The sequence below is a fragment of the Hibiscus syriacus genome, unplaced genomic scaffold (genome assembly GCF_006381635.1).
Source record: "Hibiscus syriacus cultivar Baekdansim isolate YM2019G1 unplaced genomic scaffold, ASM638163v2 tig00112230_pilon, whole genome shotgun sequence".
Classification (NCBI taxonomy): domain Eukaryota; kingdom Viridiplantae; phylum Streptophyta; class Magnoliopsida; order Malvales; family Malvaceae; genus Hibiscus; species Hibiscus syriacus.
In genome coordinates, this window is record NW_024063275.1 from 2,516,165 (window position 1) to 2,588,253 (window position 72,089).

The 72,089-nt window shown below is 33.0% G+C and overlaps 1 protein-coding gene across 1 annotated transcript; it reads right to left on the reverse strand.

Moving 5' to 3' along the window:
* Positions 1 to 22,383: 22,383 nt before the first annotated feature.
* LOC120176184 (protein GRAVITROPIC IN THE LIGHT 1-like) lies at positions 22,384 to 32,769 on the reverse strand. The gene is made up of 4 exons (XM_039182661.1): positions 32,636 to 32,769; positions 31,353 to 31,486; positions 22,736 to 23,576; positions 22,384 to 22,426 (listed from the first exon to the last, which is right to left on the reverse strand). The coding sequence occupies exons 1-4, from the start codon at positions 32,767 to 32,769 to the stop codon at positions 22,384 to 22,386; spliced, it is 1,152 nt and encodes a 383-aa protein (XP_039038592.1).
* Between the last annotated feature and the right edge of the window lie 39,320 nt (positions 32,770 to 72,089).

The following is a 72,089-nucleotide window of genomic DNA, read 5'->3' on the forward strand; positions in this document are numbered from 1 at the left end:
TTGAATAAATGATAAAAAATAAGGAACGATTGGGAATAGTGTTTAAGTTCAATTAGTAACAATGGATATATAAAGAAGGCATTTTGGTCTTTAAAGGGGAAATGAATTTAAAATTCATTTTTATTAGGGTATTAAACTATAGGAAAAAGGGGGAAAGTGAAAGAGCTCTCCTCCATAGCCAAAGGTAAGGTTTCATTTGGCTAGCTTTTCCTTTTGTTTTTGGTTGGTTTTTGAAACATTGAGTATTATAAAGGCTTAAGGAAGGGTTAAATAAGATTAAAACTAAGAGATGAATGAAATATTTGAGATTAAATAAAATGGGCTTTTGAATGATATGTTGGAATATGAGTTTTTACTGATGTTTATTAGTATATTTGACTTGTCAAAGAAGTAAATAAGTGATTAGAAGCTGTAGGTATGATTAAAAACATGTTAGAAAAAGTGGTATGATTATTGGTTTTGAGATGTTCTTGGGAGATTTTAGATGTTATAAGGACCTAAATGAAGAGAAGTTAGTTGGGATAAGTAAAAAAGAGTTTAATACTATTGTTAGTGGTAAAAATAGGAAATTTGACCAAATTTGGGTAAAAATCGAGCTGAAAATGGAAAATATGGGTAAGGGTATTATTACTGTAAGAACAACACCGATATTATAGGTTTAAATTTGGGGAAACCAGATGAATGATATCGATACTGAAAGGGAGTATCGATACCATAGTATAGAAGTATCGATACTAGGAGAAAGGTATTTATACCATGAATCTAGAATGTAGAAATGGTATCGATACTGAAAGGGAGTATCGATACCACAATATAGAAGTATCTATACCACAGTATAAAAGTATCGATACCATGGTAAGGGTACCGATACTATTGAAATAGGAATTATAGGATAAGATGAAATTGTTATAGAAATTTAAATAATAGTACTTGTGAGTATTATTAAAGTATAAATGTTAGGGTATATATTAACATTGGGTATGATATGTGTCTTTAATGGATGCATGTGTAGATTGTAATCAAGCTCCCTAGTCAAGCAAACCAAAGGCATAAAATAAAGTTGTTGAGTAATTGGATTTGCATTTTTGGATATAATATCGAGGCAGGCCAGGTGAGTGCATTTTATTATGTGCTTATATGTTATGATAGTCATAGATTAATGTTGTTTAATGTATGTATTGTAATCACTGTATGGGCACTGTGTGTGCAACCTAAGAAATTCATAATAAGTTTATGAATTTCCGTATTGGCACCGTGTGTGCAAACCCACGTAATTCATAATAAGTTGTGAATTACCGTATTGGCACTACGTGTGCAAACTATAGAGTTTATAATGAATTGAAAGAGTTAATTGATATTATGAATAATTATTAGAGTAGAAACTGTTTTAAAATAAAAGACTAAAAGCCTAGCTGTGCATTTGGTAGAAAGGTGCCAATAATGTCAGTTAGATGAAAGGTTAAATGCCTTTGGGATAAAAGACTAAAAGCCTAGCCGTGCATTTGGCAGAAAGATGCCAATAATGCCAGTTAGATGAAAGGTTAAATGCCTTTGGGAAAAAAGACTAAATGCCTAGCTGTGCATTTGGCAGAAATGTGCCAATAATGCTTTTAGATGAAAGGTTAAATGCCTTTGGGATAAAAGACTAAATGCCTAGTTGTGCATTTGGCAGAAAGGTGCCAATAATGCCAGTTAGATGAAAGGTTAAATGCCTTTGGGATAAAATATTAAAATCCTAGCTATGCATTTGGCAGAAAAGTGCTAATAATGCCAGTTAGATGAAAGGTTAAATGCCTTTGGGATAAAAGATTAAATTCCTAGCTGTGCATTTGGTAGAAAGGTGCCAATAATGATAGTTAGATGAAAGGTTAAATGCCTTTGGGATAAAAGTAAAAATGCCTAGCTGTGTATTTTTGGTAGAAATATGCCATTAAGTCAAGTTAGATGCTAACTGTGCTTTTTGGCAGAAAGGTGCCATTAATGCAAGTAAGATGTCTAACGGTGTAGTTTTGGCAAAAAGGTTCCACTAACGCAGTTTAGATGAGGAACATTGCATAGTTGACATGAAAGGATGCCATAAATGAATATGTATAACATTGCATAATTGGCATGAAAGGATGCCACAAATGAAAAATACATAAAGATGTATTAACGGGATATAAGGTGTCATTCATGATACTTATAAAAGATAAAAGACCATTTTGACACTTTGGTGAAATACATGTACATTACTTTCTCATTTAACGTAAATAGAGAAAATAAAGAATAACTGGGAAAATATACAGAATGATAGGTATGCTGGGCCTACTAAGAATAATTTTGATGATTGTATGAAAGAAATATGGTTTAACTGAGAAGGATTTATCTGATCCTTATGGAGTATGCGATTAAATTCATCTTTAAATAGTCATGTGATACTTATGTATAAATTGCAAATTCTTTACAATATTATGTCTCACTAAGTAAATACTTAACGTGTGTTGATTTTACGCGTAGGTAAAAGCAAAGGCTAGCCGGGTAAGGGGTGCAATAGCAGTTATCATCAATCTAGGGTCGACTCTCATCAATAACAGAAGGACAATCATGTTTCTTTTGAGAATTTACTGGCATGTAATCAAAATTGAGAAAAATGCTTTGGAATGTATTTTAAGTGATAATTTTGGTAATATGTTTCAACGACTGTTTTATTGTTGGACTAAAAGGTTTTGTTTTAAATTTTGAAACAAAAATTTATAGTTTTTACAAATGTGTGAAAGCTTTTAAAAGTAATGTGACACCTATGACTTGTGTTCGAAAACGCATACGGGAAATAGGTGTTACTATCCTTACAATGATAATTCAGGTTTGTGTAGAACAAATGCACAAAATAGAAGAGATGATGATGATAGAACTCATAGGAGGATGGGAGAACACTTTTATGATTCATTTGTGGGTTCATCATCATATAGTTCAGCTACAAATGACAATGAAATTAGTGAATCATCTCATGGTTCTCATTCTTACCAACCAAATTCATGTTATCCACCTTACCTTGAACAAAATCCAAGTTATGGGTTTTTTGGTCATCATTTATCATACAACATGTTTCCTACCAATGATGCATCTTACGATACACATAATGTGATGTCTTCCTCACAAGGAATAGGATGGAATCAAAACCAAGACAATGACGAAGATGAAAATGCTTTAGATCTGCCACACCATTCATTTTGGTGGTGAACGGTAAGATATGGAATTTTTATATTTGTATTTATGTATTTTTCCCTAAGTTATGTAAAATGATCATTTTTATGTTACAATATAAAAAATTTGATATGATTTTATTGATATTGTTTATATGTTATTCATTAACATTATAATTGTTATTACTCTTTATTCAGTATAATATCACTTCTATGGTTTATATTTGTTTTTAATAAATTTTTATCTATGAAATTAAAGTTTTATTTTCAAAATAAAAAATTAAAAGAATATATTAATATTAGTATATTAAAAGATAACAGTAAAATGCATAAATATAATATTTTAGACGTATTGTGATTTTTGATGAAGAGATCACGCCCGCGACAGCCGCAACACGTTATGTAAAGTCAGCAGTTCCGCAACCGAAATTTAATACTATGCATCAACCACTCATTTTGCAAGGTGGAGAGGAGGGAAACCTAGTTGATGTTGGGTTCTCATCCAGGTAATCTATTTTATCCATACTTGATGAGGCATGTAATCTATTTTCTCCATCTCATCTTCTTTCTCTTTCAGAGAATCAAAAGACCCAATCTTTTCATTGTTATTTCAAGCACAAATAAAAAAAATTCAGGCCACCATTTTCAAATAGGAGAAAACCCAGATACACAACAAAACCGGCTGGTGTAGTGAATCAATCGGAACATTAGTGTTTAATCGGATTTATTAAATTCAAATCTTTTGGATTCAGATGGCGCTTCATTGTATTCCATTAAGATGGATTTTTAATGCACAGGTTAAAAGCAGTAATAATTCAAACTGAACATTCAAAAAAGCAATCAAAATAAGTGCAATTAAGTTGGGGTAATTTTGATGTTGAGAAACCTGGAATAGGGAAGTGAGCAATGTCTTCCTGAGTGTTCTTGAGGGGTAAACCATAGGAGCAGAAACGGTGATTTTGTTTGTTAATTTGCGAAATGATCTTCCACTAAGTGTTTTTGCAGACAAATATTCCATCGAAAACTCCCTCGAAAGAGGATTGCAAATGTATTTCTCAGCTTCATTCCACTTGGACTTCAAAGCAAACCCTTCGGGATGACGATGGAGATGAAGGAAGGAAGGAAGGATTTTTAAGGGATTTATTTTTTATTTTATTTTTTTAATAAATATCACGTTATCATCAAGTCACTTCAGTAATATTGACTTTACATGGAAACAACAGGCGTCCATGTAACCATAATTTAACGGTTATGTTAGTCATAATGGTCAAATGTATAAATTGATGCAATTAAATAATTTCAAGGACAAAATTTGATGCGAAATACAATGAAGGCAAAATTAATAAATTTGTTCTATTACATGGGTAACTTTGACCTATAAACTTTTTTTTTATAAGTATTCGATCTTATTTAACTCAAAATAATCAATGATGATTTTGATTTTTCAGATATATTTTTATTCGGTAAAATATTTTTGAACCTAAAAATAGTTTTGATAATGATTAAGTATTTTGATCCCTTTGCTATTTATCCATTTGTAATTTTCTTTACGCCCACCCTCTTACATTTTTAGCATTTAAATAAGTTTTTGCAACCGGAATTCAAGATTTTAAATCCGGGATGGAATAAGCTATGACAGAGTGTTTCCTTCTATTTGTGAGCTTGAATAGAATCGGTAATGGATTCAAAAATGATTTAAAAAGTAAGTACACATATTTATTAATAATTTAATTTTTTTATGCGAAATGAACGTAATTAATAAAATAGATAATTACATAAAAAAATTCAATTTTCAGTATCTAACTTAGACCTTAATGAATCTGCCATCGAATGAAATGTAGTCTGAGATGCCTTGTATGTTATGATAATTATAGTTGATATATTAATGTGTAATCTCGACACTCTCTTATCTCCTTTGACTGATCACATTTGATCATAAGAAACCAATACTTATAACAGTGCATAATACAGAAACTAAAGATTCAGCATCAGCTTTGTTAAGCAACGCCGGATACCGGTTAAATGTGTCTCCATGCATATGAATTAATTACAAAACATATATATGAAAAATAATTGGGTAAAAGTAATGAACATGATAAAACTTATATAAATAGAAAAAAGGTTTAGAAATTCGAATATTGCTGAGTAATGAATATAATATCGTGTTATGAGTGAGTTGACACAGACAAGAGTTGGTGAGAAAGAATAAAGGGCATTGGGTGGAGACAGAAGAAACAATGCCTGCAATTTCTAATTTCTGAGACGTTGACAATACCCCCCCATCTTTAAATTTCCCAAGCGGACCAATGATCCCCACCCCTTTTTTCTTTTTAATATTCCTTATAATTATCCCACTTTTTACTTTGTATTTTTTCTCTTATTTTTAAGTAATAAGGTCGGTAAAATACACAAGTACCCTTTATTTCAAGGGGTATTTGACTCACTAAATAATGGTTGAATTGGCAAGACAATAGTTACGATCCATGCAACGCCTGTTGGTGTTCTCTAAGGGTATATTACATAAATGATGACTGAAGTATGAGTAGTTATGGAACAATAGTCAGTCGGAAAATAATTTGTTGTCAAAATTCAGATGGACAATTTGGCCTTAAAGACATTGAGGTAAGGAACAATGTATGTTTGATCCAACTTATCAAAGCTATGCTAAAAAGAAAGGTTCCTTGTGGGTTGCTTGGTTGCATAAGTTCTAAAATTGTTCTGTCCTTTGGCAAACTATTGGTAAGTTTACTGCAATTGAGAGTTATTGTCAATGCCATTTGTAGACATCATTTTTTCATTTAAAATTATTATTATTATTATTAGTATTATTATTATTATTAGTATTATTATTATTATTATTATTATTATTATATTAGTATTTATTATTATTAATATTATATATTATTATTATTTAATAAATAATTACAAAATTAGAAGCCCATTTACAAGCCCAAATACCATGGCCAACCAGAACCGACCCATACCCCAAACTGAAACCCTAAACTGATTTAGGGTTTCAGCTAGGGTTTACAAACCCTAGCCCCCAGCCGCCGTCAACATCATCAGCCGTTGGATCTGGCAAGATCCAACGGCCCAAAAAGGTTCCAGATGGGAAACCCTAGGGTTTTCTAACCCTAGCAGCCAGCCGTTTCTAGATGCCTCCAGCCGCTTCCGATGAGTCCAGGTGGTCCAACAGATGCTACCGACACTCCAGAACGTCGAGAAGCTACCCACGTTGAGCCCTATGGTGAGTCACCACCATAGCTATGGTGACTCACCGGGCCTTTCATCTCTGGAACCGGTCCAACGAGAGCCTCGGTGGTGGCTATAAAAGCCACCCCACCTGCAAGAAAAAAAAACCCAGAAGGACAGAGAGCAACAGACAGCCACAGAGAGCAACGGAGAACAACAGAAAAACAGACGAAGAGAGAACAAAAAAAAGAGAGAAATATGAACAGCAACCAACAACTAGACTAAAACAGAAACGAAGAGAAGAAGAGAAACTTACCCTTGAAGCCTCACTCATTGCCGGAAATACCGAGCATCACCGGAGTTTCATTTTTCGAAGGTAAAAAAATTAGATCTACAGGAATCTAAGGGTTTTTAGGGAAAATAAAGACCGGAATCGGTCTTAGAGCTTTTAGATCTATATTTTAGGTAAATTTGGGAATTTCCGGCCACCGGAGGCGGTGGCCGGCGGTGGAACTTGCGGCGGATCATGGTTGCCGGCCGGTGCTCAGCTCTCTCTCCGGGGAAGAGTTTGGAGAGAGCCGAGAGAGTTTTCTCTCTCACAGAAAGAAAAAAAAAGAAAGAAATGAGGAAGATGGCATATAATGGCCGGCCGATAGGGTATTTAAAGCCCTCCCCAAACGACACCGTTTTGGGGAGGATCTGTCCGTAATTAAAAAAAGATTAATCCCGTCCGCCATCCCTTTAATTTGTAATCTTTACCTTTTAGTCACTGAATCAAATTTTTGATCCTTTTAATTCAGTCTCTACATTTTATTTATTTATATTTTAGCCATTTACCGTATTAATAATATATTTAAGATAAATATCATATTTAGTCCTTTAATTTTAATAAATAATATTTTAATCCCGAGTGTATATATTTTTAATTTATTTTAATATGATATTCGAATTTTATATAGTTTTAAATTAGTCACCAAATTAATAAATAAGGAAAATAGCATGTTTAATCCCTATAATTTTAAATAATTAATTATGAATTAGGTATTTAATTTTATTAGATTATAATTTAGTCCCTAAATTTAATATTTTCATTTACAAGCTTTATTATTTTTTATTTTTTTATACCATGTTTTAATTGTATTTTAAACATTATTTAATCATATGTTACATTTATATTTATGTTCATATATATCATTACTATTATTATTATTATTTTTTATTAATTATGTCAATATATATAGTCTTATAAATATATATAATATTTATTTATTTATTCTATTTTTCTATTTGTAAATTTAATTTTATAAATTACTTTTAAGAAAAATAATCATATTTTGATATTATTTATTTTTAATATCAAAGAAAAAGTTGTCTTAAGGTACCTAGAAGCTCTTTTCTGATATTTTTGAATAAATAAATATCTTACTATATTAAAATAAAAGGTTTTTGATATTTATTTTTAAATATTAAAGAAAAGAGTTGTCTTAAAACACCTAGAAGCCCTTTTCTGATATTTCTAAACAAGTAAATATATTATTTATGTATATTAATATATTTTCTTAAAATTATTTGAAATAATAGAATTATGAATTAAATATATATTTGATTTTTTTTTCTAATAATAGAGACAATTTATAGTTAATAAAGTACCAATTTTGGGCGTTGTAGGGGTGCTAATCCTTCCCTAAACGTAACCGACCACGAATCCCTTTTTATTATTAAAAAGAACGAATTTTTGGTTATAAAACGCAGATCAGTTCATCTTTTAAATAATGTTTTCTTAAAAACTTTTTTTTAAAAGATAATTTTTAGGTATTCGACCTACCTGACCCAAAAGGCCGATGGCGACTCCCAAATTATTTTCAAAACCATTTATTCACATCAATTTCCCCGCCAAAATTATAATATTTCATGCCCGGACGAAAACCGGTTACGACAGCTTGGCGACTCCGCTGGGGAACGGTCAAACTTTTAAAAATCAATTATAAATTGTCTCTATTAATTAAAAATTAAAAGTTCATATATTTAATTTTTAATTCTTTCTTTTCAAATTTTTTATTTTTATATAATATTTATATGTTTTATTTTATTTGCAAGTATTTTATTTCAGTATTTATTTTTCTGTCAAAGGTTTGAACATTTCTCCTCACACACAACACTTGCATTGCATTACATAAAGCTCTATAATTGAGTTGTCCCTTTTAAGTGGGAGTGAAAGCGACGTCTTCGTGAGAATTTATTCTCCGTGTCAAGACCTAGCAAGTAACTTTCGGGGTTCATATGCTCTATGTCTTCGTAAGAATTTATTCTTCGTGTCAGGCATAGAGAAATGTATCCCCTCGAATTGAACTCGATCCACTTTAGTCTGTGATGGACTAGGATTGAGGGTTAGCAACCCAAGGGGGCACTAACAAGGACAATTCGAGTACCTTTACTCCTAGAACTGAAAATCTGCATATAATAAACCCTAGAAACTCTCCCAATCTGAAACCATGCCGAAATTTTGTCATTAGGTATACACTAAGGAGAAATAAGCTTTAGCTTTTAATTTTTTAATTTATTATTTTCTGAATAAATGCCTGCAAACTAGAAATCATGCGATTAGGTTAATTTTTCCAAACAAAGCATGGAACTAGAAAGCATGAGGTTAGGATTTATTATATACCATGATAAATAAATTTTTATTTCAATTTAGTTGGTATTAACCATTTTATTTTTTTCTTCTTATTTCCCATGTATGATATTTTGCTCTAATTGTTTAAATTATTTTCTTTTGTTTGCATTGCATGATCATGACCAAAGGTGTTAACTGAAAAGACTGTTCATCAAATTAGAAAGAAATCATAAATGGACAAAAGTTTTATGATCGAACAAAATATGACACGGCCAAGAAAAGACATCCTGAGGGAACTCTGAAGATAGAGAAGAGTTATACACCCAAAGATTGTATGCCCATTAAAGATCAAAAGGAGATACGAGAAATAAGAGAGCAGATGTCCAAGATGATGGAAGAATATCTGTTTTGACCAAAAGAGAAGAGATTCCTGCACAGAAAGAGAGAAAGCTTAATAAAGATAATCCTGCAATTTCAGATATGCAAGGGAATTCTGATCCTAACCAACTTGAGAAATTACAGACAGTCATCATTCGTATTCACAAATCGTCTGGAAATACTAAAGAAATGGTGACCACTGTAAAAGCTCTCAGAGATGAGAAGAAATCATGTGATCAGAAATCATCGAAGTTTAGTATGCTCCCGATATCTAAAACTCAGGTTCAATCCAAGACAAAAGGCGGTTCTCATATTGATGCTATACCTATATCATATAAAGAGTTATATGAAAAGCTACTTGAAGCACGAGAAGTGGATCCATATTATATAAAACCGTTCCCACCTCCGTATCCAAATTGGTATGACATCAACGTTCATTGTGAATATCATGCCGGAGCTCAAGGACATACCATCGAGAATTGTCTTGCCTTCAAACGTCAAGTCCAAAGTCTTTTGGATCATGGAACCTTACAATTTATGGTAAATGATCGACCTAGTTTGGTAACCAAGGGTCTTGCTAGATTAATACCAAAAGTCTCCAAAGGTAAGAATATCAGTAGGGGCGCCCAGAGAAGAAGATTTGCTGAGGTTTGAAGCTCAAATACGTCATTTGAAGATTGAAAACGATAAATTGAGCACCAAAATGGAAACCATACGTGAAGACTTCCAGAAGGTCAGTCAAGTCTTTCAAAATGCTGGCCTAGGAAGTACCCCAGAAGAATGGATAACAGGGGTCACCAAGCTGAAAAAGAGCTACAACATATATGAAGATCTTGTTCAAAAACTTTTTGAACACAAATGTTCTCTTACAAAGGAAAATGATCAACTCCAAGAATTGACATAGGAGATGAAAGAACCCCAGAATGTCATGGAAGAAGCTGCAGTCCAGACAAGCAATATGGCCCATAAGTTGATAAACTAATTTGGTTTTAGAGAAGAAAATGGGAAAGTTATTCCCTATATGTAAAGTTTTGTTGAAGTTAGGATTAAAAGTTGTCCCCTACATGTAAAAGTTTTGTTCGATGTACTGAAGCTTTTGTGTTCAATGAAATCTGTTCTAAAATGATCACTCTTGAGTAACACCTTTTCATACATACATTTACATTCTTATTTTTACTTTTTACATCTTTGCATTTCCATTTTTGCATTCATACTTTTATGTTTGCCTTTGAATTGCACAGTTTGCATTTTTATTTTTGGAATTTATGCATTTTCGCATTTACATTACATTTTTTTATTTACTGTTATATACATTAAATATAAAAACATGTTAATAATTAATGAAAGGTTTTGTAACAGTAAAACCAAGGTCATTCATTCATATTACTTTACTGTCATCATGAAAACAATGGAGCAATCTTATAAGGGACTACAAGATCAGTGGCCAGAACAATTGACAGGGTTACCTCCGGATATAAGGAAAGAAACATCAAATTCAGTACCAGATGGATCAAATCAAATTATCCAGTATGTGACATCTGATAAAGAAGATATAATTGATAAAGAGCAATCATGCTGTCAGATTAAAGAGTCGAAAATGATAAAACCCTCTGGGGCATCCCAATTGAATCCAAAGAATAGCCTTGTTCATTATTCGCAATATGAGGAAAGATTCAAAAAGATGGATGAAGCAATCAAAAATATGAAATGTGTTGATACTTCCCACAAAGAATTAGAAGCAAGAGAGCTTAGCTTGGTTCCAGATTTGATTATTCCCCATGAGTTCAAAATGTCTGATTTTGAGAAATATGATGGCACCAGTTGTCCCTTAATCCATTTGAGAATGTTTTGTAGAAAAATGGAAGGATATTTGAGTTCTGATGATCTATTAATTCACTCTTTCCATGATAGTCTTTTTGGCCCAACAGTAGTCTGGTACAATCAGTTGACCCAAGAACAGATCAAGAGATGGGTAGATCTAGCTGATGCATTTTTGAGACAATATCGATATGTTAAAGGCTTAGCTCCAACACGTATGGATCTTCGAAGAGTAAAGAAGAAAACCAATGAAAGATTTCAAGAATATGCCCTAAGATGGAGAGGAGTGGCAGCACAAGTTCAACCTCCCATGTTAGAAGAAGAGATATCACGTATGTTTCGTAATTCCCTTCCCGCTCCTTTCTGCGAGTTGATGCAGGCAAATCCGACAAAGGAATTCAAGAATCTTGTGACAAATGGAGATTTAATTGAGAATGTAATCAGTGAAGAAAACTCAAAAGTCACATCCAAGAGCCTGAGGAATCAAAAAGCAAAAGCTGATCATGTGAATGAATGCTGCATCCAGAGTCCTAGTAATTACAAAAGAAAAAGAGCAAGTAACTATTCGGATCGATCAAGAAAGTCAAGCGATCAAGAAAAACTTTGGAAGTATTCCAAATGTCCATTTCAGATTTGTATCCTCATTTGGTTAAAGGTCAATACATCACACCAAGACCAACTAAAATGACATCAAACCCTTCTGCTCATAGCTATGATCAAGATAGTGTTTGTAATTTCCACTTGGGGGTAAAGGGGCATTCTACAGGCGATTGTAGGCCACTGTTGAAAGAAATTGAGATGCTTATTGACAAAGGGGTTTTGACACAAGAAATGATCAATGAAATGGGGGGCAAATGAAGAAAAGAACCCTGATCCTATTACATACCATTATAGGAGTAATGAGGCATAATAAAATAAATAAGTGGAAGTATAGTACCTTTCTATTTTCAGTATCTTGTTTGAACTTGTTTTTTGTTTCTTTCTCCGCTTTTTGTGCAATAAATAAATGTGTGTGCTTATTAAGGTTATGAGCAAGGAATCAAATTTTAATCTTGTGATTATTGAGTATCAAGTAGATTAAATGTTCTTTTAATTTATCAAGAGTTATAGATCTATTGGCAAGTGGTAAAATTATATCTTCAATATCCCATCCAATGCCAATTACTCAAACCAAATCCTGACACTACAAAGATTCTGAAGAAATGTCTCCACCTGTTTTTACACCTACTCCAGATGTTTACCTTTTCGGATATAGTTGATTGATGATACTACATTCCACCATATACATGACTTCAAAAGTCACACATTTGTCTTTTCGAACACAAAACCATCATAAACCAAAAGACCTCAAAAGAACCAAACTTTCAAATATCTGTGAATCTTACTGCAAGAAGAGACGAGATGAGGCATCATGGACCAACTCATTGATGATAATTTCGAGTGTTTAGGGCATACTCAAAGAAGAAGGGGAAAGTGATTGATTGAAATAAATATATCATGCATTAATTACATTTTTCATGTAAATAAAGTTAATCTTGAATATTCATCCCTCTGTGGATACCTCTTTTTACAAAGGTTTCTGTGTATGAGATGATGAACGGCATTGTTTCATTTATCCTTTAATATATATATATATATATATATATCCTTTGTTGTCCCCACTTGAGCCTGAATGATTTTTCTTCTGATTCAACCCTAACCAAGGATCGCCCTCTACATTGGGGGGCAAGGTAAAGGATATTGGCTCACAAGAATAAAGATTGTCAATAAAGTTTTATTACGAAGACAAGTTTCCATGAAGTCATGAAAGTTTTGAACTACAAAGTATGTCAAATACAGAGTTCTTGAAGATCAATCCAATCAAGAATAATGGAAAACCTCCAAAATGCAAAAGGAAAAGGAGGTGCTCAAAGCAATTGAAGTATTATACTCATCCAGCAAAGAAAGAATAAAAAAAAAGGGGAAAATTGAATCAAGATGAGTGATTTATTGAGCCTCAAGTTACAAGATTGATCAAGTACAAACAAGAAGAGCAAGAAATGCTGAAGATATGAGAAATTGGAAATGAATCCAAAATTTGGCAGTCTAGAGGGATCCAAATGATGGAAAAATTCCCAACAAAGCAGATCCAAGTTAAGCAATGCAAGATTGATGGCATCAGAATGAATTGATCCTTGGTTTGATTACCCTTAAACACTTATTTTGGCCTTTTTATCCCTTTCTTTCGTAACCATAAGCCGTGGCCTACGTTACGTACCTGAAAAGTCCATTTTAATCATACATGGATTTCTAAGTAAAAGAGAATATCTTCAGAATTCATTCCGCCTCTCAAGATTTATTTTTATTTGCAAAAATTGGTTTTTAAAATCTTTAATGCATGATATGAAAAATGATAAAAGGAGGGTTCAAGATATAAATTTTTAAATAACATCTTAGAACCAAAGGAGGATTCGAGTTGAAAACCTGAAAAGGCGGCTCGAATATTGAATGATGCAATAAACGACATAAGAGATGATCTTAAGCTCTTAAATGAAGCACCACACATCCCAAAGACGTTTCTGAGATGCTGGAATCAAGAAGTATCTCTACAAGATGGGCATAACAACCATTTCATCAAGTTAGTTGAAGCCCGAAGCGACATACTAAACCAACTTGGAAGAACCTACTTTACCAGAATCCACCTACACCTTAAATCAGTCAATAGTTTTGACACTTGCCATAGGACTATGATTTTTGAATGATTTAAAAGTGTAGTTAATTTATTTGATATTTATTAAACTCATTATTTATGATCTGATTCTATTGTGAACCTAAGAAGGGCAATACTTTGTAAAAGTCTTTCATTCTTCAATAAAAAAAAAAAACATTTTCAAACAGGACATTCTCAAATGAGGAAGGTCCTTGAAGCAATTGTTGCTTATTTTACCTCTATAATAGAAAAAGAATGAACGAGGCCAGAATAATGAAGCACTTCACATTTTTGAAGGCAAGTGGTCCAAGAAGCCAGAAAGTCTGGATAATTGAACTTGTGACACTCCCCTATGACTCATCAAGAAAGATTATCTCATGCTGAGGAGGATAAGCATCACCAGATAGATTATTTTCCTCAGCCATCAATCCATGTTCTCTAGAAGATTACATCACAGAGATATAAGTCCCAGTAAGATGTATTATGGGAATGAACAAGTCATTACCTGCACTCTGGTTATACTGTGATGCTGGCTCAAGTCTTGATACATCATTGCTGCTTTTTCCATGCTGGTCATTTGCCAGGATTATATCCATTAGGTCCTTCAGAAAATTGCTGAACTTGAAATTGAGAATTTATGGCACAGAATAAAACATTGGAACAAATTCTACATTTGTATGCCATACAAGATTCCAAAAGTTGAGATAACCAGTTTTACCATCAACTATACCTTTTCATGGTTAGGGAAGAGTGGGATATGGCAGTGTATATTTTGGAGCAGCAGAAGAGACAGTCACTATGGCAGTCATTGCAAGAAAATGCACCAGCAAAAATCTTCTATTTCATCCTGATGATGTTTATTTCTTCCAGTAAGGTTGTTACACTGGATGTCACTGACAACAAGGTCTAATTCGACAAATATACTCATCAATTGCTCCAACCGATCATCATTCAGTTCTTGCACATCTGTTTTCAAAAATATGCCAAGACAGTAGAAGACATCCTCTGCATCACTGATCCCAGAAGAAAAGAGACAGGACATTGATATCACCAGAGAACATGTCTCTAGCAGCTCCTTATGTATGGTTTTTAGGGAAACCTAGAAGTATTTCTACCTCATCAGGTCCAAGTGGAACAACTTTATTTCTTCCAACCCATACCAGATTCCATTTTCAGCACTCATCAAGAACATACTTCTGAATACTCAAAGGTGGCTCATTGCTATAAGTTTCAATAGCCTTACAGATCCTTTCTGTCAATTTGGCACTTCATGTACATGTTTATAAACAGTTTAACTTTGTTCTTGTATCCCATGAAAGCCACCATTTCTTTGACAATGGAAAAGCATCAGCACATGGAGGAAGCAGAATAAGAGAAAATATGTTCTTAATTGGCAGAATTATGAATATAGCCCTTTTCAGTGTAGTAGCATGGAAATGCTTCAAATCTGCAAATTCTGGCTCTACATCGAATAAGCACTGTGATATCCTAGTCTAAACATTAACTGGAACAAATGTAATTTGCCAATAGCATCTTCTGGAAGTGTTCTTTGAGTTATCTGATCTGGTTGGACAGAATCTAATCATTGGATTTGAAAGATGAATTTGCTCATAGTAGAAATAAGAAGACCCAATAGCATCTTCTGGAAGTGTTCTTTGAGTTATCTGATCTGGTTTGGTATGAACCCCAAAACTAATCATTGGATTTGAAAAATGAATTTGCTCATAGTAGAAATAAGGAGACCCAATAGCATCTTCTGGAAGTATTCTTTGAGTTATCTGATCTGATTCGGTAGGAACCCCAGAACCGATCATTGGAATTGAAAAATGAACTGCATGATCATCTTCATTAAGAAGCTTATTTTCAAGCTTCCTCTGCTTCTTCCTTTTCCACAAATCATAGCCCAAGTTTCGCCTTTGCTTGTAATTGGGATCATTACATAATGGCTTCCTATCTTATACTGAAAGAAGTGCGTCAGTAACCTTAGCCATTTGATCAGCATATAAAATTTGTCAATTCTGCAATTGATGAATCTGAACCACATCTCTCCATGGTTATTGAAGCGTCAGCCTCTGAGAATCCCATTTTTGTCAAGTATAACAGTTTACTCTCCTCATCAAAATCAGAATTCATGATTTCCTCTATATCAGAAGAACTATCAATATATGTGAAATCATCCTGAAAGATCGTTTCATAATCAGATGAGTTGTTATCAGAATCAACATGTTGCATGGGTGTAGATTTTTGATGAGCCTGTACCACTGTATATATAATCTTGCCATTGCATCAGATTACTATTCGCATAAATTGGTTTCTCTCCCACAGAAAAGTATATTTCAGAAATGACGTTCACTGAAAAATGATAAGCCACTGTGTCAACCTGGAATGAATGATTGAATACATCTTAAGTTTATGACAACATGAAGAGAATTTCAGTTACTTGATAACACTACTGTTTAGTGACACCGGAATGAGAGTATTCAAGATAAATAGATTTGGGGCACGAATAAAGCTACAAGTACCTACAACAATTCATTGTCAAAATTGGACCTCGTGGGGATCATGACATTCCATTCAAACAGAGATTGAGAGTGAATCAGATAAATCTAGGGGGACATCTTGAGGGCCCATTTCAACCAGAAATAGAATATTGGGGCATTTTGAAGGCTCACATCAATATGAATATTTGGGCATTCTTGGAGGCTCATCTCAACAAGAAGTAATGTTGAGCACACTTTTAACATCTGTATCAGTAAAATGTTGGGAAATGTTAAAGGTTCCTTCAGACAGATCCATGTGGGGTATTTTGAAGACTCAGATTAACAAGAAGCAAATATTGGGGCATGCTGAAAACCCATTTCAATCAGAATTAGGACTGTTGATGCATTTTTGAACGATCGTATCAGCAATTGTTGGGGCATGCTGAAGGCCCACATCATCATCTGTCAAGATCATTGACTTGAAAAAATATTTCCTATGAGACAGAAAGATATGAAGAATGAAAATGGTGCAACAGTGACAGTCGAACTGACTATACATAATTGCTTCGTTCATCAGACAGTTACATTATGATCATGTTGTTGAACAAATGTTACTCAGCAAGTATGTTTTCAAAAACCTAATATTCTTAACCGTATGACAGTGTGTTCTTTGATAAACTACATTACGGTTGCATAAATAAAGATGATCCTCAGGCAGACTACTCGATCCAGGGTTCAGTTCCTTAAGATCTCAGCATTGAATTTGGCCTTCTGTGTCGGTAATAACTGAAAATATTTCTTTGAGATTCCTAGCAAATAGTTTCAACCATACTATTGAGATTATGAAGCTATTTTTCACATCAGTTTTTGCGTCCTTGATGACATTGAAAAGGGAGACTCGACTCTCACTTATATTACTGTTATTCCCGTTGTTATTTGGGATCATCATTGCTAGCCAAGATGAACTGAGTTTTCATCTATTTTGGTTTTATCATTTGTATTTCATCCCCAGCTGCAAAAATTCCACGGATAGCTTTATGTACATTGATCCTACAGTTGATGTGTTTCTACTTCCTACAAAGGTCATTATAGAAGAAAATGTGATCAGTATTACATTTGTCTTTGCCCGAGATGATATCAAGATCAGTTAATGTCTCCTATTCAATTCGACACCAGCATATCTTGTGAATTTGACCAACTTTTTGGTCGTACCAACATTACACTTGAATCCCCACTGAGTTTTGTTCTCAAGTGGTCTTGTGACGTTATTCAAAAGCTTTGAACATTAGGCAAAGAGCTTACATGATTGAGAAATCTTGGCAGAAGCCACAGTAAAAGATGAATGTGTTGTCAAATGTTTTAAGAACATCTGAGCAGAAACCACAAGAAAGATGAATGTATTGTCAAATGTTTTACGAACCAGTGATTATGGTGCTGAACCAATGTTGGAATCATACGGTTTCCATTTATTGATCCAAGATGAAATATGTCTTCTTCAACCCCAAGATTAGAAGTCAGATATAATGAAGATTTCTTTCCAAGGAAAGTTGAAATTTTAAACAAGAAACTAATGGGGTCAACTAAGGTTGAACTACAGGTTGTTGTTAAGCATCTCAACATGATATTGGTCCAAGTTGCCTTATTCGAGATCTGATTATATGTGGAGACATGAAAGGAATTGGAATAAATCTTCTTTGTGATGTTTCAAGAGTCAAATCAGAACAGACTATACTCCCCTAATTAATCCCCGCTGAGTCAGGCATATCTACATCTGCACTTTTTAAAGATAATAGATTCTCACTTCAGAGATGACAAATTTCTTTTTAAAGATGATAGATTCTCTTTTCAAAAATGAAAGCTTTATGGAATTTCTACACAAGTCCAAGCAAAGAAAATTGGTTTTATCCAAGACAAAATGGGACATCAAGGTCATAGTTCTGACTACAGCAAGGGTTCCACAAATGAAACATTTCTTCTGAGACCTTCATGAAGCAAAGAAGACAGTAAAGATACAAGTTGATCAGATGATTCTGCAGAAATGCAAGCTTGATAGCATAAGTTGCTACATTGATATCCAGAGATAACCCTGGCAATAAATGATGAACTAGAGGAAGACCAAGTTCACCACTTTGAAGTCAAATGAAGATTGCATCAACATTCATGCATTCATAAGAATATCATTTATACAATAGACAATGCATTACATTGATACATCTGAGTGCATTCAAACATGAAGTTTTACAGATCTTCGGAAGAACGAAGAAGAAAAAAAATACCTTACAAGAAGAAGGTATTCAAAACCAAAAATACAGGAATCACGCAAACATCTGAAGAAGAGATGGACGCAATCCACAAGAATGAGTATTATCTTGAGATTGGGGCATGTTACCCAATCAACATGTTATTTTGAAAAATAATGAGAAAACGATTTTCATAGTTTCTCATTTTATCTTTTCTAAAATGAAATTGTTGAAAAGTAAGAAAACGATTTTCTTAGTTTTTTACTTAGTAAACTATTTCTTACATCTGTAAGTCCTTCAGTGCATGATGTTTCCAAAAAGCCTTCGGGAGCTTTTTGATGTTTTCAAAACCTTCGGGTCATCTGTAAGCCCTTCAGTGCATGATGTTTCTAAAAAGCCTTCGGGAGCTTTTTAATGTTTTCAAAACCTTCGAGTCATCTGTAAGCCCTTCAGTGCATGATGTTTCCAAAAAGCCTTCGGGAGCTTTTTAATGTTTTCAAAGCCTTCGGGTCATCTGTAAGTCCTTCAGTGCATGATGTTTCCAAAAATCCTTCGGGAGCTTTTTGATGTTTTCAAAGCCTTCGGGTCATCTGTAAGTCCTTCAGTGCATGATGTTTCCAAAAAGCCTTCGGGAGCTTTTTAATGTTTTCAAAGCCTTCGGGTCATCTGTAAGTCCTTCAGTGCATGATGTTTCCAAAAAGCCTACGGGAGCTTTTTGATGTTTTCAAAGCCTTCGGGTCATCTGTAAGTCCTTCAGTGCATGATGTTTCCAAAAAGCCTTCGGGAGCTTTTTGATGTTTTCAAAGCCTTCGGGTCATCTGTAAGTCCTTCAGTGCATGATGTTTCCAAAAAGCCTTCGGGAGCTTTTTGATGTTTTCAAAGCCTTCGGGTCATCTGTAAGCCCTTCAGTGCATGATGTTTCCAAAAAGCCTTCGGGAGCTTTTTGATGTTTTCAAAACCTTCGGGTCATCTGTAAGTCCTTCAGTGCATGATGTTTCCAAAAAGCCTTCGGGAGCTTTTTGATGTTTTCAAAAACCTTCGGGTCATCTGTAAGCCCTTCAGTGCATGATGTTTTCAAACATTTCCATCCTGCTCAAAAGAAGCCAAATGAAAAAATTATTGTCTTTTTCGTCTTTGCTCTATTCTTGTTAACACAAGGATGAGCAAAGAGGGGCAGCTGTAGACATCATTTTTTCATTTAAAATTATTATTATTATTATTAGTATTATTATTATTATTAGTATTATTATTATTATTATTATTATTATTATTATTAGTATTTATTATTATTATTAATATTATATATTATTATTATTTAATAAATAATTACAAAATTAGAAGCCCATTTACAAGCCCAAATACCATGGCCAACCAGAACCGACCCATACCCCAAACTGAAACCCTAAACTGATTTAGGGTTTCAGCTAGGGTTTACAAACCCTAGCCCCCAGCCGCCGTCAACATCATCAGCCGTTGGATCTGGCAAGATCCAACGGCCCAAAAAGGTTCCAGATGGGAAACCCTAGGGTTTTCTAACCCTAGCAGCCAGCCGTTTCTAGATGCCTCCAGCCGCTTCCGATGAGTCCAGGTGGTCCAGCAGATGCTGCCGACACTCCAGAACGTCGAGAAGCTACCCACGTTGAGCCCTATGGTGAGTCACCGCCATAGCTATGGTGACTCACCGGGCCTTTCATCTCTGGAACCGGTCCAACGAGAGCCTCGGTGGTGGCTATAAAAGCCACCCCACCTGCAAGAAAAAAAAAACCAGAAGGACAGAGAGCAACAGACAGCCACAGAGAGCAACGAAGAACAACAGAAAAACAGACGAAGAGAGAACAAAAAAAAGAGAGAAATATGAACAGCAACCAACAACTAGACTAAAACAGAAACGAAGAGAAGAAGAGAAACTTACCCTTGAAGCCTCACTCATTACCGGAAATACCGAGCATCACCGGAGTTTCATTTTTCGAAGGTAAAAAAATTAGATCTACAGGAATCTAAGGGTTTTTAGGGAAAATAAAGACCGGAATCGGTCTTAGAGCTTTTAGATCTATATTTTAGGTAAATTTGGGAATTTTCGGCCACCGGAGGCGGTGGCCGGCGGTGGAACTTGCGACGGATCATGGTTGCCGGCCGGTGCTCAGCTCTCTCTCCGGGGAAGAGTTTGGAGAGAGCCGAGAGAGTTTTCTCTCTCACAGAAAGAAAAAAAAAGAAAGAAATGAGGAAGATGGCATATAATGGCCGGCCGATAGGGTATTTAAAGCCCTCCCCAAACGACACCGTTTTGGGGAGGATCTGTCCGTAATTAAAAAAAAGATTAATCCCGTCCGCCATCCCTTTAATTTGTAATCTTTACCTTTTAGTCACTGAATCAAATTTTTGATCCTTTTAATTCAGTCTCTACATTTTATTTATTTATATTTTAGCCATTTACCGTATTAATAATATTTAAGATAAATATCATATTTAGTCCTTTAATTTTAATAAATAATATTTTAATCCCGAGTGTATATATTTTTAATTTATTTTAATATGATATTCGAATTTTATATAGTTTTAAATTAGTCACCAAATTAATAAATAAGGAAAATAGCATGTTTAATCCCTATAATTTTAAATAATTAATTATGAATTAGGTATTTAATTTTATTAGATTATAATTTAGTCCCTAAATTTAATATTTTCATTTACAAGCTTTATTATTTTTTTATTTTTTTATACCATGTTTTAATTGTATTTTAAACATTATTTAATCATATGTTACATTTATATATTTATGTTCATATATCATTACTATTATTATTATTTTTTATTAATTATGTCAATATATATAGTCTTATAAATATATATAATATTTATTTATTTATTCTATTTTTCTATTTGTAAATTTAATTTTATAAATTACTTTTAAGAAAAATAATCATATTTTGATATTTATTTATTTTTAATATCAAAGAAAAAAGTTGTCTTAAGGTACCTAGAAGCTCTTTTCTGATATTTTTGAATAAATAAATATCTTACTATATTAAAATAAAAGGTTTTTGATATTTATTTTTAAATATTAAAGAAAAGAGCTGTCTTAAAACACCTAGAAGCCCTTTTCTGATATTTCTAAATAAGTAAATATATTATTTATGTATATTAATATATTTTCTTAAAATTATTTGAAATAATAGAATTATGAATTAAATATATATTTGATTTTTTTTTTCTAATAATAGAGACAATTTATAGTTAATAAAGTACCAATTTTGGGCGTTGTAGGGGTGCTAATCCTTCCCTAAACGTAACCGACCACGAATCCCTTTTTATTATTAAAAAGAACGAATTTTTGGTTATAAAACGCAGATCAGTTCATCTTTTAAATAATGTTTTCTTAAAAACTTTTTTTTAAAAGATAATTTTTAGGTATTCGACCTACCTGACCCAAAAGGCCGATGGTGACTCCCAAATTATTTTCAAAACCATTTATTCACATCAATTTCCCCGCCAAAATTATAATATTTCGTGCCCGGACGAAAACCGGTTACGACACCATTGACCTTACTAATTTGTATTTTACTATTGCTAGAATCTAGCAACAAACGTGGAAGGAGGAAATGTAAAGAGAGAAAGATAACAAAAATTTTCTATTGAATATTGAATAAACTCTACTTTAACCTCATACAAAGGTATTGCTTATTTAGTCCAAGTAAACAACAAATCATAACAAACTAATAATAAACTAAATCCTAACTAATAACAAATACTAACTAATCATTATTAACATTATAATATTCTTCCGACTTCTTCAACCTTCTTGATGAAAAAACGAACACTTGAAACGAAAGTGCGATACATCTTTTCGTTTGACTTGAATCGGAAGTGCTGATGCTTCATTCCGTTCAACTTGAATCGGAAGTGCCGATGCTTCCTTCCATTCGAATTGAATCGGAAGTGTCGATACCTCCTTCCGTTCGACTTGAATCGGAAGTGTCGATACCTCCTTCCGTTCGACTTGAATCAGAAGTGCCGATGCCTCCTTCCGTTCGACTTGAATCGGAAGTGCCAATGCTTCCTTCCGTTCAACTTGAATCGGAAGTGCATATGCTTTCTTTCATTCTTCTTATTCACCTCCATTTCTTTCTTCTTCATTCTCTTATACAAGGTTGAGATACTTGGCCCTAATGAATTTCCCGAAAGAAAAATCTAGATTTCGAGCTAAAAACAGCTTTGAATTTGCTGATCTCAGGGCCTTGAATTCATTGAAATGCTTCACCGGGTCTGTTTTTCTAGGTTTAAGCTCTTTGCCGAGGCAAAAATCATGGAGATTGAAGCCTTCAAGCATTGTTCTACACACAAAAGATTCAAATGCGAGGCACCTGTGATTTTGTTTAACGAAAACAACACCCGATTCAATGGCTTTAGCCGCTGCATCGAGATCCCAATTCGCTAACTCCATTTCCTTGATCATCAATTTCACGAAACTACGAACCGATCGCAAAGCTTTATGCAAAACTTGAAGAAAATGACTCAGATTCAGCGTTGAAATATTGTTGATATTATCGAACATCGATAACGGCCCGCTAGCATTTAATTTATTCTCCAGGGACTTGTTAAAAGCAAGGCGATCTTTGAACTGCTTATGGAGTGAATCAACCTCTGAACCTTCTGCTTCAACGTCAGATTCCAGTTTCTTGATTGTGATCTCATAAGTCTTCATCAAGCTCTGCTGTTCTTGAATTTCTGCAAGCATTAAAGTGATTAGAGGTGAAAGATCAAGCTCTCTCTTCAAGAACTTTCGCTTTAACTCCAAGAGTGTTCTCAGTTCTTCAACGATGGCTTCATCAGCAGCCTGGACAGCGCTATTGTTGCATGGGTTTTGCGCCATTTGAAGCTCTGCATAAGCAGCTTTGATGGCTGTAACACTAGCAAAAATCCTCGCAACCAAAGCTTCCAACACAACTTTCTGCTTGGGATTTCCACGGGAAGAGATTTTCTGATCTGGATTTAAATTGTAACACTTGTAGAGGACTTTAGGTTGATGACTTTGTGAAAGGTTCTTGCGAGCTTGCTTTTATGGCCATGCCGATGCCATTGTTGTTGTTAACATTGATGTGGTTAATGGTGGGGTAGAATGTTGTTTGGATCATGAGAAAAGAGAGGAAAAAAAGAAAAAGAACAATGATTTTGAGTGAATTGTTTGGAAGAAAAGAAAAAGAGTGAGAGTAAAGGAACTCAATCGTCGGCGCAACGGTGGAAGAGAAAACGATGCCATGATCTTTTAGCGAATGATACCATGTAAAGAATGACTTCTTTACATGTGACTTGTTTGTTGTTAACATTCTAATACAGCGATATCTTGGATGAAAATTTCTAATAGGCTGCCAATAAAGGATAAACCGACTTCTTCTTCTAAAATGTGATTGTATTTTTCTTGTTGAATGGAGATGGATATTGGATTAAAATCCATAATTATAGACATATATTTATAATGGATATTGGATTAAAATCCATAATTATAGACACATATTTATAATGTATATTGTTATCATAAAATATGACATAAATTAAATGACTAATTATGTTACAAAGTCATAAAGTATTAGAAGTGTCATGAAAATAAAAATGTAGATACTATTAAAGTTGTATATATAACTTGATGAGGGGCAAAGTTAGAAGTACAGACAATAATTGATTATTAAATTAGCTATGTAAAGGGTTATGGTCCCCAAGAAATAAACATTTTCATATGGAAGATCACAACTAAAGAAAGATTCAAGGATTTCAACATATCAATTAATTCAGGTACACTTCCGCTAATCTAGTATTTATTTTATTCTTGATGGTTTGATACGATTAGATCATGGCTATTTTCATATGTAATATGATTTTGTTCTAACAAGTGGTATCATTTCCTTGTCATGTTGAATTATTGAGAATAAAATGATTTTAAGGTTTGTGTTTTAAGTGATTAAAATCTTTGTATAAAATTTTAATATTATTCTTAAAATATAATCTTATAATTTAGAGTTTGCTATTCGTCAATTTCGAAAATTCACATTTCAATAATCAAACATTGAATTCATATTTCAATTTTTGTCTATCAATCGCTATCTGTTGTTTTTTATTTGATATTAGCCAGATTTTGGTTGTTTTTAATCAATTTTTATATTGATTAAATGTTTGGCGTCATTAATATTGGGTTGGATTATACTCTTGTGTTTAAGTTGTTTATGCATTAATCGAATGGTTGAATTGTAATTATTAATGCAATTAATTTTTGGGACACATGATCGTTAAGAATATATATAAAAAAATTATTATTGCTGCAGTGTTGAGTTCACATGATTGTTGCAATTGTTTTTCAATTGTGATCGCATATGTTAATTCAGGCTATATTGCGGTTAGTAGCCACATGTTTGGGAAATTTTTTCCTTCCATTCTTACCTCTTTGATTTTGATTAATCTGAGTTCTAAGTATAATAAAATATGATTGAAATTTAGAAATTTTGATTTTTGCAAATGGACGTTGAACTGTTTCCATTCTTCTGCTTTTATGTGGTTTATGCAATTTTCTTTATGGAATTCTTGTTAAAAGCAATTGATCATCCTTTGATGCTACGCATAACCATGTTTATTACTAAGGAAATATTCATTTTCTCCTTCGCGGTAACTTTGTTCTGATTAAAGATTTGGTATTAAACATTTTTTAATATTATGTGGAATATATATAAATTAAATTATATATCCAGCTCATGTTTTGCTGATTAAGTAGTTTTTGAGGAATATTCAAATGTTTAGGTTTTTGATTTCTAATAATGTCATTCAAACAACCTTAATATGTGTTATTTCGGAAATTATGATGTGATTAGAAAATTCAGTTTTGATTGTTTGACTATTATGAATTATAAAATATACATTTGGTATTAGTATATTCAATTTAGTTTGATTAAAAATTTAATTCACTAGTATGTATTTGACCTTGGTTTTTGGTTAAATATTGATTAGAATTCGGTTTACTTTTTAGTGATTTACAAAGTTATGAACTAAATGCATGCTTAAGGAATACATCGAAAACAATCAAAGACTTGAGTTTTCGATTTGATAGCACCATTTATGTAACCTTATTTTGGGTTATTTTAGATACTGTAGTGCAATAAGGAATTTCAATTTTTAACCTTTGGTTGTTATTGAAATGTTAAATTTCCATATTGATATTTATTTTAAGATGACTTAAAGCAATAAGTCGTTAAAGTGACTCTAGTTAAGGAAAATATTTAAAATAGGTTATGTACAACTTAGGATTTATTAGTATTGATCAACCTAAAGGATGATTAATAGTTGACATAATTGCATGTACAACTTTGATAATAAATATGTGATAATTATTTGGTTTGATGTGTGAGTAATAAATCAATCCAAAAGAAGATTTTCTTGACATGTTCTTATTATCAGTCTTTGGTTACCACATCAAATATCAATTAAGGTAAATATTTTGCCTAAAGATAAAATATTAATAGAGAATCTAATATCTTGAGATAAAGTTTAAGGTTATCTGTGGCAACTTCAACGCCAATCTCAGTTCCTCTGACCGTTTAGGTGGTGTGTAATACCCCAAATGTTGGTTAGTGACCAAAACATAAGTTTTGAAAGTTTAGTAGCCAAAGTATAAAATTAGGAAAAGTTTAGAGACCTAAGTGGTAATTTTCTCAAAAAGAATTTTTGTTCCACAAATTGATAGTTTACTCTTGAGAAGGGTTTTATGGAAATCATATTCTAGATCCAGAAATTTTGTTAAAAACTAGAAATGGTTAAAGTCTGTTAAAAATTTAGTAAATTGATTGAATAAAAATTTTGAGAAAATTGAAGGATGATAAATTAGGTTTAAAAATATTATTTCCACATTTTAAAATGATGTAAAATAATATAAATAATTGGATTTGAGAATTTATTTCCATGCTCAATTTGGACCGTTGGATTTAAGTGGGAAGATTGAAGTTTTTCAAAAGTTGCATGGATAAAATGGTAAAGGGTAAAATATTTTGTTCATCTTTGACTTTTGAAATATGATAAGGGTTATGTTTCATATTTTGATGGTAATTATAAGGTTTCATTAAGGGTAAAATGGTCTTTTCCTAATTAAATGAATTTAATATTCATTTAAGCTTAAATAAATGATAAATTAACATGAAATCACTTAGAAATTTCATGTAATCTTCCCCATTTTTTGCTTCAAGTCATGAACCCTATCCTAAGGTAAGAGAAAATTTCTTCTTGATTTTTGAGCAATTTCCTTTGGATTTTGGATCGGGTTGTGAAATATAAAATTGTTCTATTCGAAAAACGCTATCATTTGGTACCTTTGGATTATGACACTTGTATTGTCTTGTTTGAACTTGTTTTTGTTCTCTCTTTATTATTCACTTGAATATTTTATAAATTGTTTGATGATTGAAATTATGCTACCTTATATGGTTATGAGCAATAAAACAAGTTCTAATCTTGTAGTTCTTTTAACATCATTTGAATTAAAGGATCTTTTGAGGATCGAGGTTGTAGTCCTTTAACATTTGAAAAGATTAGACCTTTTGTATCCCGTGTAAAGCCCAAAGACACAATCACTCGATTATTTACCTAAAATAATTCATGATCAACACCCTTTCATGACATTACCTTTTTTAAAGATATGGCTTCAAGGTCACACCATACTTTTTAGACACAAAGCCAACATTCTTGAACCACAATAAATCCTAAAGGCATTGAGCACAAGATGTCTGTTTAAGAATAGATCATTCATGCAAGAGAAGAAATATGTGGGCATCCTAGATCAACTTTAAGAAAATAAGCTAGAATAATAGGGGAATACCAGTAGCTAGAAGATGAAGAAGAAATAAAGGAGAAATATTTGAAATAAATCTATCATACATTAATTACATTGTTTTCATGTGAATAAAATTTAATCGTGAATATCTATCCCTCTAGGGATACCTCTTTTGCAAGGACTTTCGTGTATGAAATGATGAATGCCATTTTTTTCACTATCCCTTCACAAAAGGAGAAAATATATACATGTTTTCCATATTTGAGCCTAAATTATTTTTCTTCAAATTCAATCCTAACAAAGGATCACCCACCATACTAGGGGGCAAGGCGAATAGAAGTTTGCTCACATAAGTGAAGAGCATCAATGATTCTATTACAAGGATAAGTCCATATAAGATAAGAAAGTAATACAAGATGTCGCAAGAGGGACCAAATACAAGGTGTTCAAAAATCAAATCTAGTCGAAAACAACAAAAATGTTCTAGATGCAAGAAATAACATATGCTCATACAAAAATGAGAATTTTGCAAATAAAGAGAACAAAAATTTTCTCACATTAATTGAAGACCTAAATTTATCAAATAAAGAGGACAAGAAGTGCACATAAGGAGCTCATCTTATAAAAAGGCTAATTAGGCTCCTAAATCATAAGCTTGATCAAGTACAATTGGTTCAAATATCCAAATTCAATGAGAAACTTACGAATACCATAGGTATAGAAAAAAGATGAAATATAGGGTAAAAACCCATAAATGGGCAATTAGAGGGAAATGATAAATAAAAGACATGTGGAAGTAGATTCAAATCATACAAACTGAGATTGAAGACATCATTACAAATTCATCATTTGTTATAGCACCCGTAGACACTTGTTTGGGCATATTTATCCCTTTGTTTCATACATGTGACTCATGGCATACGTTACGTGCCTTAAAAGTCATTTCTAATCATACATGGATTGCTAAGTTGGAGAGACTATCCTAAGATTTTACCATGCCTCTAAGTGTTAATCTTTTTATTTGCAAAAAGTTTTCTATAATCTTTACTTCATGATAGGGAAAAATAAAAAGAGGGTTTATGACGAAAAACTTCTTAGGATGTCTTAAAACCAAATGGGGATAAAACTTGAAAACATGAAAAGATGGATCAAATATTAAAATTGTGCATCTATTGCGTAAAAGGCGTTCTTACAAATCTTGGAATCAATGAATATTTATAGAAAATAGGCATGACAACCACTTCTTCGAGTCAGTGGATAGCAAAGAATCAAAAATACTATAACAAAAAAACCAACCTGAAACACCTTACCTTTCTAAAATCAACATATACCTTAAATTTTCCATTAGTCTTAACACTTGTTACAGGGTTATAATTTTTTAAGGATTAAAATAGTAATTGATTTGTTTGATATATGATAAACTCAATTCTATAATTTGGTTCAATTGTAAAACTAAAGTAAAGAGGCACAAATAACCCCATAAAAAGGCTTTATTTTTGTTCCTTTTTACTTAGGTTATTGTTTTTTTATAAAGCCCATGTCATAGCATTTAGAGTTCATTTAGGTTATATAATTGAATTTAGTGGTAAAGTCTTGCTATGACACAAATTTATTGAAAATTAGCACTATTGAGAGAAAAGTCTTGTTTTTTGTGTTGTGCAGGCAATGAAAGCTTTAAAAGAAGATTTGACCAATGTAGCATACTAAAGAATTATTGTTGTAGCATTCTGGAGAAGAAAAACTGAAAGACTTGATACAGAGAAAGATAGATAGCAAACCTAGAGTAGAAAAGAATTTGGGACCATGTAACTCAATTTGGGACCATGTAACTTACCACCCCTACTACAAATTTAGGACCACCTGCCACAAATAACCGTACATTCATATGAGAAGGGTGTCACCTAGGGTACAAAGGGAATTTTGGGCCCCAAACCCTAGAAATATTACCTCTATAAATACTTAGGGCAGATGAATGGTGGTGGAGCTAGGTCACGCCAGCAACTCATTTGGGAGTAATAAACTTGTGCTTTATTTTCTATCTTCTTGGGCTTGTACTAAACTTGAATATTTTTGGATGAACTTAGCCACACCATGTATTATTTGGTGTTGGATTTATGTTGGATGATTTGGATTTTTTATGTTTAAATATTGTTTTGCTCACTATTTTTATCTTTATGCACTGTAGCATTATAAGAGCTTTTGAGAGATTACCATTTTCTGTAGTGTAATATGCTTAGTCTTGTAAGAGCTTTTGATAGATTACCATTTTCTAAGTATATATACTTAGTATCAAGAGAGCTAGGTCATTTTTACGTGAGAAAGGGAGCCAAACCTGGATAGGGAGATTTTAACCCGCCTTAGAGATAAGGAGAGGGTTTCATTTGACTAAAAGGGATAAGACTTAGTTGATAGAATGGTGTTGCAGTTTACATTGAGAGGTATTATCATAGTATTAGTTTTATCAGGTTCCTTGCTTGAGAGAGTTTAGGAGCATTTTCAGAAAATCCTGTCATGCAACATACTCAAAGAAACAAAGATCATCCTTAACATAGAATATTATTGCCATAGCATACCATTTACCTCTAGAAATGCTAGATTGTGTGAGTTTGTCAGTCTTATATCATTTCCTAGAGTTCAATTTATTTTCCTGCTTTAGCATACTTTTGCAATTTACTTAAATTCTTGTCTCAACACACTTTTTCAATTTCATCAATCTTGTACCACAACAGTTTCACTCCAGTTCACTCTATTCTTGCCATAGCATTCCATCACCATTTATACATACTATTTGCCACAAATACACTTTCATTTGTTTATACCATTATGAACATGCTTAGATTTAGTTAGTTTTAGATTTAGTTCGTGACAGTTTTTGTTTGCTATAGCTGGGTTTTATAATACCTCCAATCCATGTGGAGACGATACTCACTCATTATTGTATTACTTGCATCGATTGCGTAAAATTTCATAGATTTACGTGCCATAACACTATATATTTACACACGATCAAGTTTTTGTTATAAAAAAAGTTTTTGTTAGTTTTTGTTTTCAGTTTTACTTGTTATTTTTGTTTATTTATTTTGCAGGTTTTGTTGTTACATGGCCCAAAGGACTGTCGATGAATCACTTTATCCTCTAGTTCTGGAGATTGAGCATTTATCCTGTAAAAGATAATTTTCTCAACGAGCTAATCGAGTCATGAAAAATCAACCAAACCAACCTGTTCAGTGAGTTCAAGACCATGCAGATCCAAATGTTGTAGCATTTGGGATTGAAGGACTTGTACCTCCACCGAGAGCTATTCGAGACCATTTAGCTCATATTCTGGAAGATCTCAACCCAGGAATCGTAGCACCTGAGATCCAAGCAACCAATTTTGAGCTTAAACCAGTCATGTTTAACATGCTGAATTCAATTGGACAATTTGATGGCATGCATAACAAAGATGCAAGGCAATACATATGTGTTTTCTTTGAAGTTTGTGACTCATTCATGCATGAAATAGTGCAAAAAGATGTACTAAAGCTATAGTTTTTCCCCTATTATTTGCATGACCGAGAAAGAGCATGGCTTTAGTGGAGTTCCATCCGACATGATGGAGACTTGGGTTGATCTTTACAAAAGCTATTTGTTGCGGTATAATCCTCCCAACATGCACACTCAACGTCAAAATGGACATAGCAAGTTTTAATCAAGCTTATGAAGAATCAATTTACGAGTGTTTGGATCGTTATAAAAGTTTGCTTTGCAAGTTCACTAATCATAGATTCCACGACTGGACTCAAGTCGTGATGTTCTACAATGGAGTGAATGCACCCACCCGTATGATGTTAGATGCTTTAACAAATGGCATTTTTCTTGATAAATCACTTGAGGAGGCATTTGACGTACTTGATAGGATAGTCAATAATGACATCAATTTTCCTATTCAAGGCTTGGAGCTGGAAGTAAGACACCTGGGACATTTGAATTAGATGCTAAAGATTCAATGTCCACCCAAATTTCCACCATAACAAATATGCTGAAAAAATCTACAACTTTCCAGCGAGGTGAAGGAGGTGAAGATGTCCAGCTCTTTATGCATCTTATGCTGTGGCAATCACCATAAGAGTGAATGCTAGAAAAATCAAGAGTCTATCAGCTACATGTGGAATTTTAATTGTAACACAACCCCTATTTTAATACCTACAATCCAGGATGACGTCAGCATCCTAATTTCTCACGGGGCAATCAAGGGGCAAACAACAACAATACATGCAACTTGAACAGGCCACATCAGAATATTTCTGAATCTTTTGGATTTTAACAACAACATATGTCGTGGAAGAATGCTAACAAGAGTTCATCTTCTACTTTAAATTCTAGTTCTCTTGAAGCTACTATTTAGGAATTTATGGCTTTAATGAAGGCTTTATTGCATGAGCACTCATTGATAATTAAAAGTCAAGGCACACTTTCGCAGAATCAAGCAGCCTTGTTGCAAAGTCACAGCTCATATTTGAGAGATTTAGAGAACCAAGTGGGACAAATTGCTACAGCATTACATGCTCGCCCATAAGGAAGTCTCCCTGGTGATAATGAGGTCACTAAGCCTCATGGAAAGGAGCAATGAAGTGCACTCATGTTGAGGATTGGTACTCAACTCAATCAAGAAGATAAGTTTGAGGGGAGAAGCAAGAAGATTCCCGCTATAACATTATTCAACTAGAACTTAAAGTGTAAGAAAAATTACATGTGGAGAAGGACAATGATGAAGGTTCCATGAGTAAACCTATCGATTGAGGACAAACTAATGTCACAACAAAAGTTGTTCCCCCACCTGTAGTAGAAGGAGTCAGACTCCACACCATTCCCTTAAAGACTGAAGAAGCATAATGATGACATCCAATTCAAGAAGTTCATTAACATCCTTGATCAACTATATATCAATGTTCGAATCTTGGAGGCCACTGATTAGATGCATACTTAATCCAAATTACTCAAGGACATTGCCACAAAGAAGAGAAAGGGGGAGAGGTTTGAAACTATCACCATAGTGAAATAATATTATTATGTACTGAGTAAACTTCCGTCTAAGTGAAAAGATCTTGGAAAATTTTTTATTGCTTGTTCTATCGGTGATAAATATGTGGGGAGATCCCTTTGTGACCTTGGTTGAAGTGTAAATTTGATGCTCAAGTCTGTGTTTTTGAAGCTTGAAAGGGTAATGCTCGATCTACCACTGTGATCCTACAATTACCTGACACATCTCAGGTTCATCCTGAGGGAAGAATTTAAGATGCCATAGTAAAAGTTGAAAAGTTTATATTTCCCACTGATTTCCTTATTCTCAACTGTGAGGCCGACGATAATGCACCCATCATTTTGGGGCATTCTTTCTAGTTACTGACCATATTCTCACCGATTGTGAAAGAGGAGAGTTCACAATGCAAGTGGTTGATTAGACTGTCACCATCAATGTATTCAATACACTTAAGTATGTGGATGAATAAGATGAATGCCAATGTGTGTTGGACGTGGACTCAATATTAAAGGATGAAGTGGTAAATTTCTACTACAACAACATTTTATAGCTTGAGGACTAAGAGAGACTTTTTAAAGATGAAGATATTATGGAGTCCAAGGATTTTTCTTCAGAGTTGCATTAGTCTAGCTTGCTCTTAGCTAGACCAGGTCCACAATTCAAACCTTTTGATTTTGATGAATTTATTCCTCCAAAACCTTCTCTACAATATGCACCCACCTTACAATTGAAACCTTTGCCATCGCATTTAAAGTATGCTTATCTTGGTAGTGATGATAATTTTCCTATTATATTATCTGCTAGTCTAACCCCTGAGTAAGAGTGCAATTTAATAAATATCTTAGCACAATAAAAGAAAGTTTTAGTGTAGACTATGATAGATTTGAAGGGAATAAGCCCTACAATCTGCATGCACAAAATTCAGCTAGAAGATTTCCATAATAATTATGTGGAACCCCAAATAAGACTAAACCCTATAATAAAAAAAGTGGTGATAAAAGAGATCATCAAGTGGTCGGATGCTGGTGTGATTTACCCTATCTCTAATAGTTCGTGGGCTAGTCTGGAGCAATGTGTGCCCAAGAAAGGAGGCATGACCGTGGTGAGAAATGAGGAGAATAAAATTTTACCTACGAGGTCTGTCACAGGTTGGAGGATTTGTATGGACTATTGAAAACTAAATAAGGAAAAAAAGAAGGGCCATTTCCCTCCCCTTTATCGATCAACTGTTAGATCGATTGGTGGAAAGTCCTTTTACTGATTCTTTGAAGGATACTCAGGGTACAATTAGATTTCCATAACGCCAGAAGATAAAGAGAAGACAACCTTCATCTACCCTTATAAAACGCACACTTTTTGAAGGATGCTGTTCGGACTATGTCAGCAACATTTCAGATGTGTATGCTTGCCATTTTTTAGATATGGTGGAAGACTTATTGGAAATATTTATGGATAATTTTTTCATCTCAGATGACATTTTGATAAACACCCTATAAACATGGCTAAGGTACTAATGAGATATGAAGAGGCCAATCTAGTGCTCAAGTGGGAAAAATGGCACTCCATGGTGAGAGAAGGAATTGTGTTGGGGCATAAGATTTCACAGAAGAGAATCGAGGTCGACAAAGCCAAGGCTGAGGTGATTGAGAAATTTCCTGCACTTACTATTGTAAAGGGTATAAGGATTTTTTAGGGCATGCAAGATTTTACAGGCATTTCATCAAAGAATTCTCAAAAATTTTGAAGCCTCTCTGTCTTCTACTATAGCAAAATCAACCATTTCTTTTTTGACAAAGAGTGCTACAACGTGTTTAAGGTGTTGAAGGAAAGACTTGTCACAGCGCCAATAGTTATCCTACATGACTAGACAACTCCCTTTGAACTGATGTGCGATGCAAGTGACTACGCCATGGGTATAGTGCTCGAGCAAAGTCGAGGTAAAATATTTCATGTCATGTATTATGCTAGCCGCACACTAAATGAAGCACAAATAAATTATATTGCCACTAAAAAAGAATTAATTTACGTGGTATTTGATTTTGATAAGTTTATAGCATACTTGATAGGAACTAAGGGTATTGTCCATACCAATCACTTTGCCATTAAGTACTTAGTGAATAAAATTGATGCCAAATCTAGACTTATTAGATGGATTTTGCTATTGCAAGAATTTGATTTAGAGGTTAAGGATAGAAAAAGAATTGAAAATCAGGTTGCTGATCATCTATCTAAGCTAGACAATGTAAATGAATACCATGATAATCCAGAAATCAAGAAGGAATTCCCCAATGAGAAAATTTTATCTGTCGCAACTTGTCCGTGGTACGCTAACATAGTTAACTTTCTTGTTACTGGTGTTCTGCCTCTTGATTTAAATAGCTAGGGAAGAATGAAATTAATGCATGATGTGTGATACTATCAGTGGGATGAGCCCTATTTATTCAAGCAATACACCAATCAGATCATTAGGATATGTGTCCCTGAAGAAAAACAACATGATATTCTCTTCCATTTCCACAACGCACCATGTGGAGGACACTTTGGAAGTGTCAGAACTGTTGCAAAGGTCCTACAGTATGGATTTTATTAGCCCACGCTTTTTAAGGATGCATACGATTTCTACAAGTTGTGTGATCGATTTCAGCATACTAGGAACATTTCGAATAGACAAGAAATGCCATGGCAAAACATTATAGAGATAGAGCTATTCGACGTTTGGGGAATCAATTTCATGAGACCCTTCCCATCATCCTTTGGTGATCTGTACATACTCTTAATAGTGGACTATATCCAAATGGGTACAAGCCATAACAACACAACGAAATGACTCGAAGACTGTGCTCAAGTTCCATCACAAGAACATATTCTTATGATTTGGAGCACCTAAAGCAATTATTAATGATGAAGGTACCCACTTTGACAACAAATTGATTGATAAGGCATTGTAGAGGTATATGGTGTGACATAAAATTGTTACAGCATATCACCCCAGACCAATGGACTGACTAAGGTGTCCAACATAGAAATCAAGTAGATTCTCGAGAAGGTGGAGAACCCGAATAGGAATGGCTATTCCCTGAAGCTCAATGAGGCACTCTGGCTTATCGCACAACCTTTAAGACCCCATTCAAGTTAGTCTATAGATAGGCGTGCTATCTACTTACCGAGCTAGAGCATAAGGCTTATTGGGTGATTAAGAAGCTCAACATGGATGCCCAACTGGCTGGTGAGAAAAGGTTTCTAGAGCTAAATGAAATGGAGGAATTTTGTGCTCAGGCTTATGAAAATGCCCTTCTATACAAGGAGAAGACCAAACATTGGAACAAAAAAATATTCTACTGCGGCAATTTCATGAAGGCCAACAAGTCATCCTATAAAATTCTAGGATAAAGCTTTTTCCTGGTAAACTAAAGTCTCAATGGTCTAGACCTTTTTAAGTGCATAACATTTACCCGTATGGAGCTGTAAACATAAAACATATCGACAATGGCTTGATCTTTAAGGTGAATGGCTAATGCCTCAAAGTGCACAATGGAGCCCTAAAATTACGACACAAGTTGACACTTGTCCTCCATGATGTTTTAGAGTTTGTTCCTCCCACTCTTTAAATTCTCGCTGCAGTAGTTATTTTCATTGTTTTTATATAAATAATTATTCTAAATTAACCATTTTTTCTCTCCTTTTTATTTCAATTTTAACTCTAGTTTGTTTTCTAGTTCATCCAAAAACACGTGGCAACATGGGAAATGAGCTCAAAAGATAACAAAAAGAAACCTTACCAGATTTTTGGCTTAGGCAGAAAAAAGGGAGAAACAAATCTCTTTTAATTATTTTATTTATTTTTATTTCTTTTTAAAATTTTAAACTAACTAATCACATTCTAGGTAATTATTACCTTCTATTTCTCTTTCCTACTTTTGCATTAACTCCCCCAAAACTACCCATTTTTTCTTTAAAACTACCCACTCCTCTTCTTCTTTTTCTTCTTCATTTTGTTTTTATTTTTTAAGTTTTATCTCAAACTTCCTCTTCTCCACTCAATTTCTGCTATAGCCACCACCTTTGTTTTCTTTCTTTTTCTTCTATCCGCCGTGAAACCCCCACTGCCACCATAATAGAGTTTATTTTTTCTGTTTTTTTATCACATATAAGATGTCCTACTGTAAGAATGTTTTTGGTAAGGGTTTTTTCTCTCAACCGCCGCCACAAAATCTCATTTATAAATTTAAAGGTGATATGATAGAGGAGAGATTTCAACATAAAAGGTTGGCCAGTGTACTTAGAGCAGAGCTTTATTATGCCAGATGAAGATGAAGAGCCTTTTCCCCCTAAGGTAACTTCTGTCATAGCAAAACACCACTGGGAGGTTTTTAATCAATATCTACGTGATGTCGCCCTACCATCGTGAAGGAATTTAAAGATCAACTCTCTAAACCTATAAACCATGGATTCTGGGTGCGGGGGATGAGAGTTCGCTTCACACCAAAAACAATAAAGCATTTATTCAGGCTGGAAAATCTCACCAACCATCATGAATTGGTTTTTGCTACGACGGATGATGAAACCTAAGTGGGAGTCCTAGAGAATTTATGCTTCCAACAGTGGAAAGGTGAAAACCCCAACAAGTGGAGAGTGGAGAGGCATTGTCTGAAGCCTCAAGCCAAGGTATGAAATCACTTCATTAAAACTCGATTAATGGCTAGATCGCACCATATAATTGTTTTGTTGCAATATATGCTTCTCTTGCATTCTATTATTTTTGGGCGTCCGATCAATGTTGGTGAGATCATTGAACAACAAGTTTACGACTGCCTCAAGTAGAAAAAGAGCACATTGATATTTCTGAACTTGATCTCCGCCATGTGCAAAAATCTTAAAGTGGTGGACGAGATGTTTGAAGAAAAATCCCAATGAATGTTGGCATGACTAAAAAGTTGATTTCGGAGCTGATGGGTTTTGATGAGGAATATCCCAAAGAGATCTTTGAAAAGGGTTATAAAACTGTTGTTGCGGCTATAGGGGCTTCCTCTCAAGAGACAAAGGAGCAAGTGGAGAAGCTGGAGACCAAGATGCATACCTTCTTCATCTATATGAGGAAAAGGGATGCGATTATGTCATCTTTTTTCAAAGAGATACTGCATTTGAACACCAAAACCTTCACTCCTTTCCCTAAAGACATTTTAGAGGAGAAAACTTCTACCGTAACATTTTTTGAACAAGCCCCATAAGTCGTAGACATCTAAACCAGACAACGACTGCCCCACCCATTGAAGCATAACAATAAGATGAGGATGCTCACTCTAGTGCTACCGAGCTCATAGAGCCCTATGACATTGAGCCACTTAACACTCGTTTCTTATTCGATACTGAGGATGAGGAGATTCTCTTGCCAAGGCAACAAAGTCTCAGTCATCCTAATAATGCTAAAAACACCAATGAAGAAGCTGTGTCCAACTCTACTACTGACACTGAGGTGATCACACTCTCTCCTGTGTAACCACAACCTATTAAACCTTGCCTTACAAGACATCACTTAAAAATGTTAGCCAGGTGTACAATTGAAACTTCTACTGAAGTATCTGAGGCCACAACCCTAAGCAAGACCAGTCAGTAGACCAAGCCAGAAGAATCAACCCAAAGAGAAGATGCACCAAGCGTTATGGGGACAAGACACCACAACCATGAGGCACCTCTCGTAGTTTTTGCATCATGTAGTGTAGCATTATTAATTTAGTATTCATGCATTAAGGATAATGTAGCCTTCAAGTTTGGGGGAGTTATTGTCCGTAGTTAAGCATTTGTATCGATAGTTATTTGCGTTTTTGTGAGTACTAAATATGGACACGAAATATGTGCAAGTATACACAATCAAACAAGTAATATAATTATGAGTATGTATCGTCTCCACAGGGATTGGTGGAAATTTATGAGTATAACCAAAGTAAAGAACTACTTAATCTAAGTATAGGTAGTGTGATGGTATGTACTAGTGAAAGATACCGAGACAAAATGAATTGCATGTTGGTGGGGATGGAATGATAGTGTGATGTGGTAGCAAAAAGAGATGTAGTGGCAAAATAGATGGAAATTTCCTGGAAAAATAATGTTTGTGTAGTAAAATAAAGTGAAAATATAAAAGAAGAACAAAAGGTAAACACTGGATTTGATTAAAATGCATTGATAATCCTCGCACAACAAGCTACTATGTGAATGAAAGAATGAATCACTTGGGAACTAGTTGAACTTCGCAGGATGATCTCACTTTTATGTTTTACTTGCATGACAGAATTACTAAAGGTGCCCTATGCTATCTCTAGTCAAGGGACTCGACAGGTTGAGAATGCTATGGCAATACTTTTTGGCGTTAACAAGTGCAGGGATTCCATCAGTGCAACAGAATATGTCATGGAAATACCATTAAATATTCACATTAGCATCTACCCTCTCGACCTAGCACTACTCCTTTTTGTCAATTGAAATCCCATCCTTATGTTTAAGGGAGATTAGGCTCAGTTACTATCTAAAACCCATTGCTTATGTTGATCCTCCTTAGTTTCTCTCAAACACTAAAGATAAGTTACTTAGTTTATCTCGAACACTAAGTATTTTCCTAAGGAATGGATAGTCTCATAGCTCCTCTAACCTTAGGTCATTAAGCACTATAAAAAAACAAATAAGATCATAGAAAATGAACAATCATCCATTAAAGAAAGAACTTGAACATCTATAGTGAACTCCCACCAAATAAAGCTATTTTATGGTGGGGTTCGAATAATCCATGAAATAAATCATAAAATCCATTTATTCCTTTCAACCCAAATCAAATGAGAAATAACAACAAAGGGAAAGGAGAAAAAAATCTTCGACGTGCACCGTTGAAGCACTCCTCGGCTACATGATCCGCCTTAGCTCGCTAGCTCCTCTCGGGCGTCTAGCTCGCCACTCCTTAGAGTCCATCAATTGAGGAACACCACTAAAAAATAGAAGGAAGAAAATGGTGGAGAAAATGAAGAAAATAGAGATTTCCAACTAACGTGTAACCTCCTTATCTCTCTCCTATGTGGTGTCTTTAAATAATTAAAAATATCTAAGAGTATTCTTGGGTTTTTGCATTCAAAATACCATCATACCCCTAGAGTTACTCCTTATGCGTGAGGTCTATCTCCATAGGTGGAAGTGGTCCACAGAAGGCAGTTGCAACCATCAGACAAGTGCCTTGCTAGCTGTCTTTTTATAAAAATATCTTTTTGTCTTTTTCTACACCAGAAAAGCCAAGGCATTTCATTCTGCTTCAGCAGCGTGTGATGCCACAATACTCTTTCCCAGCTTGCCATTGCTTGTTATTCCTGCACATCATTAAAAACCACACCTTCCTCCTCATACAACACATTGGCAAAATAAAATAACACAACCACCACAATTGCAATTATATGCAGCTACATGCATCTAAAATGACCTAAATGAATACTTAGACAGACAATAACATAAGTGAAAAAGGCCTTAAAAGTAGCCTTTTTACAGAGTTATCAATAATATTAGTAGAATTATGTTATGGCATTTAATTAGGTTAAGTTAGTTTTTGTTGAAATAAGTTACGGATGCCCGATGGTGATAAATTTTTCCTATGGCTATAAATTGAATGTATATGATTGTTAGGATTGATAGGACCAACCTTAGAGCTTGAGACTTTGTGAACCTTGATACACAATTGTTTGTTTTCAATTCTTAAGGAGCTTATAATTTTTTTATGAAAGAACCTTTGTATGCTACAACATCAATTTATGAATAACGTGCTTAATTGATAAATGCTTGATTAAACTCCATTGTACTTAAATGTTGTTGAATTACGAATAAATATCTTGACATAATTATAGACATATACTCTTATTTGCTATAGCAATATATGGATTATGTATTTCAATAAATGGTAACTATAATATACGAGTGAATGAAAGTAGTCACGAGATGACTCTGCCTGACTAGCTCGGGGATGGAAGGTATGCTCCCATTCATCTAGAGTTTGGGATGATAGCTTTGATAGGTTGACTCACTCGTAGAAGTGTTTAAAAAATATTAAGTTAAATTTATCTTAAGTTAATGTTAATGGGAGTAAATGCGTGCTTAACTAGTAAACAAAAGCTAATGAAGAATAGGGAACCTCATTAGAATTTTTCTAACTTCGTTAAGCATAGACTGGATACAATCACACACACAATGCAAATGGTCTTGCTTTAGGGAAATGTTCTTGACATCCAGACTTGTCTAGCATGTTGAAGCCATTTATTTATGAGGGCTGAAATTTTATCCAACACTATTACCATGACTAAACTTCTACCATAGCATATTTTTCTGCTAATTATTATTTATTGCTTGAGGACAAGTAATATGTTAAGTTTGGTGGTGTGATAACCCTGTAAAAGGCTGTATTTTTTGCCTTTTACTTAGGTTATTGTTTATTCTAAAGCCCATGTCATAACATTTAGAGTGCATTTAGGTCATATAGTTGCATTTGGTGGTAAATTCTTTCTACGACACAAATTTATTGAAAACTAGTGATGTTGAGGGAAACGTCTTTGTTTTTGTGGTGTTTTGCAGGCAATGAAAGCTTTATGAGAAGATGTGGCCACTGTAGCATGCTAGAGAATTGTTTCTGTAGCATTATGGAGATGGAAAGCGAAAAGACTTGCCATAACGAAAGATGGACAATAAACTTGGAGCTAAAAAGATAAAATAACAAAAATATTTTTGCTTAGTTGTCCAGCCACACTTGACTCACCACCCTGCTGCAAACTTGGAACCACTCTCCACAAATAACCACCCATTCACGTGAAGAGGGTGTCATCTAGGGTACAAAGGGAATTTTAGGCCTAAAACCCTAGAAATATTCCCTTTATAAATACCTAAGTTGCCCTACATTTTAAAGAGATTTTTAGAGAGAGGTTTTGGTAGGTGACCTAAGAGAGAGATGGCTGCTCATTTCTATTTTCTTCTTCATTTCATTCCTTTTTGTGGTATCCTCCATAGCCGGGCTTGAAGGAGGTAGCAACTAGACTTCTAAAGAGGCTAGCTTGCTAGGGTGGATGCATGGTGGTGTAGCTAGGTCACAACAATAGCCCATTTGGGAGTTTTTCTTCTCTTTGTTCTTTATTTTCTATCTTCTTGGGCTTGTACTAAACTTGAATATTTTGGGATAAACTTGCCTACACCATGTATTTCCTTATTTGGTGATGGATTTATGAAGGATTTTTTTTTTTAAGTTAATAGATGATTTGGATGTTTTTATGTTTAAATATTGTTTTGCTAACTATTTTTAACTTTATACATTGTAGCATTGTAAGAGCTTTTGAGAGATCACAGTTTACTGTAGCGTAATATGCTTAGTCTTGTAAGAGCTTTTGAGAGATTACCATTTTCTAAGTATAAATACCTAATATCATGAGAGCTAGCTCAGATCTACGTGAGCAAGGAAGCCAAACCGTAATAGGGAGGTTCTGACCTGCCTTAGAGATAAGGAGAGGGTTTTATCCAACTAAAAGGGATATGACTTAGTGGATAGGCTAGTGTTGCAGTTTACACTAAGAAGTATTGTCGTGGAATTAGTTTTATCAGGTTCCTTGCTTTAGAGAGTTTAGGAGCATTTTCAGCAAATCTCACCGGGCAATATACTCATAGAAACAAAGAATCCTTAACATATAATATTATTAACATAGAATATTATTGCCATAGGAAATCCATACCATTTACCTTTAGAAGGGATCGATTGTGTGAGGTTGTTAATCTTATCTCATTTCCCAGAGTTCAATTTATTCTCCTTCTTTAGCATACTTTTGCAATTTACTTAAATTCTTGTTTCATCACACTTTTACAATTTCATCAATCTGTCACCATAGTAATTTCACTCCACTTCACTATATTCTTGCCACAACATTCCATCACCATTTATACATACCATTTGCCATAACTATACTTTTATTTGTTTTTACAATTGTGAATATGCTTAGATTTAGTTAGTTTTAGATTTAGTTCGTGACAATATTTGTTTGCTATAGCTGGATTTTATAATACCTCCAATCTTTGTGGAGACAATACTCACTCATCACTGTATTACTTGCATCAATTGTGTATATTTGCATAGATTTACGTGCCATATAAATATATATTTACATGCGATCATGCACTGTTTTGTTTCTTCATTGAACTTTTTTGCTTTTTCAAAAATGAAAGAGGAAGAAAAACATTTTCAAACAAGATAATCTCCCTAGGGTATAGATTTTTGTGGATAAAAAATATCTCTCATACATAGAAGCTCGTGATTAAAGATGGGGCAAAGAAAGAAGTAACCTTGGGGAAAAAGTCTGTTGGGGAAATAAGAAAATTTTTTCACCAATCAAGAATTAAAAGGGTACAGTCTAGTGTGAAAAAAATGAAGGTGGATAAATCATGAAGAAAATGAAGATCACTTGTGCATCTATCCATTATCATTAATCAAGAAAGCCCACAATGACATGCACACACATGATTATGCATCTTTTCATCAAACATATATCATCATGTACAACAAGAAACTTGGATTTCCCTATCACTGGGATGGCCTTGAATATTCTCTTGAAATCATGTCTTTCTTAATAACATTGTATCCTTTCATGAGGATAAATTCAAAAAAAATCATTTTCTTCAGTTTGATACCCTAGAAAACACTCAAGAAAATTGCATTCAAATGTATAATTTTTAAAGGTCTTTAAATGAATGAAGAAGATTTATGATGACAATATCTCAAGAAGAGAATACCAAATTCATACCTCAAATAGAAGAAATTATGTTAGAGATACAAGGTCTCAAGAATAGAGAAGCCCAATCCACAAAAAGAAACATTGCTTTGAAATAGGGCATGTTACTTGACCGATATGATATTTTTAAATGAATTAAGAAAAAACAAAAAATTAATTTCCAAATATTTCTTACGTAAATAAGTCCTTCAGTCCATTAGTAAGTCTTTCAGTATAATGATTAAATCCTTTGGGTCATCTATAATTTTTTCAAGAAAGATGATAAGTCCTCCGGGCCATCTATAAGACCTATGGGCATGATGTTTTCATACAATATTTGTAAAAAAATCAGAAAGTGATTTTCAAAGTTTATCATTTAATGTTTTTACTTGAAATAAAATTTTATCTCGCTTGTGATTGTTTTCCTTGAAATAGAATTTCATCTCGCTCAAGATAGGTTTCCACGAAACTCAAACTTCAAGATCATTTAACTCGAAAAGAATCTTTTCTCATTTGAGATTGTTTTTCTTAATACAAATTTCATCCAATTTGAGATTTTTTCTTAAAAGAAATTTTGCATCGCTTGAGATTGTTTTTCTGCTTACTCATCAAAATTTTGAATATTTGATAGGAATTCAAAAAATTCAGTAAAGGTTTCATTTCATAATTTTGTGTTGAAGAAGAAGATTTCAGCTAGGATAATCCATATCTTCACTATTGGAAGAAATATATCTCCATAGAGAATCAAGGATTTTCAGGACATTACCTTCGGGTACCTTAAATACATATCAACGATAGGATAATCTTTTGCAGGTTTAAATCCATCACCGAAAGAGGTGGATTAACATTTCTTATGGAGGGGTTCATAATGAGAAGAACTCGTTTGTTTAGGGATAAAATATTCATAATGAGAAAAACTTGTTCAACATTGGCTTATCCATCACATAAGGAGTTGGATCAACATCACCATCTTGCTTGATTTCATCATGTAAAGAGTTGGATCAACATCACTCTTTTGTTTAATTCTATCATAGAAGGAGGTGGATCAATGTTCAATTTTGATAATTTCCCTCACAAAAGGAGGTGGATCAACATGATTGATGGGAGAAGAAGTTCATATAGGATATATTGTTCGACCTTAGAATGAACATGATGAAAAAAATAAAGAATACATATAAGAAAGTTCGTCTAATCTTTTCAAAAAGAAAGAAGAAGTAAATATAGAAGAGTTCATTCAATCTCAGAATGATCTTTGTGGAAGAATAAAGATTTCATATATGAGAGCTCGTCTAAATTTTCCAATTAGGAGGAAACAACCAAAACCGAATAAGTTCATGTAGGAGAGCTTGTTCAACCTCAATAGTTGCCTTCAAAGAAGATTGAAGAGTTCATAATGAGAATAACTTCGATCTCGAGTTTTGTTGCAGTCATGCTAGACAAAATTGGTGTTTAATATCTTTTCTATATTCTCGTTTCATAGTAATGAGCAAAGAGGGGCGGCTGCAATCACCATTTTTGTCCATTCATATTACATTATTATTATTATTGCAAAGAAAAAAGTAAAAAATTGAAAACATCTTTAAGAATTCAGAACATTCAATACCTATTAGCTGCTGTCACCTCTACGCCGTTCCATCACTGTCGCTTGAATCAACACCAGACATCTGACCTACTGGTCACCTATTATAGCAAGCTTTACACCTATCTCAACTTTGATATAAACTTGTAAAGAATGAAATGAAAGAGGGGAATCTATTTGAAAAAACACAACAAAATAAAGAAGGAAACAAAGGGAGCTTAGTACTATGCCAAAATCAAATAACCGCCCACCATCAACACAAAAGTCATTTTCCCCATAGCCATCAGCCCCATCTTCTGCCATCTAAACCTCATCCCATTACAAATCATTATGTTTTATTTGATTTTAGCTCTACATGATATTTTTGGTCTTTATTTCACTTACAGTGCATTAAATAAAATATTTATGTCCATTTAGTTCATATATTTTATATTTTTACACCTTATCTTTTTCTATGTAACTTGTTCATATTTTCTCATGTTAAATATTATTTTTAATTATCTGCATAATTTATTAAAAGACAAAGCAATATTATTTTGTGAGAAAAATCTATGGAAACACACCTTAACTAAGAAGGATTGTGTTCCCAAGGGTTGCTCGAATGAAATAGTATCATTTTTTAAATATTCGGGGGAGTTTTTAAATATATTAGGCATACATAACTTACTTAAAAATCAGGGAAATATTATATTTTATGTGGAATCTATGAAAGCACACCTTAACTGACAAAAAATATGTTTTATATGATTGTTTATACAAAATAATACACCTTTTAATTTTTCTAAAAGGTTCATATTTGAAATATATATTTGAATTTGCAAGTTTTGATATTTAGATTGTGTAGAATAGCATAGGTACCCATTTCAAGTGTTGTGGGGTGCTTATCATTTTCCACGCGTAATCGATTCTTGAACCCTTAGAAAATGAATCTCTGGTCAAACGTAGGCTATTTTTTTAATCTTTTAACTTAATTTTTTCTTAAAAAATATAATAAAGAGTATTTTTAGGTATTTGACATACCTAACCTAAATGTCGATGGAAACTCTAAATTTATTTATTTTTCAAAACTTGAAAATCTTAAAAATTAAGTTAGATTGATCTCCATCTAACACCTAAAAACTCAAAGATAGTTCTGACACGATTTTAAAAGACAATTCATAATAAAAACTATAATAATCAATTCACCAAAAAAAAACGATAATCATCAATAAATAACAAAGACCCGATCCTTCTAAGAGATTAATTTAAAGATTTTTAATTACTTGAAATTAATGGAGTTACTATATGGAACTAATTCTCATCTGCCAAAATAATAATAAATGAAACAAAATCCTACTTATTATAAAATTGGGTAAAATACACAAATGGCCCCCTATGTTAAGTCCCTCGACTATTAAAAATTACAAAGTGATCCTTCGACTATAGAACATTGCTTTGTTAAGTCCCTCTACTATTAAAATTTATAAAATGATCACCCGATTATTCATTATGTTTCAAACTTGTCCTTTTTCATCAAAAATTGATTGTCGTCTAAGTTGAACGTTAACATGATGACTGAGATATGATAGTCTTTTAAATGAAACAAAATCCAACTTATTAGAAAATTGGGTAAAATACACAAATAGCCCCCGACTCTATGCTGATGTTTTATTAAGGCCCTAAAATATTAAAAATTACAAAATAATTCTTTGACTATAAAATATTACTTTGTTAAGTCCCTCTGCTTTTAAAATTTACAAAAGGGTCACCCGACTATTCATTATTTTCACACTCATTCTTTTTTGTTAAAAAATTGATTGTCGTCTAAGTTGGACGTTAACATGATGACTGAGATATGATAGTCGTTTGAAATTCAAGGATCGAATTTTATCATATCATAGCCAACATGTTAATGTTCAACTTAGATTGTTATCAATATTTTAACGAAAAAAAAACAAATTTGAAACATAATGAATAGTCAGGTGACCATTTTGTAACTTTTAATATTTGAGGGACTCAACGAAGTAGTAATCTATAGTTAGAGGACTATTTTGCAACTTTTAATAGTTTGTTGTCTTAACAAAGCATCACCGTATAATCGGGGGACAATTTATATACTTTACCATAGAAAATTAATTACTTGATTTATGATAAAATGTATTAAATAATTGAACTGTTATTTTTTCAATAATTATCTTCAAATAACCATAAACTAATTTCTTTTATTTAGTCAAAAGAAATTGTGGGCTACTACATGGGACTAATTTTCTTAATTACTAAACAAGCGGTCGGGGATAGTTTATGGTTTACAATATTATCAATATTTATTTATGTGGATGTATGTCTCTATCTTTTATCTCTATGTATGAGATAGGGTTTTTATATACTTTATTATTAGGACTATAATATCCATTAGAGATAGAGTTCTATATGATATATAGTTCTTATTCTTATAAATATGGAATTCAAAGAAAGCATTGTACACAATTTATATTGAGATAATAATTCAATTCTATCCCCTTATTCCTATATCCATTTCTCTTCATTTTCTTTTTATTGCTTCGTTTAAATTATTTCCTAACATGTTATCAGGACGACTTGCTCAAAAGCAATAATGAATTTACATTAAAGATCAATTCATCATCCACAATCATTCATTCAAGATCACATATGATAAAGATCCGATAAGTATACTTCATACTACTTTTGATATGTTAGTGATTTCTAAATATTGATCATATATTTATTTTAATTTGATTACACTTTAGTGTTTTATTGAAATATTATACATTAGTCTTTAATAATGTTATAATAATAAATAACTTTTAAAACAAGAAAATATGTTGAAATATGAAAAAAAATATATATTTAGCTTGGAATAGCATAAAAGTTTTTCTTAACTTGGTAAGTATAGACAATGTTTTAATTGAATTGAAATTCTTCTCGTTGTTGGATATCTAGATCACTTGATCTATGTGTTTACACGTTATTTGATGACATTGTTTGTTACTAATGTTTAAGTGATAGATGATGGCTCAAAAGTTAAATCAATAATAATTTTTTAATTACTAATTATTTGTAATTTTATTATAGCCGAATATTGTTATTATTTGAGTTAACAAAATTATAAGAGTTTTTTCCCTCTTTAATCTAATGTTCTGGAGATAAATGTGTCATAATTATATTCTTTTAAAAAAAGGCAAATCCGGTATGTTTCATATGTTTACCTCATCAAAATAGATTTCATGAATCTGCTGCTTTGAAAGTATTAAAAAGTTTTAATTGTTTGGGGACCATTTTTTTAAAACGTGAACTAGTACTTTCTTCGTATGTTATCTGCTAATACATTAACAAAAGTAAGTTATCAAATAATCTGATGGCTTAATCTTTTTTCTTTGTTAGCAATAATAGAACCTTGCGTTGCTAACAATTGAATTTTCGAATATGATATTAATTATGGTCGAAAATCTTATATGTATCAACAACCTTGATTTATTTATTTAGCATATTGATTTATAATAATTGAATACTATTGTTATCTTTTATGACAATTATTGAGATAGATAAAAAAAAGGTATAAACATAAAGATTGTTTATTTAGTGATATGTTTTTTACTTATGAAATTTGATTTTTTTAGAAATATTTTGTGATTATGATTTTACCATGTAAGGAAGATTATTTTGTGTTTATGATAGTCTATGCGAGAACAGCCATGATGGTGATATTATTAACAACCTTTAGGTACTCTTCCTATAGTTTATATTTTTTTTTTATTTTTTTCTCATAGTAAACCAGTAGTAAAAAAGTTATTGAAAACTCTTCAAAAGTTAAATGTATTTTATTCAAATATATTGTCCTGCAGACATAATATTCTTGAAAAGGGATTTTATGAAGTATTTTTAAGTTAATAATTTGTTTTCTTGTGGTTAAGAAAAATAACGAGTCTTGATTTATTCCATTCCGGAAGTTACATGATATCTTATAACAAAGAGCACTTTAGTAATTGTGGTTGTGGTAATGGATGTGTCCATGGTTATGGTCATAATCAATGACGTGGATATTTTGGTTATTTTAAGAATACTTACACCCATTAGAAGTGAAAACGATTGAAATTTTAATTTATTATTATATATTATAGTTTATTACTTGTTATTCTTAGAAAAATGCATATTGGAAAGGCAACAGAGTATGAGATGGATCTGAAAATTGGTTCAATGCATACATGTCTTTTGACTGCATATTGTTAATTTGTATATATAATTCTTTATTAACGATTATGCATTTTTTAGATAAAGGGGAAGTTTATGGGGATGAGAGTTGATAACTAATAGGTTGAAATACGTGGTTAAACGGTATATTACAAGTGTATACTTTCATAAAGGTATGTACCTAGTATTGAATTCAATTAATTATAGAAGTTTACAATTTTTCAATAAGATTAAGCTCATAGTAAATCAGAAGTTTACAAGTTTGTATGAATAAGATTGAATCAAATGTTACAATATACCAGAAGTTTACAAGTTCAAACTTTAATTAGTTGGCATGATTGATTAGACCATCCCAATCAATAACGATACAAAAATTACTAAGAATTACAAAACCTGAGATTGAATATCTTGCATATTTGATTGAAATATGGGTCCATTAATCCACAAAGTGGAAATTTTTTAATATGAGTTTAGTAGATGCATCTATGAGATAAATCACATATATCAACTCACAACCTGTAGTTTGTGAGATTATTTACTCGATTAGAAAATGAAATATTTCATATTATGAAATTAAGACTATTCGTATTGCTAAACTTAGTGTGTTTATTTTCTAGACTTGTAAAGATTATATGGTATATCAGTTGAAATAACTACTACAAATGATATTTTTTTATGAACAAATAGTTTAGCAAAATTTTGATCGATTGCCTCATTTTAATAGCTAAACTATGAGAACACAACTTTTATTATCTATATGGTATTTACATATAAATCTTATGTACATCAAGCCAATAAAGTATACTCCTCCATATGATTGACTTATGGTCAGAAGCATATATTTCCAATTATAAAATTTTTGGTTGTACATTATATATTTATATTGATTGATCCACCATAAATGCACAAAATTGATATTTGAAGTAGATTTAGTATGAGTCTTGCATTATCAAATGTTTTGAGATTTAATTATGGCATGAATTGCCTATAATTTTTCATCAGGAGGAGAGAATTGTAACACCCTAAACCAGATTGGGCCTAAAGTGCCACGTTGGGCTACCAAGGCAACCCCTGATTTTCAAAACCTGTACATTTCATTATCAAATTTACTGAATGGTATCATAATAAAAAAGATAAACAATTGTTATAATAGTAATTTATAAAACCGGAGCTTCATAACACATGATTTAAAATAAAAATAATACAATTTTTAGTTTAATAAATTGAATACATATGTAAGGCTCTATGAATACATATGCACACTAAAATATGTTGCGGTACTCTGAAGGAGATACTTGAAGTCCTGCTACGACGGTGCTCCACAAACTGCTCATTTTACTAACTTGCTAATGCAAAACATATAAAGGTTGATCTTACAATGCCCATCAATATAATCTCTAATCTAGAGCAACATAAGAATTCGTAAATACAAGCATGCTGAAGACGTGGTCTAACTAGTAGGTTAATGCATGATCTATATCAAGTGCTACCTATTTAAGGCTTAGCTGCTCTATCTTTGAAGTAGGGGTATTTAACCCTAACGTTTGGATCTACTGTGCATTAATTATATGTGATACTATCTATACTATGCATTATTTGGATGCCATGCTTATTGTGACTCATATACTAGCTAAGGTAGGCATCACGGTACGATTAAGGGGTTGTATCTTAGAGCTCATGCACCCCTTTATTCTAGCAGATACTAATATATGATACACAACAACAAACATGAAGTTGTGGCAGGCTTCATGGTGCAATTGAGGGATATGCATCATGGAGCTCACGTACCCCTTTAGTCTACCATTATACCCTCGAGTACACCAGAGTGAGATTCAGAATCTGCATCGAAAACGTAAACCCACCAACTTACTCCATTGAATCTTGGGGCATTTACGCCCAGCTGGAAAAAGAAGTGCCTTGGCACTGACTGATATATACCTGGACATTCTGACAAGTAAGATAATCGCCTTACTACTAAATAAACTTGAGTGTCCTGGCTATTTCTCGAGTGTCATACAAAGTATAGTTTTACGACATCCTAGCTACTATTGTTTCTAGATTTTACAGTTATTGTTTAGACTATTACTATTACAGTTTCTAGTTGTTGTCAGTTATTAATTATCTCTTTACTGTTTACCCTAGCTGTTAACTCGCTTGTTCTCTAATCTAGAACGTTATGCAAGAAGTTACTAATATATTATTTATGATAATCAGTACTGATCTAGTTATACGCTACCCAATAATATTTTAGTCATTCTCTGACTCTGGGAAATCGCTAAGCGTTTCAAGGCTTCACGGTGACTACTGTGGTTACCATTTATTAGCCGTGGTTTTGGTTCGCCTGATATCTGAATCTGGTTCATCTCTGGGTAGCGATATTCTATTCATTGATCCTACATTTTTCCTCAATTCACCCTCAGTTTAGAGGAATAACTGTGCATCCAACATTCTCAATCGTTCTTGCGATATACGACACAACTATTTCATAATATGATTCATTGGCCATACCTCTTGTCGGTACACCCTGTGCACTGATCCTCCATCAATAAATATCTGTTACGAGCATAATGAATATACTTGGATGCATTACACCTGGTATGGTTACACTGGTTGTAACCCACCTCTACGGGTGTCTCTGATCTCTTTTGGCCATTTACGTTCCTTACAGACTAAACTTTATCCTTACAGACCATCTCAAACTATTATGGACCTTAATCAGGTCAAATCTGATCATCTGAGGTGGGTAGTATCGATACTCTGACTGTATTATCTATATCCCTATGAGTATCGATACCAAAAATGTATTTTGTTACGAATAAAGGGCCTCGGTATCGATACTGTAACCCTGAGTATCGATACTGTAGGGATAATATTGATACTCAACCTAGCAGTATTGATACTCCCATCTGAAAACTCTAATTTAGCCCAAATTTAACCAGTATCGATACTTTAACCCTGAAACTTATATTTTAGTCTAAAAACCCAAAAATCATCCTAAATGACTTAGGTTGGTTTCTAATATTTTTCTAAAGTTTTAATAAGTTGTTTAGGTTCTTAATGTGTCTTAAAAACATATTTTTAACACCTAAACCCTAGTTTGATCATGAAATCAAAGATAAACCCTAAACATTCTCAAGTTTCCAAATAATAACAATTTCTTAAAATGTATCGAACTTAAAAATCCAAAGGTTTAGAAATATGCTACCTTGTTGATTGAATCTTGAAATTGATCTCATTTAGCTAGAAATCACTCTCATCTAGGCTTGGTTGAACAAACCCCTATTTTCTTACAACATAAAAACCCAAGCATGAATATTTAAACCAATGATGATGGGGGTTAAATCAAGACAAAATTGAAGTATGAAAAAATGCTAAGAAAACATTACCTTTGTCATGGAGTTTGAAGAGGGAAAAGTGAAAGAGATAATAAATGAAGAGGATAAGAATGAAGAGATAATAAAGTCTCAATATTTTAAAAACATGCTAACTATGCTGTTGGTCCTTCTTCATTTTTCTATTATGCAAAAATTCCCTCTTTATGGCTAATTGGGCCTAATACCAACCCAATTAAGCCCAACGACTTGAATTATAATTTATGCGAGATCCACTTGCCTCTTGGGTAAACTGGAAACTGGTAGCTTGAAATTTGAGGTGTTACAACTATCCCCTCCTTAAAAGAAAATTCGTTCTCTAAATTTACTTGGTTTGAAAAACCTATCCTTAAGTCATAATTAATAAATCTTAAAGTGCTTAAACCTGATAGAAACTGATTTTTAAGGAAGAAGTCCCCACAATCTGACATACTGCTCGAAACCCGTAAAATAGGTCTATGATTTTTCTGAGGGCGCTCTTATTGCTGAACTTTAAGTGAAAACCTTTGAGAAGTAAGAAGATAAGGAAATCACATCCTGGCTATCTGGTACTACACGCACGGAGAGTTCCACAAGTATGGCGTTACTTTAAAAATCACTGCTAAGGCTGAATTATTCTGTAAATTATCTTACTCAATCCTGTTAATTATCTTTGTAACCTGACAATCTATTTTTCCTGCTAAACATAGGTAACTCACTTTGGTATCTTTAAGAACCCATGGCACTTGGCAACACTATCTCGTTACCAACTACTGAAGACATGTTGATAATTTTCGACCAATGTCGATCTCTATGCTTTTACTACGCAACTCTAATCTAATACTCATCGATGGTACCTGATTATTTCTTATAACATTACGACTTTCATACGATTTACTAATCTGATCAGGCATTTAAATTGTTCACATTAGAAATCAACCATTTACTGAGCGAAACTAACGACATCTAACTCTCCTAGAGAGCATAAGCGACAAAGCGGAGGTCTCTAATTTCCACACTCTGACTAAGGATTCTGAGATTCTGTGTCTAACAGTCACTATTGTTTACTATTACTAAGTTATTCGATGACAGCTAATGATAGTCAAACATAGCTTAATGAACTTGGTTAATTTAATTTGAGGCACATAAAATCTATGATACTATGCAATGTTGCAAACTGCTAGGTGTGACATATAACTCACGCTCATATACCACACAAAGATACCACTGATAAGACTTGGCTCACTTGGCTGATTCACTAATTATTCATGGAAGAATACATCCTGGTAATATTTGGGGTTTATTGTACCTCGAAACTAACAACTCACTATAACTCTTACAATACCTTTAGAATCTGGGGTAAAATTTTGGAACTGTTGTATTGGAATATACATCGAGCTAACTTACTCCGTGCGAGTACTTGAGGTACCCGAGCCTAGTTAGCAACTGAAGTTCCTTGGTATTTTATAAGACATATTATAATATTTTTGATAACAGGGTGATAGTTATACTGACAAGAGTAACCTGAGTACTCTCAACACTCTCATGGAAACCTCTACTTGCATGACTTCCCATTGAATTTATAGTTATATGTGATTCGATTACATGAACCCTCTACTGATGATGCAAAAATGCTCCTTCTAATCTCATATCTAATGGGACTACAAGCAAGGATACTTCCCCAAGGAACACACAAGGGTGAGATTCTGTAGCTTAACATTTCTTAAAGTTTATCTTCAACTCAACAAGGAACAACTACCTATCTTTTTGACTCTGACACTCAAAAGATTGAGGTCAAGCAATACTTGTGATAACAAATGCCATTAGGTCGACTATCAAGGCTGATCTAAGTCCTCATCGACTTCCTAAGATAACCTTGTCTAATCCACTGAGGTGTACTTAATGGCCACTTGGATCTGCACATTTGGATTCTCTAACTAACAACTCACTTGCGACATCAATGTCTTGACTCTGCCTCTCTATGATCTCTCAAGGTGAACATACTTTGTCGAATCAAGAACTAATTGATATGCCCCTTTACTCTCCTGTCTGAACATAGAACTGACAGCTTCCAAATAAGGTTCTCAACCATGCTTAGCTCTGGGGATCGCTCCCTCGATCAAGCTGAAATACTACATTTGAAATTAAGATAATCATTTACCATAAACATTATTGATTCACATCCATAAAAATTCCTTGCAGATTTGAAAGAAAATTTCTCGTAGACTTTTACCTTAGTGCTCACACTTTGGATACTCCAAACTCTACTGAAGTTGCTAAAGCTCGCCACTGATGGTGAAAGCTGACGGTCTCCAATGAGGCCATACAATTCACCTCTGGCTTAGCTAGAATGAATGAAACGACGTTAATATTCTCTACTCACGTGGACCTCTAATCCCTCAAGCCACTGACTAAGTTATACCTATCGATACACACGTCTTTATACTCGGTGCCTGACTCACCTAACAATCTCATCATCATTGTCTGTTCTGAAATACTTTGAGCTGATCTGCCACTAATTGTACACTAATATCAAGATGAAATATCTCAAGGAATCTTCTATACCTCAAGACTTGATCAAAATCAGCTCTAGAGCATAATGATTCACTCAAGGAAGGTCTCTTTCTCCTATTCAAACATTGGGCGGTCTCTATGAACTAGGTGAGATGAGTGAAATCTCAAATCATTCATATGTACTTTATTGAAATACTTGCTCTAAACTCACCCGAGAACTGATTCTATGTGGTATCCTTGGCTGCAAGGCCATTCTAACAGTTTCCCATTGATTAATAGAGCATCCTTGAGCACAACAGTGACGCACTCGAACTTACCATCTGGGGTAAGGAGAAACTTCCTAGAAGTGTAATGGTCTTTCACAACTACTGATCGGCTGAAATCAGATCCTCTTCGCCTGAACCAAAGTAGTTGATTGTATGATATTTCCTTAGCATCTCTAATGGGGATTATGTTAGCATTAAAGCACCCTAGGTGGTTAATTGATCTATCTGCACTCTAGGTATAACATCCACTACCTCTCTAGAGTGGGAGCTATCTGATAAAGGTTGTCTTTGTGATGCCTATTCCTGACGGAACACCAAAAATCACTGCATTGTCAGAAATCCTTTACTGACTTTACTGGGGTGATAGGTTGGCCTCTCCATCTGATTATTTGAATTACGATTCAAACTATCTAACCTCACAAAACCTACAACATAGGCTAAGGAATGAAGCACCAACAGGATTCTAGACTTATACAAGTATTTTTAGTACTTAACGACATATATTCAGTGACACCTTACTAATACTAACCACTAGGTGCTAGGATCAACTAAACCTGATGCCCTGATACCACTAAATATAACACCCTAAATTTAATTGGACCTAAAGTACCACATTGGGCTACCGAGGCAACCCCTAATTTTCAAAACCTGTACATTTCGTTTTTAAATTTACTAAATGGTATGATAATTAAAAAGATAAACAACTATATAAAAATAATTTATAAAATTGGTCCTTCGTGACACATGATTTAAAATGAAAATAATACAATTATGATTTTAATAAACTGAATACATAAGTAAAGTTCTATGAATACATATGCCCACTAAGCTATGGTACAATAATCTGAATGAGATGTTGGAAGTTCTGCTATGACGGTGCTCCACGAACTACTGATACTACTAATCTGCCAACAAAAAACATCTAAAGCTCGAGTTTACAAAGACTAGTAGTATAATCACTAATCTAGAACATCATAAGAATTCATAAATACAAGCATGCTGAAGGTGTGGCTCTAGGCAGTAGGTTCATGCATAATTTAGATCAAGTGTTACCTACTTAAGGCTTAGGTGTTCTATCTCTAAAGTAGGGGTATTTAACCCCAACGTCTGAATATGCTATGCATTATCTATATGCGATACTAGCTATACTATGTATTATCTGAATGCCATGCTAACTTTTTTGTGCATTATCTAAATGCAATAATGACTCTGTTGTGACTCACACACTAGCTAAGGTAGGCATCATGGTGCGGCTGAGGGGATGCATCTCGGAGCTCACACACCCCTTTATCCTACCAGATACTAATATATGATACACAACAACAAACATGAAGTTGTAGCATGCATCTTGGTACAATTAAGTGATCTACATATCAGAGCTCATGCACCCCTTTAGCCTATCGGTATACCCTCGGGTACACCAGGGTGAGATCCTAAATCTGTATCAGAAATGTACACCCGCCAACTTACTCCATCGAATCTTGGGGCATCTGCCCCAAACTGGAAAAAGAAGTTCCTTAGCACTGACTCATATATTCCTAGACATACTGACAAGTAAGACAATCGACATACTACTAAAGTAACTCGGGTGTCCTGGTTGCTTTTCGAGTGTCATACAAATGCTAGTTTTATGACATCCTAGCTACTATTGTTTCTAGCTATTAGTGTTATTGTTTGGACTATTACTGTTACTGTTATTGTTTGGATTATTACTTTTATTGTTTCTAACTGTTCTTTTTTATTACTGATCTCGTTTACTATTCACCCTTGCTATTAGCTCACTTATTCTCTAATAAGAATGTTATGCGAGGAGTTACTAGTATGTTATTTCTAATAATCTGTAATGATTTGGTTATACATTATTCAACGATATTTTAGTTAATCTCTGACTCTGGAAAATCTCTATATGTTTCGAGAGTTTGCAATGACTACTATGATTACCGTTTATTAGTTGTGGTTCATGTTAGACCGATATTTGAATCAGGTTCATTTTTTGGTAGCAACACTCTATTCGTTGTCTTACACTTTCCCTCAATTCACCCTTAGTTTAGAGGAATAATTATGCGTCCAACATTCTCGGTCATTCTTGCGATATATGACGCTGTTGTTTCATAATTTGAGTCATTGGTCATACCTCTTGTCGGTATACCCATTGCACTGATCCTCCATTCATTAATATTTGTTACGTTTATACTGAAGATACTTGGATGCATTACACCTATTATGGTAACATTGATTTTAACCCACCCCTATGAGTGTCTATGTGTAATACCCCAAATTTTGTCTAGTGACTAAAATATATGTTTTGAAAGTTTGGTGTCTAAAGTAGAAATTTGGAAAAGTTTAAGGACCAAAATTGTAATTTTTTAAGGTCATATAGTTTAGCCTGTAAATATACATTTTAGATTAAAACAAAAATTTTAGTGAAAATCAAATTTTCGGTACAAAATTTATGTTAAAAGCTATAAAGCGGTAAAGTTCGGTATTGAAATCGGATATTTAGATCGAACTGAAATTTTATGAAAATTTTAAAGATGTTAGAAAATAGTTGGAAATATTATTTTTATATTTTAGATTAGATAATTTTGGCTCATAACATTTCAATTTTTATATTTGACCGAAACAGTGGAATTTTAGTGACTAAAATGCAATTTTCAAGAAATGCATGGCCAAAGTGAAAATTCAAAGCCAAGTTGATTCATATTTTACCAACCAAGGAATATTTTAATGGAGAATATGACAATGGAAATTGGTAATTTTTAAGTTTAATTAATGGCAAAAATATAATTTACAATAATTGAGTAAACAATTTAATTATATCCATTTTCAGCCATGCGTTAAGGCTAGTTATTATAGAATAATCAAGAAAAGTTGAGCATTTTCAGTTTCATCCTATCTAAGGGCTAAAACTTGAAGTTCTTTAACGTAAATTTTTTATTTTGATTTTTTGAAGCTATTTACTTGATTTTTGAGTTTAGTTATTAGATAGAGAATTAATCTACAAGAAATTCTTTATCATTTGGTACCAAATTTTCATGGTGAAGATGATTGTGTGATGAGATTCGATGATTAGGGTTATGAAGAGTTTAGTTATTTTAAAGAGTTGTTGTAGGATTTTGATGTTTTTGATGTTAGTGATTATTTCTAAAGCATGTACAATGATTAGAATTAATTGTACATGTATGTATAAGATTTGGCCATGTTAGGTTTTGTGAGAATGATGAGATTTTGATTCAATTTGATGTTGTGATTGAAAATGCATGAATTTAATCATAGGAGGTTGAATTCATGCTTGAAATTGAACAAAAAGTCTCCCCTATGTGGCTTGAATGTATTCGGCCATAGGGAAGAAAATTAGGGAAAATGTTGAAAAATTTCCTATAGATTAGAAATTATATTACAAGTATTTTATGTTGTTTGGAGATTGATTTGGATCAATTTGGAACCTTAAAAGTGCAAAAGGGCTAGTTTACAAGTTTTTGAAATTATGGGATAATATTGTAAGATTGAAATATATGAAGGATTCAATGCTGATTTTTGATATTTGTAATGACGAAAATGTAGTTGGAAAGTTTTTTGGAAACCAAATTGCAAATTTGGTAAAATTGGAGGTGGAATCTGAAAGGTCGTAAAACCTTGGGACTTGTTTGCAAGTTATTCAATGTAGAAGTATTATTTGGGTAAATTAATGATTGCTGGAAATTTATTACTATGATTTTTGAATTAAATATTGAGATGAGGTTGAATTACAAATTTATAAGTTTAGGTAGTTGAAAATTGAAAGTTAGGAAAGTTTGATTTGAAATTATAAATGTTTGGAATGATGCTGTATTGATTTGAGTATTTTATTAAAGTGCTGGAATTTTTGTAATTAACGTGCAATGATCTTAATGGTGAATGACCATTATGAACTAAATGGAAAGGTTGAAGTGAATTCTAAAAAGAATTCACAATTTGTGGCTTACTTGTGTAAATTAGCAAAAGACAGGGTTAAGGAGAAAAATAATTATTCATGGATTTGTATGAGTATTTTGAGAAGTTAGAAATTATAGTGGAGATATGATTTAGTTTGATATCGATTTAATCCCAATTTTTATTTTATAAATTTTCCAATGTTAAAATTAACTTGTGTTAGTACGAAACTAATATGTAGTTCAAACACTTTGTGTTATTATTTGGTATTGTCAGACCACCATAAATCTAGCAATTCGAACGATTCGAAAGGAAAAGGAAAAACATGTGATTAATAATATCACGTAAAGAGTACTATAGTGAGGTAAAGGTGAGTGAAGTTATTTATTTAATTATTTTGATCGAGGACAACTTGCGATAAGTCAACCTCATTATAAGTTATAGCATGATTTATAAAGTTTATAAAGAATATTTTTATAATAGTTTATATCAGTTTTATGAATGATTTAGGGTACAAACTACCTAATTATGATATTTTTATGATGAATTTTATTATGATACATAAGCCCATTGTATGTTATATTGAGAATTGCTGGTACACTTGGCATACCATTACTTGAGTATTTTTCAGTTATCAGCTTTGGTACATTTATGTACCAATGTTATCAGTTATCATATTAGCTTTGGTACATTTGTGTACCAATGATCAAGACCATTGTTGTTCAGGTTACGATTTCACTTAAGTGCATTATATATCAGTATCAGTTATGATTTGCACCGTGTTGTGCATAGTGTGCACCTTACTCGCATATCTTATATTCTCATAAATATGCATTGGGATATGAAAATGAATATGAAAGTTGTGAATGATTTCCAGTTGATAGAAAGCATGATATGATTATATTATCAGATATTGTTTATCAGAATTTTCATGAGTTCATGATTTAAAGGAAATTTTAGGTCTCAGTGAAGAAATCAACTTGGATAAGTTGTTTTACCAGTTTAATGTTTTATTAGATTACTATTGCCTCGCTAAGTTATACTTAGCATGTGATGATTTTCATGTGTAGATTTTAATAAGGATAAGTTCGAGCAGTAAGGAGCATCTTTTTGGAAAGACATACTTATCATCAATATAGTAAGACATCAATGATGTTACTTTTGACTTTTAGTGGCATGTATAATTATTTCAGTAGTTCTATTTACCATTTTTATTTTAAATAGTTTGTAATAGTAAGCTATAACTACTTTATTTTATTTTACTTAGTTTAGTTTTATTAGTATTTATGCATGAAAAGAGCATGTTATATTATTATGTTATAAAATATTTCACGAAAAGACATGGTTGGTAAAATTACTGGTTAACAAATGGATTTATTTTCCTACGAAAAAAATTATTTATAAATTTAGATAATCATAAAATAGTTTTTAATATTCAATAGAATCGTTTTAAAATGAAATATATTTTTAGGCAATTCTCAGTTTGGTAAATGTTTTATGAGTTGATGTGACATATTTGAATCGTATATCGAGTCATATACTGATTAAGGGTGTTACATTTATTGGTATAAAAGCTACAGGTTTATCCGGTTCTCAGCCTAAACCGAGCCTATTTTATATCTGAAATATATACATGCCACTAGAATGTTGAAATTACTGATTTGATATGGTCTGTTGATTTTATTTAGGATGATGCTCCTTACTAACAAAATGTTATGTGTTTGTGGTTAGATATAGAATACGGAGGGCTCTAGAAGAGCTAACGAATAGGAGGTTCCTGAGGTAACTAATAATGGAAGTATGAATGAGGTTGAGCATGAACCTGCTCAACAGCAGGGAGAACAGGCACAACATGGAATGTCAACTCTTGATCAGGGGACTTTCTTGCAGGATCTTGAGGCAATATTGGTAAGATATTAGCCAACAGCAGCACCTTCCCTTCCTCTACCTCTACCTCTACCTCATACTCCTCCAGTACTGAGATTGCCAGTTCCAAAAGAATTAAAGAGTCTGGGAGCATCTGAATTTAAAGGTGAAGCAAATGAAGGCCCAATTGTAGCAGATATGTGGCTGAATGATGTGAAGATTATGTTAGACAATATTCATTATTCTATTGAAGAACGATTGGAAGGCATAGTCTAATTATTAAGAAAAGAGGCCATGATTTGTTAGACAAATATTACGACATGTGTTCCTTCAGATCAGATTACTTGGCAGTATTTCCTAGAGAATTTACAGAAGAAATATATCGGAGAACAATTTATTATTAAGATGAAGCTTGACTTTTTCAATTTGATTCAGGGAAACAATTTTGTTTATGAATATAAGTGAGAGTTTAATAAGCTCACCTGATATGTTTCAGAGATGGTGCTCACAGAAAGAGATGTATGCCATATGTTTATTCGAGGTCTTCGCCCCACACTGAGGGAAATTTTGTTGACTGCCAGTCTGACAACCTTTCAGGAAGTGATAAATAAAGCTAAAGATATGGAAATCTCACAAGTGGAAAGAGTTATGTTTGATCAGAGGAGGAAATCCAAGAGATCAAGAGGATCATCCTCATCTAAATTTAAAAGAGGTTGAGGTTCATGATATCAATACCAGAGTAAATTAGAAGTCGATTCTTCTAGTTGTAGAGGATCTGAGACTAAGGAAAAAGGGCATCAGGCACAGACGGTGGCTACATGAGCTGGTAGACCAGCCTAGTCTTAGGGACAATACCATTATATTCGCAGTGTGGAAAGTATCCTTTTGATGAATGTAAAGCAGGATCATGAGTTTTTTTTTCATATCTATACTCTGGTGATTATATTAGAGACTGCTCAATGGCAGGAGAGAGATCTGTTCAGATAGAGCGATCAGTGGTAATGCCTCAGAGAGGTGGTTGAGGCAGAGGCAGAGGAGAGGATATTCAAAGACATCCTCCTAGTTTGATGTTTGTACTCCAGCCAGAATTTATAATATCAAGACTAGTGAGGATCGTAACGACCCATAAATCATAGCATGTACTTTCTATCTTTATGATAAGCTTGATTTTATTTTGGTTGATCCATGTTCTACGCATTGATATATTAGCTGGAAATTAGTTAAAAATAAAAATATTCAGTTAGAAACCATCAATATTGAGATAATAGTTGTAAATCCACTGGGTTATAGTGCTAGAGTTACACGGATTAGTAGAAATTGTCTGATTACGATTCAAGGGTTGTATTCCCGACGAATCTTTTAAAGTTGCAATTTGACGAATTAGAGATTATACTGGGCATGGATTAGATATCTCGGCATTACAGTTGGGTAGATTATCACATGAAGCGATTATTTATAAATGATGTTGAGGTCACCGAGATAATAGTAATTGGAGAAAAGCAAGATCTTTCCCCAATGTGATATAAGTAGTGACAACAACGAAAATGATGGAAAAAGGCTATACAATTTTCTTTGCAAATGTGATTGATACCCGGGCATCTGAAATTCGATTAGAGGATATTCCGACAATTTGATAATTTTCATATGTATTTCCTGATGATTTTCCCGGATTACCTCATGATCAAGAAGTAGAGTTTAAAATTGATGTTTTCTCGGGTACTGCCCCTATCGCAATGGCTCCGTACAGGATGGATCCAAAGGAACTCAGAGAATTAAAGGCATAATTACACAAGCTACTTGATTGAGGTTTTATTAGAATGAGTGAATTTTCATAGAGTGCACTAGTACCTTTTGTTAAAAAGAAAGATGTATTGATGTCATTATGTATAGACTATCGTAAACTGAATAAAGTGACATTGAAGAATAAATACCTTCTTTTGAGGATCAATGAGCCATTTGATCAGCTAAAGGGTACTTCAATATTTTTGAAAATTGATCTTCGATCAGGGTATCATTAGCTAAAGATAAAGGTGGAAGATATTCAAAAAATAACTTTCAAAACCCGATATGGTCATTATGAGTTTATTGTGATGTCATTTGGACTGACTAATGCTAAAGCAACGTTTATGGATTTGATGAACTAGGTGTATCAGTTGTATTTTGATTAATTTGTGGTTGTGTTCATTAATGATATTTTGGTGTATTCTAAGACTAAGGAGGATCATGACACACATCTTCGTATCGTACTACAGACGTTACGAGATAAAAGTTAGATGTTAAATTATCAAAATATGAATTTTGGCTGTCAAAGGTCGCTTTTCTGGGCCGTGTGATTTCAGCAGAAGGAATTATAGTATATCTCAAGAAAGTGCAAGCGATATTGGAGTGGAAACCTCCGAAAAATGTCTCCAAAGTCTGAAGTTTCTTGGGATTATATGGATATTATCGGAGATTTGTGAAGGATTTTTTCAATAATTGCATCTTTACTTACCAAGATACTCTGAAAGAATGTACCATTTTGTTTGGGTTGAAAAGTGCCAAGAAATCTTTCATATGCTTAAAAAGATTCTGACAGAGGCCCCGATATTTGTGCAACCAAAGTCAGGAAAGAATTATGTATTCTACAGCGATGTGTCCCATAATGGTTTGGGATGTGTTCTAATGCAAGAAGGTAAAGTGGTAGCCTATGCTTCAAGGAAGTTAAAGGCATACGAACAAAATTATCTGACGCATGATTTGGAGCTGGTAGTTGTAGTTTTTACTTTGAACATATGACACCACTGCTTATATGGTGAGCGATACTATATTTATACAGATAATAAGAGTTTAAAATATTTTCTCACTCAGAAAGAATTAAATCTAAGGCAAAGAAGTTTGATTGAGCTTTTCAAAGTCTATGATGTGATTATTGATTACCATCTTGGGAAGGCTAATATGGTAACTAACACACTTAGCTGAAAAACCTTTGCTACTTTGAGAGTGTTAGATGCACGACTATCAATGGAAAAAGATGGTACATTGATTACAGAATTAATATTGAAACATGCCCTTTTGCATCAAATTAAGGATCTATAAAATAAAGATAAAGAGTGTTTAAATAGAATGGAGCAAGCAAAGAAATGAGAAATAAAAGATTTTGAAATTAAGTTTGATGGATGTTTGTATTATCAGAATCGAATTTGCATATCATATGACGCAGAACTGAAGAACGATCTTTTTTTTGAAGATCATTATAGTCCTTTGACTATGCATCCAGGGGAAATAAAATGTATTGAGATTTGAAGAGTCGATGTTGGTGAGCAAGTATGAAAAGAGTTATCACTGAGTTTGTTTCTAAATGTCTAATCTGTCAGTAAGTAAAAGTAGAACACCAAGTACCTTCAGGGTTGTTAAACCTATCTACATTCCTCAGTGGAAATGGGAACGAGTTACCATAGATTTCATAACAGGTTTACCTTTCACACCTAGTAAGAAAGATTCGATCTGGGTGATCGTGGATAGATTAACGAAAACAACACATTTTATTCCAGTTCGAAAGGATTACTCTATGAACAAATATGTGAATTATATATCAAAGAAATAGTATAACTTCATGGAGTACCTGTTTCGATAGTTTCTGATAGAGACCTACGATTTACTTTGAGATTTTGGAAGTCATTGCATGAAGCATTGGGAAGTCGACTAAATTTCAGCACAACTTATCATCCTCAAACAGATGGTCAAACTGAGTGAATTATTCAGATACGTGAAGACATGCTAAGGGCTTATGTTATTAACTTCAAAGGATCATGGGAAAAATATTTCCCTTTAGCAGAGTTTGCTTATAACAATAATTATCAATCGAGTATCAAAATGGCTATTTTTGAAGCATTACATGGAAGAAAGTGTCGAAAGCCACTGAATTGGTATGAATTAAAAGACTGAGATGTAATTGGTCCAGATCTGATTAGGGAGGTGGAAGACAAAGTGAAGGTAATCTAAAATAATCTCAAGATAGCTGCCGATAGGCAGAAATCTTATGCTGATTTAAAAAGTAAAGAGATTGAATATCAAGTAGGTGCTAAGGTATTTCTTAAAGTGTCACATTGGAAAAAGATTTTGAGATTCAGAAGAAACAAGAAATTGAGTCCAAGATTCAATGGGCCATATGAGATTATAAAGAGAGTTGGACCAGTAGCTTATCAGTTGGCGTTACATCCCGGGATGGAAAAGATTCATAATGTATTTCATGTATCAATGCTTCGAAGATATCGATCAGATCCTTCACATGTTATTACACCAGGGGAATTTGATATTCAGCCCGACTTATCATACGAAGAGGAGCCATTAAAGATTCTAGCATATGGAGTCAAAGAACTAAGAACTAAGACGATTGTACTAGTAAAAGTTATTTGGTGGAACTATAAAGTTAAGGAAGCAACTTAGGAACGAGAAGAAGATATGAAGAAAAAGTTTCCTGATCTGTTTAATACTTATATGTAGATACATATAGAAAATTTGAGGACTAATTTTCTTTAAGGGGAGGAATTGTAATACACCAAATTTTGTCTAGGGACTAAAATATAAGTTTTGAAAGTTTAGTGGCTAAAGTATAAACTTGGAAAAGTTTAATAACCGAAATTGTAATTTTTAATAGTTATATTTTAGCCTGTAAATAAACTGTTTGGATTAAAATATAAATTTTAGTGGGAATCATATTTTGGGTACAAGATTTATGTTAAAATATATAAAGCGGTAAAGTTCGGTATTGAAATCGGATATTCGGATTGGACCAAAATTTTACGAAATTTTGAAGGATGTTACAAAATAGTTGGAAATATTATTTCATATTTTAGATCAGAGAAATTTCGCCTAGAACAGTGCAATTTTTCAAATTTGACCTAAACATTGGAATTTTAGTGACTAAAATGCAATTTCCAAAAATTGCATGGCCAAAGTGAAAAGTCAAAGCCAAGTTGATTCATATTTGACCAAGGAATATTTTAATGGAGAATATGACAATGGAAATTGGTAATTTGTAAGTTTCATTAATGGTAAAAATGGTATTTCCTAATAATTGAATAAAAATTTCAATTATATCCATTTTAAGCCATGTGTTAAGGCTAATTACCATAGAATAATCAAGAAAAGTTCAACATTTTCAGTTTCTTCCTCTCCATGGGTCGAAACTTGAAGTTCTTTAAGGTAAAATTTTTATTTTGATTTTTTAAAGTTATTTACTTAATTTTTGAGTTTAGTTATTAGATAGAGAATTAATCTACAAGAAATTCTCTATCATTTGGTACCAAAGTTTCATGGTGAAGATGATTTTGTGATGAGATTTGATGATTAGAGTTATGAAGAGTTTAGTGATTTTAAAGAGTTGTTGTATGATTTTTATGTTTTTGATGTTAGTGATTATTTCTAAAGCATGTACAATGTTTAGAATTAATTGTACATGTGCGTATAAGATTTGGCCATTAGGGTCTGTAAGAATGATGGGATTTTTCTTCAATATGATGTTTTGGTGATTGAAAATGCACAAATTTAATCATAGGAGGTTGAATTCATGCTTGAAATTGAAAAAAAGTCCCCCTATGTGACTTGTATGTATTCGACCGTAGGGAAGAAAATTGGGGAAAATGATGAAAATTTTCCCATGGATTAGAAATGATAGTAGAAGTATTCTATGTTGTTTGGATATTGATTTGGATCAATTTGGAACCTTAAAAGTGCAAAAGGGCTAGTTTACAAGTTTTTGAAAATGTGGGATAATATTGTAAGATTTAAATATTTTAAGGATTCAATGTTGATTATTGATATTTGTAATGCTGGAAATTTAGTTGGAAATTTGTTTGGAAACCAAATTGCAAATTTGGTAAAAATAGAGGTGGAATTCGATAGGTCCCAAAACCTTGGGGACTTGTTTGCAAGTTATTAAATGTAGAAGTATTATTTGGGTAAATTAATAAATTCTAGAAAATTTATTAGTATGCTGAATTTTTAATTAAATATTGAGTTTGAGTTGAATTACAAATTTATAAGGTTAGATACTTGAAAATTGGAAGTTAGGATATTTTGAGTTGAAATTATAAATTTTTGGAATGTTGAGGTATTGATTTGAGTATTTTTATTAAAGTGCTGAAATTTTTGTAATTAATATACAGCAATCTTAATGGTGTAGGACCATTATGAACTAAATGGAAAGGTTGAGATGAATTCTAAAAATAATTCACAATTTGTTGCTTATTTGTGTAAATTAGCAAAAGACGAAGGGTTAAGGATGAAAATAAAATATTAATGGATTTGTATAAGTATTTTGAGAAGTTACAAATTATAGTGGAGATACGATTTAGTTTGATATCGTTTTTATCCTGATTTTTATTTTATATATTTTCCAATCTTAAAATCAACTTGTGTTAGTATGGTGCTAATATGTAGTTCGAACACTTTGTGTTATTATTTGGTATTGACAATCAACTATAAATCTAGCAATTCGAACGATTTGTTGAGTATTTTTCAGTTATCAGATTTGGTACATTCTTGTATCAATGTTATCAGTTATTATATCAGCTTTGGTGTATTCGTGTACTAATGTTCAACACCGTTGGTGTTCAGGTTATGATTGCACTGAAGTGCGTCATATCTTAGTATCAGTTATGATTTGAATCGTGTCGTGCATAGTGCGCACCTTACTTATGTATCTTATATTCTCTTAAATATGCATTGGGCTATGAAAATTAATATGAAAGTTGTGAATGATTTCTAGTTGACAGAAAACATGATATGATTATGTTATCATATGTTGTTTATCAGAATTTTCATTAGTTCATTATTTAAAGGAAATTTAAGGTCTCAGTGAAGAAATCAAATTAGATAAGTTTGTTTTCCAATTTAATGTTTTAATTAGAATTATTTTATTTATATTTATGATAATTTCAAATTTTTTCTCACCTTAGATTACTATTGCCTCACAAAGTTATACTTAGCGCGTGATGATTTCATGTGTAGGTTTTAATAAGGATAATTTCGAGCAGTAAGGAGCCATCGAAGCATCTTTTTGGAAAGATATACATATCATCAGTATCAATAAGACATATATGATGCTACTTTTGACTTTTAGTGGCATGTATAGTTATGTCAACATTTCAATTTATCGTTTTTATTTTAAATAGTATGTAATAGTAAACTATAACTACTTTAGTTTATTTTACTTAGTTTAGTTTTATCAGTATTTATGCATGAAAAGAGCATATTATATTATTATGTTTTAAAAATATTTCACGAAAATACATGGTTGGTAAAATTACTGGTTAACAAATGAATTTATTTTCCTACGATAAATAATTTATTTATAAATTGAGATAATCATAAAATAGTTTTTAATATTAAATAGAATTGTTTTAAAATAAAATAAATTTTTAGGGAAATCTCAATTTAGTAAATGTTTTAAGAGTTGATGTGACATATTTGACTCGTATATCGAGTCGTATACATGTTAAGGATGTTACACTCTAGGCCCTTTTGGCCATTTACGTTCATTACGGACTATGATTTTTCCTTACAAACCAGACCGAGATCTTACGGATCTTAATTGGGTAAAATCTGATAATCTGAGGTGGTAGTATCGATACTCTAGCTATAATATCGATACCCCTATGAGTACCAGCAACTAAAATGCATTCTGTTGTGAAAATGGGTTCTCTGTATCGATACTGCTACCCTGAGTATCAATACTATAGGGACTATTGATAACTCCATAAAAAGACTATATTTAGGGCCTTTTCACTTAAATTATTGGTTGTTTTAAAGCTCATATAGGTGTATTTAGGAGCATACAACTGCATTTGGTGATGCAAGTACCCCATGGCATATTATCTTGTGAATGGTGTTATATTACGGGAAAAAGGTTGTGTTTTGGCTGATGATGTACAGGTTAATGAAGCAGAGGGCGAGCAAGGAGGATTATCGCAACATTCTTGGATGGTGAACAAAGGAGAATTGCCTCGGTAATTTGGGATGACTTATGTGCAGAAAATACAAAAACGAAGAAGATATTTTTATTGAAGCTGCTAGCTCTCCAACACTCATATGTATGTTGCTGCTAACCACCTTGGAGAGGACCACAACCACCTTTGCAATCATTTTCACATGAGAGGAATGTACTTTAGGGTACTAAGGGAATTTTTGCACTAAAACGTAGGTCATTCCTCTTGTATAAATAGAAAAGTTGGCCACAAAATAGAGAATATAATTATTTGAGGGAAATAGTGAGCTAAGCAAGGCAGCTAGAAAGCTTTCAACATTATTTCCTCTTTTAGTTTTTTAAGGGCCTCCTTCACAGTATGTTTTTATAATGTCAGTGAGCTAAGCTCAATGTTGTTTTTCAAGGGCATCCAATATTTTTTCGAATTCTCAACTCGTTTTATATTGACATTTTTAGTTGTTTACATTTCAATTACATCATAAATTCTCACGATAGTTCCATTTGCCTTATTGCCATCATATTTCAATAATACCATTCACATTCACTCTATTTTTCCACTATATTATCGTTTTTGCATACCACCACACTAACTATACGTAGGTAGTTTAATATTCAAGATTTAACTTAAGTTGCAATTTCCTCCAATCATTGTGGGAACGATACTCACTCACTCTTTATTACTTATGCGAATGTGTATACTTGCATATATTTTGTGTCTAATTTATAGTACTCACAACTGGGGATTGGCAATTGGAAGTTTAACAGTTTTGTTATAGAATTTTTATTTTACTCTCGTTTTTTTTTTCTAGTATAATTTTACTTGTTTTCCTTTTTTCAGGCTTTGCCATTGCATGATCAGAAGGACTACTAAGGAACCTATTTATCCTCTAGTGCTGGAAATCAAACATTTATTCCGTAGAAGACGGCGTGCTCGACGTGCTAATAGTGCCATGAATAATGATCAGAACCAAGGTGTTCAGGGAGTTCATGATCCTGAAGATCCAAATGTTTCAGCAAATCAGAATGTTGGAATTGTACCTCGACCTAGAGTTATTCGATATCACTTAACTCCTATTTTGGATGATCTCATTCTAGACATTGTCGCACCCGAGATTCAGGCAGCCTACTTCGAGCTCAAGCCAGCCATATTCAACATGTTAAATTACATAGAACAATTTGGGGCCATGTTTGTAATGCCCTAAATATTAAATTAGGGACTATATTAAATAGAATTAAAATTTGAGGATCTATTTGATTTGTAGACAAAAGATGAGAAATGATTTGGAATAAGGATTAGACTATTTTGTGATAATAGATGAGTGAAGAGAGCATTTTGGTCCTTTAAGGGGAAATGAAATTAAAAGTATTTTCTTATTAGGAATTTTATAAGGGAAAAAGAGGAAAGTAAGTCAACAAGCTATCTTTTCTTGTTATTCTTCTTTCCCGCGGGTTTGTGCTCTCCTCAATAGCTCCAAAGGTAAACTTCAATTAATTAGCTGTTCCTTTCAATTATGGGTTGTTTTTGTAAACTTAAGTGATATGTAAGCTTAAGAAAGTGTTTAATAGGATTAAAACAAAGATATGGATGAAATATTAGAGATTTAAGAAAATGGGTTTTGGAATGATATGTTATGATAAGAGTTTTTAATCGTGTTTATTAGTATTTTTGACTTGTCAAAGAAGTAAATGAAAGATTAGAAGCATTGGATTGGTTTAAAAACATGTTAGAAAATGTGGTGTGATTCTTAGATTGAAAGGTTCTTTTGAGATTGTGGATATTATAAGTAGCTAAAAGAATAAAAATTAGTTGGGATAAGTAAAGAAGAGTTTGATAGTATTGTGGGAGGTAAACATAAGAAAATTTGACCAAATTTGGGTAAGAATCCGATTGAAAAATAGAAAATCTGGGTGCAGGTATCGGTACTGATAGAAAAATACTGATACTATAGGCTTGAAATAGGAAGAATCAGCTGGGAGGTATCGATACTGATGCAAGCAGTATCGATACCAAAAGGGGGTATCTTTACCATTGATAAGAGAATGCAAAAATGGTATCGATACCGTAATAGTGTATCGATACCATAGTATAGTATATCGATACCATGGTTGGGGTATCGATACTTTTGAGCCAGAAATTTTAAAATAGGCTGATATTGTTATAGAAAATTAAATAATATGTTCTCTTGAGTAATGTTTAAGGATAATTTTTAGGAAATATACTAACAATTAATATTGTATGTGTCTTTATTGGATTCTTGAGTAGATCAAAATCAAGCTCCCGAGTCACGCAAAACAAAAGGTAAAGGCAAAGTACCTGAGTAATCAACATTGCATCTTGGATACAATAGTAAGGCAATCCAGGTGAGTGCATTTATTATGTACCTATATGTTACGATATTCATTGATGTATTATTGATTGATATATGTATGGTGATTACAAAATGGTACTGAGTGTGCAAAAAGTTAAGGAATTCATAATTAGTTTATGAATTTTCGTATGGGCACTTTGTGTACAAAAAGTTAAGAAATTCATAATTAGTTTATGAATTTTCATATGGGTAGTTTGTATACAACAAGTTAAGAAATTCATAATTAGTTTATGAATTTCCGCAAGTACACTTTGTGTACAAAAAGTTAAGAAATTCATAATTAGTTTATGAGTTTCGATTTGGGCACTTTTTGCGCAAAAAGCTAAGAAATTCATACTAAGTTTATGAATTTTTGTATGTCACTTTGTGTGCAAAAGTTAAGAAATTCATAATTAGTTTATGAATTTCCGTATGGGTACTTTGTGTGCAAAAAGTTAAGAAATTCATAATTAGTTTATGAATTTCCGTATGGGCACTATGTGTGCAAATTAAGAAATTCATACTAAGTGTGTGAATTTTCGTATGGGAACTATATGTGCAAACATAAGAAATTCATAATAAGTAGGTGAATTTTCGTATTGTTAGTGGGTATGCAACCCACGTAAATTATAGTAATGGTTGAGAAATGACGGTATTATCCCTACCAATGTAAACTATAGAGTGTTTAATGAATTGAATGAATCATTGGAAATTTGAATTGTCAAGATATAATTGTGTTTAGAATTTTAATTATAATTATTTATGCCTAACTAAGAAAATTTCTTAGTGTGTGTTAATTTCATGTGTAGGTTTTACTACAAGCGGTGTAAGGATATCATCGGACATCAAAGCAAGGGTCGCCTCATCAGTAATAGTATGACATTTATGTATACTTTTTGATGTATTTAGTTGACA

Excerpts from the sequence above, each read along its gene's own strand:
- LOC120176184 (XM_039182661.1), bottom strand. The coding sequence starts at position 32,769 with ATGCCCCAAAATGATGGGTGCATTATCGTCGGCCTCACAGTTGAGAAT. Across the intron at positions 31,487-32,635 it reads ATGAACCTGAGATGTGTCAG|CATAAGATGCATAAAGAGCT; the intron begins GTAATTGTAGGA and ends TGATTGCCACAG. Across the intron at positions 23,577-31,352 it reads ATCTAATTCAAATGTCCCAG|ATCAGAAAATCTCTTCCCGT; the intron begins GTGTCTTACTTC and ends ATTTAAATCCAG.